General features: G+C 46.6%; 2 protein-coding genes across 3 annotated transcripts; both read left to right on the top strand.

Annotated features, from left to right (window-relative positions):
- Window positions 1–17,150: 17,150 nt before the first annotated feature.
- Window positions 17,151–23,280, top strand: PRRT4 (proline rich transmembrane protein 4; the record flags this gene model as incomplete). 2 transcript variants are annotated; one of them, XM_084230086.1, is made up of 4 exons in its annotated part: window positions 17,151–17,793; window positions 17,879–17,989; window positions 18,337–18,456; window positions 21,464–23,280. In XM_084230086.1, 4 exons carry the CDS (start codon window positions 17,151–17,153, stop codon window positions 23,278–23,280), a joined length of 2,691 nt encoding a protein of 896 aa, XP_084086212.1. The 2 variants fall into 2 exon arrangements, with proteins under 2 accessions (XP_084086212.1, XP_084086213.1); XM_084230087.1 differs by having other exon boundaries at window positions 22,722–23,242.
- Window positions 23,281–28,935: 5,655 nt separating this feature from the next.
- On the top strand, window positions 28,936–56,566 carry RBM28 (RNA binding motif protein 28; the record flags this gene model as incomplete). Its single annotated transcript, XM_084229596.1, has 19 exons — window positions 28,936–29,053; window positions 32,683–32,841; window positions 33,135–33,229; window positions 33,645–33,720; window positions 34,122–34,214; window positions 35,269–35,340; window positions 36,088–36,277; window positions 36,422–36,558; window positions 38,688–38,760; window positions 40,866–40,975; window positions 43,736–43,809; window positions 44,653–44,788; window positions 45,753–45,817; window positions 47,475–47,633; window positions 49,382–49,531; window positions 49,853–49,927; window positions 52,515–52,765; window positions 53,394–53,493; window positions 56,432–56,566. 19 exons carry the CDS (start codon window positions 28,936–28,938, stop codon window positions 56,564–56,566), a joined length of 2,268 nt encoding a protein of 755 aa, XP_084085722.1.
- Window positions 56,567–59,379: the final 2,813 nt, after the last annotated feature.

Genomic DNA, 59,379 nt, shown 5'->3' with positions numbered 1-59,379 from the left:
TACACAGCAATGGCACAAAAGCCAGCTGCCCCCCAAGGGCTGGCTCTCCACTGGGCATCCTACTTACATGAATTTTTTCATTTAACACAGCCCCGTGAAGTGAAGACAATTATCAGCCGCATTTCTAGAGGAGAAAACAGGTTCAGAGAGGCAAGTGATTGATCCGAGGTCACCCAGTTTCTCAGCCTCCAGATTGAGACCCATTACTGGCTCTCTAACCCCAAAGTCCCTGCTCCTCCCACTCTCCCAGGGGAGCCCAGGAGACCCCAAAGTGGAAAGGGCAAAGGAAGAGAGGAAGGGGTGCTTCATGGCCAGCGATAGAGAGGGTGAGCAGTACTGAGCTGGCAGGGGACACTGGGGCACCTCGCCTGGCCCTTCGGCCTCCTCCCTCCACTTGTGGCCTCTGCCAACCTCGGGGCTGATTGGGCTCCCTCCCTGGCACCAGACTTCTTTGCCACACCCCCACCCATCCTTGGGCCTGGCTATACTGTGATCCCTTTCTGGCCCAGTGGGGCGTATAACCTTGAGCGGACAGGCATCCAGATGCCAGGGCAGCTGTGGCTGGCCAAGGTTGAGGTCACAGGCTGAGTACTTGATGCCCTGGCCCACTTGTCTCATCACAGGCTCTCTCCTCATCTTGCCCTGCCAGGCTGCAAAAATCCCTCCTACCTCCCTCCTGCACCTTGGCTTGGTGCCAGCAGCCTCTTCTGGCAAGGACCAGTGTATTAGTTTGCTGTTGCTGCTGTAACAAATTATCTCAAACCTAGCAGCTTAAAAGGACACAGATTTATTATCTTATAGTTCTGGAGGTCAGAAGTCAAAAATAGATGCCCCAGGGGCCTCCCCGGTGGTGCAGCGGTTGAGCGCTGGGTTGCGAAGCTGCCCGCAGCCTCTGCAGCGCCGGTTCTGCTCCCCTGCCTCTGGGTGAGAGTCCCACATGGCGCGCAGACCTCTCCTGCCGCCTGCTGCTCCCCTCAGCAGTGTACTTCGGTCCTTCTGCCTGCTCTGCTCCCCGCTCTGGCTCTGGTGAATTCTCTCACCCTCCCGCACTTCTGACTGTACCCAGTGCTTGTATAAATAAATAAAATAAATAAATAAAAGTAAATCTTAAAAAAAAAAATAGATGCCCCAGCTTGTGTTCTTTCCTGAGATTCTAGAGGAGATGCCACTGTCTTGACTTTTCCAGCTTCTAGAATCTACTGAATTCTTTGGCTCGTGGTCCCTTCCTCCATTTTCAAGGTCAGCCATGCAGCATCTTCATCTGTTGTTCTGACCATGGCTGCCATTTTCACATCTGCTCTCATGCTGACCCCCCACCTCCCTTTTGAGACTCGTGCTCACTGGGCTTAGTTAGATAATCTACCATCATGTCTCTACCTCAAAACCCTTAACATAGTCACCTCTGCAAAGTCCCTTTTGCCATGTAAGGTAACCTATTCATGGGTTCCGGAGATGAGGACGTGGGTATTTTGGGAGCGCCATTGTTCAACTTCCCATGCCTAGTTAGGATGCTGGTCTCCAGGATGAAAGGGAGTATTTATGGCATCTTTGCCATCGTCCTTGCTCCATGCTCAGCACCTACGGCCTCATGACCTTATCTCATACCATCCCCGGAGGCAGTCATGGAGCCCCATGGAATGGGCAAAGAGCCTGGCCAGCCCCTGTGCCTGTGGGTTTGCTGTGATCCCAAGGCTGAGCTCTCCCTCCTGGGAACTCACACGAGACCCCCTGCTTTGGCTTCGGTCCTTTGGCTTTGCATCTTGGTCTGGCCAGTCAGTTTCCAGAGGCCAGAGATGTGTCTTAGTCCCCAGGGCCTTGGGATGGAGCATGGAGGATTGGGGACTTGGGTAAGGTTGGGAAGGAAGTTGGGGTTCATGGATGGGCTGGAGGACCTATGCCCCTGCCATGTGTGCAAGATGATGTGTCTGTCCATTTCTCTAGACAGAGGGAACAGCGCTTCCACCAGATTCTTCCCTGAAAAGGCACTTGACGGCCAAGGATCAAGAAACCTTTGAGGGTATGCTCAGCACCAGGAGCCAGGGTGTACCCCACATAGCCCCCACTCTCCACTTTTTAAAAAAAAAAGATTTATTTATTTATGCATACAAGAACTGGGAATTGGGCTATAGGCGAGAGATATGGGGCCAGTGGGGGCCGGTGCGAGGATTCACCAGAGAGAGTGGAGAGCAGAACAGGCAGATCTAATGAAATACACTGCTGAGGGGAGCAGCGGGCAAGACAGGAGAGGTCTGCTATGCCATGTGGGTCAGCTCCTTGGCCCCTGGCTGGATCTCTGACTGCAGTGGCTGGTGATAACTTGATACACTGAGACATTAACCCCTGCACCACCTGGAGCTCCCCCAACCCCACTCTCCGTTTATTATTTCACATTCCAGAAGGATACTTCCAGACTTGGCCACAGGCAGAGGAACTTGCAGGCCAGGTCACCTGGCCCATGAGAAGACACCATTGGGGTGGCCTTGCTCTGCTGCTCCCCTTCCCCCCCAAGCCCTGTAGATGCACTGCTCACACTGGGGCACCTGGGGATGTAGGGGGCCACAGGTTGCAGTTCAGTAGTTTTTGGGCTGGGGCCTGAGACTCGGTTTTTCTAGCAGGCTCGGGGCAATGCTGAGGCAGCAGGACCGTGGCCACACCTGCCATAGCTGCATCTAGAGGCTGTACCTGGGTCATGGCTCCCCTGCTTTCCACTCAGTGGTTTTCTATTTTTTGGCTCTCATGGGGTATCCTGAGAGCTCATTCTGTCCCCCCCTTCCCATGTCGCCCAGGTGCTTTTCCTCCCCTGGCAGAGTCCAGGGTGCCTGGATGAAGGGAACTCTCCCAGGCTCCCCCCTGCCCGGAATCTCCTGATGGGTCCCACCTTCTGAGCTTTTCGTTCCTGACCGTCTAGGTCATGAAGTCACCCTCTAGCAGGAGTGGCACAGCCCTGGGAGGGTGACAAGGGGTGGAGCCTCTTTCCCTAAGGCAGGACTGGGACACGGTCCTGGTCAGACACATCATTGGGATTTCAGAACTGGGGATGAACACCTTGTTTCCCCTGGTACACAAGAAGTGTTTTAAGCGATTGATAGGCCCCAATACTATTTCTGGGTTGCCCCTGTTGCCCCCACCCTTCTTAGAAAGGTTTTACAAAGTTCCTTCAGCCTCCCTTCTATAGGCAATGATATTGGGGAGGGGGCACAGGGGCTACACCTGCGGGGTGGGGGGAGGGGAGCAGGCCACAGAGTGAGAACTCTGGCTGCGTGGCCCCCCAGCCTACTTCCCAAGCCTGGGCAGGAGAGAGCACGAGGGGGTGTGAGGGAGAAAGGAACTGAGAGCATCCAAAAGCCTTCTCTCCACTACCCCTTCACCCTTAAGCGCCCCCCTCCCCAGCCCAGGCACGGAGCACACCCCCTCCCCGATTCCCAGCCATGGCTCCCTGGCCCTCTCCAGGCACCCCTCTCCAGGCACCCTCTCCAGGCGAGTGCCAGCATCCATATGCCATTTGCACTGAAGGCAGTAGAGCTCAGGAAAGCGGGGGCAGACAGACTAGAGATGCCAGGAGGTCCCTCCCCTCTTGGCTGGAGGGAGGAGGGAATGAGTTTGCCCACTGAGCTGGGGGGAGGGTGCCACCCCCTACCATCACCCTGACCTGGCCTCTGGGGGTGTCCTCCCTCAGCCCTGCAACCTCAGCTGCTCCTCTCCATCCTCCCAGCACCTGAGGGAGGGGGTCAAGCACCAAGCAGCTCAGCTCAGGGGAGGGGGGTCTCCTCTCCCCTGCTGAGGGAAGCAGCTGAGTCCTCTGGGTACTGCAGGGCTGGGTAGGGGGGTGTAGGGGGTGTGGAGCTGTCAGGCTATTAAAAGTCAAAACCCAGCTGAGGTTTGCTGCCTTTGTGTGGGGGAGGGGCTCAGTCAGATGCTGCAGTTGACCTATGGCTCCCCCCACACCGTGATCCTATGCCTGGGTGGGCCAGGGGGTCGGGCAGGGGCTGGAGTAGGGGATTGCTGCCCTAAGCAGGGCATGTGCCTTTCACAGGGATGTGAGAACCAGGACACTTTCCCCTGGGGCCTTCTCTGCCCTATAAAACTTACACAGATCAGCCTTGCAGATGGTATCACAGGCCCCAGCAGCCAGCACCTCCCCTCGCCTCGACTTGTTACCTCTCCCTGCAGGTGAGAGGTGCCTTGCAGCCCAGGCCCTACTAGCAAGCCTCCTCCCCTAGCCTTCTCTCACTGTCCCCACCCTCCACCCAGTTCTTCTGCCCACTGCCCACAACGTCTGTCATTATTCTCAAATGAGGACACTGACACCCCAGAAAACTAAGGCTGAGTTAAGTCTAAGGAGCTAGAGACCCACAAAGCAGACATTTGGGAACAGCTGTCCTTGTTGAGAGATGAAAGCACTGTTTTTTCATTTTTTTTTTTTTAATTATAAAGTAATGTGTCCAGCAGGCCTCCCTGACCCTTGACCTCTCTACCCTCATCCCCAAGGGACAAGACACAAGAGATGAAACACTGGGACTCACTGGAGGGACCCTCTGCCACTCTGCCCCTCGCCTCTACCCCACCCCCACCTTGCCCTGGAGCCAGTGGCAGGAGGGAAAAGGGACAGGGGCCAGAGCAGGCCAAGGACACCTGTTCTCCTCTCTGTTCCTCAAGCCTCTTCCCCTTAGCACTCTGCTGCTCCTTCACCACCATCTCTGTTTCCCTTGGAGAGAGCAGGCAGCCACCTGTGGTCTCTGCCTTCTGGGTGCCTGGGACAGCTGACCTCCTGGGAGGGGGAAGCCCCACAGTGCTGGGCTGAGCAGCCCTTATTCCAGACCTGTCTCTTGTGGATTTCTGCCCTGTACCTTCCATCCTCTCAGCCCCTCTCTCTCCTGTCAGGACCAAGCCAGATGGCACTCTCAGGTGGCTAGTGCCTGAGTCTCATGACATTTCTGGGGTATCCCTGGAATGTGACCTTAACTTCTAACCTGTGAGAAAGTCAGGTACCTCCGAACTAACGTGGTTGCAGAGGGAGTGAGAGAGAGCAGCCGCTGAGCCTGAAGGCTAGACAGGAGAGTGGTGGTAGGGAGGGGCAGTAGGGAGGTGCGGTAGGAAGGGAAGGTGTTTGCCAGGCCAAGGGGAAGAGGTGAGAGGGATCCTTCCTGGGGACCAGGGAGACCTCAGGAGCCTTAGAGGGTAGAGGTGTTCATGCTCTTGAGACACTCATCTGGGTGATATTTTGAATCTGAACAACACTTGTTTTGTTTTGTTTTGTTTTGTTTCTGATTATAAAGTAACCCTGTGGACAAACCACACACAGGCCAAACATTTTTGCAAAAGACATATCTGTAAAGGACTGTTATCTAATATATACAAAGAGCTCTTAAAACTCAACAATAAGAAAATGAACAATCTGATTTAAAAATAGACAGATCTGAAGCCTCACCAAAGAAGGTATACAGATGGTAAATAAGCATTAAATAAGCATTTGAAAAGATGCTCTACTAGATGTTATTAGGGAACTGCAAATTAAGACAACTAGGAGCCACCAACACACACTTACTAGAATGGCAAATAGCCAAAACACTGACACCATCTAATGCTGGCGAGGCTGGGAAGCTATAGGCTCTCTCATTTACTGCTGGTGGGAATACAAAATGTCATAGCCACTTTGGAAGACAGTCTGGCAGTTTCTTACAAAACTAAACATATTCTTACCCTATGACCTGGCAATCATACTCCTTGGCATTTGACCAAATGAGCTGAAAATTTATGGCCACACAAAAACCTGCACACAGCTGCTTTATTCACAAAAGCCAAAACTGTGGAGCAACCAAGTTATCCTTTGGTAGGTGAATGGATAAATAGACTGTGGTTCATCCAGATAATGGAATATTATTCAGGCTTAAAAGAAATGATCAAGACATGGAAAGAATGTTATCACATCTCACTAAGTCAATCTGAAAATGCTACTTATTCTATAATTCCAGTCAAATAACATTCTGGAAAAGGCAAAACTATGGAGACAGTAAAAGGATCAATAATTAGTCAGGGTTTTGGACCTCCCTGGTGGTGCAAGGGGTTAAGATGCAACCTATGAAGCTATCCGCAGCCACTGCAGCATGAGTTCGATCCCCAGCCAGGAAGATAGACACATGGTGCAGCAGACCTCTCCAATCTCATCTGCTGCTCCCCTCAGCCGTGTATTTCAGTAGATCCACCTATTGTGCTCCCTCCTCTGCCTCTGGTGAATCCTCTCACTCCCCACACCTCTGGCCTGTACCCCAGTTCTTGTATGCATAAATAAATAACACTTTTTAAAAAATAGTTGCCAGGGTTTGGGGGAGGAAGGGAAGAATAAGGAGAGAACAGAGGGTTTTTAGGTAGCAAAAACTATTGTGTGCGATACTATAATGGATATATGTCATCACACGTTAGTAAAAATTCATAGAATATACAGCACCAAGAATGAACCTAATGTAAACTGTGAACTGTGGTGATTTATCGGTGGTAACAAATGTATCACTCAGGGCCTGCTATGTGGAAGCAGAGGTATATGGGAAATCATTCTACTTTCAGCCAAATATTTCTGTGAACCTAAAACTACTCCACAAAATAAAATCTTTAAATTCTTTTTTTTTTAAGTATTGATTGAAAAACAAGAGAAACAGAATGAGGCCAGTTGCCAAGTGCCATTTATGTAAATGAAAATTATAAATACAAATAAAGTAGCATTTCATGTCTTAAAATTTAAAAAAGGAATCTATGCTCACATCAGAAAATTAGGAATACATTGAAAAATGTAAAAAAAATAAAACCATCTGTGATCTTAGTAACCTCAAATAATCCTTAAAATACTGTTATTTCTTGGGCCTCCCTGGTGGCGCAGTGGGTTGAGTGCAGTGCTGTGAAGCTGTCTGTAGCCTCTGCAGCGCTGGTTCGATTCCTGGCTGGCCAGGGAGATTCCCACATTGTGTGGCAGACCTCTCCTGTCATGCCCGCTGCTCCCCTCAGCAGTGTATTTCGGTCCTTCTGCCTGTTCTGCTCCCTGCTCTGCCTTTAGTGAATCCTCTCACCCTCCTGAGCCTCTGGCCTGTACCTCAGCTCTTGTATAAAAATAAATAAATCTTAAAAAATAAATATTATTTCTTTTCTGTCCTTTTCCAGGAATATAGATCTAAAAAACGTAGAAATGTAACATCCTTGTGATGTTATTATTTATATGTGTTTATGTCCTGCTTTCCTTTCTTTTTTATTAATAGTTTACTTCCACCTAATTTGAAAAATTTAACATTGGAACATCAGTTTCTCTGTTTCTGTACAGTCTTTTAAACTTTATTGCATTATGAATGCATCATAACTTATTTGGCTATTTCTCAATTGTTAGACCATATGAAAGTGGCTGGTATTTGTGATGCTAAATAGTGGTATCATGAACATCTTTATCCATAAATTTACCTGAATATCTGATTTTTGACATGGGATTAATGTCTAGAAGAGGAATTATTACATCAAAAAATATGGACTTATTAAAGTTTTCTGGCGCCTGTTGTGAAAATGCATTCAAAACATTTGAACCATTTTAAACTACCAAGCCATATACAGGAAGGCTCATTTCATCATCCATTTGCTAGAATTGAGTACTGTTCAAGGGGAAAATATAATTTAACAGGGGAAATGGTGTCTAGTATAATGTCCCTCCTTTGACTACCAAGGAAGTTGTCTTTTCATTTATGTATCGGCCTCACAAGTCTCTAATATCCGCCCATGTCTACGACATCCTGAACTGCACTGCCTGGACTCTGCCAATTCCTAGCTATGAGACCTTGGACAAGTCACCTTATTCTTCAGCCTCAGTTTCCAAATATAGTAGTGGAACAGGGATGATGCTGTGAAGATTAAATGAGTTAATACATGTAAAGTACTTAAAACAGTGTTTGACACAGGCTGAGCACCTCTCCCCTGCACCTCTGGCCTACACCCCAGCTCTTACGTGCATAAATAATTTTTTGAAAAAAAGATGTCAATGTTTTAACTTGTCAGACCTTTTTATGTATTAAGGATGTATCTTGGAGGACCTGTTGGTGGATTGGGTATGGGGTAAAGGAGAAGAGTCAAGGCTGACTCTGATTGACTGGTGTGGTAGGTGGATGGTGGCGCCACAGACTTGAAAAGAACAGAAGGCAGGAGAGATGGAAACAAATAAATCCATCTCAGTGGGTCAGTTTGAGATCACTATTTGATCTCCACGTGGAGCTATAAGCAGGAAAATATAAGGAAGTGGGGGCCTCTGTGGTGGTTTAGGGGTTAAGTCTAGGTACTGTCACTGAGTTTGATCCCTGGCCAGGGAGCTACCCACACAGGGCACAGCAGACCTCCTTTGTCTCACCTGCTGCACCCCCTCAGCAGTGTATTTCAGTAGATCCACCTGTTCTGCTCCCCACCCTGTCTCTGGTGAATCCTCTCACCCCTGCACCTCCAGCCTGCACCCCAGTTCTTGTATGCATAAATAAAAATAAATCTTTTAAAAATATATAAAGAAGTCACTGAGAAATCTGGCTTCAGCCCATGGATTGCTCCTTTAGTGTCCAGACCTGGTATTTTAAGTCGTGTTTCCAGATGAAATGACTGAGGCAGGGCCCTAATTGGAAGAGGCAGTGTGCAGAGAGGGGGACCAGTCAGGTCAGGATCACAGGAGCCAAGAGGAGTGAACGTTCAAGGAGTGGGTGACCAACAGTGTCTACCATTTCAGGAGGATCAGGAGAAGTTCAGGTCCACTGGACTTGGCAATGGAAAGTTCATTGTTACTTGACAAAAGTCTTTTCGGTAAAGCAGTGGGGTTGGAATAGAAGCTTGATAGGGAGGCAGACAACTCTAGAGAAATCCTGCAATGAAGAGCAAAGTCAGGGGCAGTAACTGCAGCTTCTTATCCCCTTGACTTTCTGTTGTTTCTTGTGCCAGAGCCACAGTTTTTAAAAATCATTGTTGCTATGTAATTATGATCTAATATTTATGTAAATGATTTTTCAGATTGTTGTAGCTTTGTAATCTAGTTTAGGATGGATGTGAATTAATTTAGTAGTTTTGTAATATAGTTTAAAATTTATGCAATTGATGAATGCTACCCCAAAGAGCACATTTTGTGCATGCGTCCTATTGCACTCTTTTTTTTTTTTTTAAGATTTATTTTTTATTTATACAACAGCTGGGGTACAGGCCCAGCTCACCTCAGGAGGGTGAGAGGATTTACCAGAGACAGAGCGGGGAGCAGAACAGGCAGACTGACCGAAAGCACTGATGAGGGGAGCAGCAGACACAACAGGAGAGGTCTGTCGCACCATGTGGGAATCTCCTTGGCTGGTCAGGAATCGAACCCGCGCTGCAGAGGCTGCAGACAGTTTCACTGCACTGTGCTCAACCCACTGCGCCACTGTGGAGGCCCTATTGCACTTTTCTTTGCCTGTTATTCTTACTTGAGTTTAGAATAATTTATTTCAAATTTTAAAATATGTTAATAGTAATTGGAATAGCACACGACATGTAAATCAAGTTGCAAAGAATGAATAACCTTATTAAATATTGAGGGGTTCTTCTAGAAACAAGGTTTATTGTGCCATTTGTCAAGGCCTCTTTGATTTTATTCTTTTTGGCTTTATTTTGGTATATTTGACAAAACTGTAAGATATATAAAATGGACAGCACAGCAATTTGTGTCCTGTAGAGGGACTCATCAGGCCTCTTTTCTATCAGTAAAGTTTTGTAATTTTCTTCACATTTCTTTGTCTTTCTTTAATGCATTTTTTAAAAAGATTTATTTATTTATGCATACAAGAACTGGGGTACAGGCCAGAGGTGTGGGGGGTGAGAGGATTCACCAGACAGAGTAGGGAACAGAACAGGAGGATTGACTGAAATACACTGCTGAGGGGAGCAGAGGGTGAGTCAGGAGAGGTCTGCAGTGCCATGTGGGTTAGCTCCCTGGCCGGCTGGGAATCAAACTCGTGCTGCAGAGATTGCAGACAGCTTCATAGGCTGTGTCTTAACCCCTTGCACCACCAGGGAGGCCCTCTTTAATGCATTTTGCTTATATTGAGTGGGGTTTTTCTTACGCTTCTTTTTTTTTTTTTTAATCCTGTATTTTCTCTATATTATATTAGCAAAAACAGAGCAAAGCAACCAAAAAATGAATAGACTTCAAACTCACAGACACAGACACACTTCAGAATTATTTGTGGAGGTTTTTAAAAATATTTTAGCCCAGGGCCTCCCTGGTGGCGCAAGGGGTTAAGCACAGCGCTGTGAAGCTAGCTGCAGCCTCTGCAGCACAAATTTGAATCCTTGGCTGGCCAGCGAGCTATTTATTTTTGCATACAAGAACTGGGGTACAGGCCAGAGGTGTGTGAGGGTGAGAGGATTCACCAGAGACAGAGTGGGGAGCAGAACAGACAGATCTACTGAAATACACTGCTGAGGGGAGCAGTGGTGAGACAGGAGAGGTCTGCTGCGCCATGTGGGTTAGGCCATGGCAGTAGGTCTTGAATTTGGTAGCTCTGAGACTTAATCCCTAGGCCACCAGGGAAGCTCTATATTCTTTTTAAAAAATTATAAATGAACACCCACATGGCATCACAGGGTCAGTAGCCACCACTTCCTGTTTGCCCCCACTACCCCAAGGAATCAGTCTCCTGGCCATTAGATGAATCCTGCCCTTTCGTCTGTTGATGGCTTCCCCACGCGGGCACACTCCCAAACACTGCTGCGAGCAACCGCCATCCTAACTGTGACAGGAAAGGACAATTGTCCAAGACTTCAGGGAGCAGAGATGCAGCATAATGACTTGGGTCTTGGGAAGCTTTGGCTTGGAGTCCCCATGAATCTTTTCTGAGGTTGTTGTGGGCACGGTCAGAAGGGAGTCCTAGAGAACAGCTCACTGCTGTGCGGGCTGTGATGTTGACCAGACATTGGGCATCTGGATGGGATGTGACCAGGGGCAGGGGGCTGCCCTGTGCTCTCTCTGCTTCTGAGATCACTCCTGTCTTCGCTGTGGAGCAGAGAAGCACTGCCTGCCCAGGCAGCGGGGCACGAGGGGAGAATGATAGCCTTGGTAAACTCGTTGCCCTTGCACTTGGTCAAGACAAGGCAAGCACAAATCAGAACTGGGATCGGCTCTCCCTGACTTTCTGAACTGAGGTTTCAAAGATGGCGTAATGATCTTGGTGATGACAACATCCTGAGTTAGTCACCACACTACTCCAGTCTGAACTGTCATCCTTCTACTTGGGGTGCACAGACTGACATAGGATTCCCTCTTCACTGTCTTGCAAGGCGCTCCCTCTGCTTATCACTGTGGTGGATCTCTGTGTCCCCAGACTCCATTTTCTCCTCTCCTGGCTTGCTTTCTAGTTTTGGTGGCGTACTTTCTCTAGCCCTTTGCACTCTGAACCATTTTACGATATTTTGGTTTAATTTCTTGTGCCATTTCAAGATAAAACTTCAGGGAAACATGCATGTCTCAAAAAGTTGCGTTGAAATAACCTCAATTCCCCGTAATCACTAATAAATTGCAATGTCCCCTGAGAGGGGACATCCGAGTGATATGCTGGAATTCCGATGTCCCCTGAGAGGGGACAGGGGAGTGCAAAGGGCTAGTAGCTTTTCCAGAAAATGTGTATGCGAGGTAAAGCTTGTATGTCTAAAAATGTATGTATTTTGTTTTACTTGATTGGTGACAGCTTGAACAAATATAAATACTTGGTTGAAAGTAAATTTTCTTTTTTTTAAAGATTTATTTATGTATACAAGAACTGGGGTACAGTCCAGAGATGCGGGGGGTGAGAGGATTCACCAGAGGCAGAGTGGGGAAAAGAACAGGCAGACTGACCGAAGTACACTGCTGAGGGGGGCAGCGGGTGAGACAGGAGAGGTCTGCCTCGACATGTGGGTATCTCCCTGGCTGGCCTGGAATCAAATTTGTGCTGCAGTGGCTGCCAATTGCTTTTTAGGTTGCATCTTAACCCTTGCACCACCAGGGAGGCCCTGAAAGTAAATTTTCTTTAGAGTTTTAAAAGTATTGATTTTAACTTCTGTTGCTGTTGAGAAATCCCAAGCTTTTCTGTTATCTCATCCTTTGTACCTTACTTTTTTTTCCTTCTGGAAATTTCTACAATCTTTAAAAAATTTTTCTTTGGTGCTAAGGACTTGATAGACCCACCACCATGATCATGTCCTTCTGCTCTGGAAAAAGTCCTCAAATTAGTCTGTTGATTTCTTCCTTTTCATGTTCCTTTGTTTCCTTTTTTTTTTTTTTTTTAAGAACTTTTATTATTTTGATGTTTTATTCCTGGAATTGCTCTCTAATGTTCTTATCTTTTCTCATATTCTCTGTTACTATATTTGCTTCTTAGGAAGAGTTAATCAACTTTATCTTCTTATCTTTCTACTGGGAGATATTGTTTCTGCTGTCATGATTTTATTTTCTAAGACATGATTATGCTGCTGCTGTTCTCTGGATGTTCCTTTGTATAACATCTTGTTCTTGTTTCATGGATACAGTATCTTCTCTGATCTCTCTGGTAGATTAACAATGGTCATCTTGACACTTTTTTTCCCCCTCTGATAATCTGGTTCCTACAAGTTACTTTGTCTTGTTTGTTCTGCATTAGAAAGTTTTCCCGGATGCCTAGTAATCATTGATCATGATTAAAGTTACAGGGGTGGGTGGGAAGGAGGCTAGTCAGAAACTTAGCTCACAGGTTGGATTTGTAGGGTGATCTGGCTGGGTTGTATTGGGGAAATCCAGTATCATTATTGTTAGCTCTTTCTTCTTGGGCTGGTGACTTCACCCCAGAGTAGAGTTTTCCAGTTCCTTGCCTACCAGGCAAGGGTCCTGCTGCCAGCCCTCATGATAGGAGAAGTCTCAAGGCTGCTGCATTTGGCATTCCATATGATATAGTCACTTGATTCCCTTTATTTTCAGAATGGTATCTTTGTGAATACCTGTGCTTGAAGTTTCTCCAATCTAGCTACCTGCTATCTTACTGTCTTCAGAGGAAAATCCTCCACTCTGGCTGGGTGAGGATAGGAATTGTGGCTTGGAGTTAGAAAGAGATAGAGGATCTGTTTCTCATCCTGACCCTATTTTAGCAAACTCCCTCCCCCCAAAATCCCAGAGGTCCCTGTTTTGCCAATTTCTGTGCTTTCTGAAACTCTTGCAAAGTAAATCAAGTTGCCTCTCAGTTATCCCTACTACCAATTGGGGATTTTTTCCCCTCAGTAACCACTTGGATGTCTGCCATATTGCTTTAAAAATTTTGTGCCTGTTGTCTTTTTTCTTGTTCACTCCATACTTCTAGGTTTATCTCCTGTTTTAAATTTTTTTATTGAAGTTTTAGTGGCATTTGGGGGTTGAATGAAATTAGATGTATATGTTCAATTATTATCTTAAATCAGAAGACTAGCTTCCCATCTTAATATATTTAAAAATATATAATTTTGGGAATAACCCTGCTTGGTCATGGGGGATTGCTAATTTTAATATACTGGGGTGTGTTTATTTCTGTCTTTCCTTTTAGAAGTATTTAAGTGAACATGATTAGCAGGAAATGAGCCTTTCTATGAGGAGAATTGAAGGAAAATGTCTCTAATGGGATAACCTTTATTAAGTATATGTGAGAAAACTAGAGGCTCATTGCAGAGGAAGCTTCCAAGCAGCCCCTAAAGGACTTGGGGGGGAGGGGAAATGGTTCAAGAGGAGGGTCCCTATAGTGATCCTTGGAGGTATATCAGGGAATGCCCTTTGCAGTGTTTTGTTTAAGGCCCAGAAAAAATCCTAGACTTGATCAGTAGACATTCCTGAGAGAGGGGCTCAGGGGGGTGTCCTGATTTTATCCTACATCAATTGAGGGGGGGGGGCTTCTGTAGTAAGGAGAGTCTGAGGTGACTTTCTGAAATGTAACCCCATTATGCATATGAGTCCTAGCATCATTCATTCGTTATTTACTTATCAAATATTCATGGAGCACCTTCCACAGGTAAAATGCTATGCTAGCTCTCTAGAACTGAGATAGAATCTGCCTTAGGTGACTCTTTAAGCATCCTCTCTCATCTTGCAGAGCACCAAAGAGATGGTAGATGGAAAGGGGGTGGGGGAGGTCAGGGTCACATCCAAGGCTGTAACTCAGTGAGTCATTTCTCTCTGTCCGGGGTGATGAAGTGAGGAGACTGAGACACACAGTTAAGTGTCCGGCACACAGTAGGATGTCTGACTTTTGAGGGGTAGTTTTATGTGGTCCAAGGAGCCTCTTGTGTTTCATGTTCTCCCAGGACTTGTGCATACTGTGCTATTTGGGGAAGAAGTCTCAAAGGAATCTAAAGGCTCAAAACGACATAAATGAGCTACTACTATTTAAATCAGTTGTTCAACAGCATAACAGGCTCCACCAAGGGTGCACAGTGACCCCAGTTCTTCAGTCATTGCCACACCTAGACAGGCTTGTTAGGACCCTCATCCTTTGACTTCACTCTTGTCTTCTTGGCTCTTAGTGGGAACAAGTTGCCATTCATCTCTTACAAGAGCTGGGCTCACCATTCTTTCTGGCAGAAAATCTTAAAAATTTTTTCAAGAGACCCGTTCTAGCAAAAAGAAATGTTACCCTCTGGCCTCCCTGGTGGCGCAAGGGGTTAAGACGCAACCTATGAACCTATGAAGCTATCTGCAGTCACTGCAGCACGAGTTCGATCCCCGACCAGGGAGCTACCCACAAGGTGCAGCAGACCTCTCCTGGCTCTCCTGCTGCTCCCCTCAGCAGTATACTTCAGTCAACCTGCCTGTTCTGTTCCCCACTCTGTCTCTGGTGAATCCTCTCACTCCCCCATGCCTCTGGCCTGTACCCCAGCTCTTGTATGCATAAATAAATAAATCTTTAAAAAAAAAAAAAGAAATGTTACCCTCACTTTGACAGTCGCAATTCACCTGCGAAGTGTGGGGGGCACTCCCGTGCAGCCGGGTAAGTGCTGAACGCCCTCTCACACGGCAGCCGAGGGACTGGCAGACCCATTACTTCTCTGGGTCTCGAGGTACCTCTCTGTGCAGCGGGGACAACCGCAGGGTGCAGGTGAGGACCCATGAGAGGAGAGGCGCAGCGGCTCCTCTCCCACTTTTACACCCGGTGGTTCCTCGGGGCGGGTGGGGTGGCGTCCGGAGCCTGCGGTCGGGTGTGAGCTCGTGCGTGTGCGTGTGCGCACGAGTGCGCGCGCGGTGCCCGGCCCGCGGCGTGTGTCCCCGGGAAGGCGCGCGAGTGGCCGTGCGATGGGCCGCCCCGGGAGAGCGCGGCTGCCCGCGCCAGGCTGAGGACGAGGCGCCGGCGCTCGCCGAGGCCGACCGGCCGCGCGGGGTGATGGAGCGCGCGTGGGGCGCGGGGCGCAGGGGCGGCTCTCGGGGCTGCGCGCGCGCCCGCCTGGCGGCCCGGGTGGGGGGCGGCCCGCGGCCCGGGGCGGGCGGGCGGGGGGCGGAGGGGGCGGGCGGGAGCGCGGGAGGAGGGCGGTCGAGCCGCTGCCGCGGAGCCGGGGTGCGGGCGCCTCTGCCGGGGAGCCGGGCTCGCGGGCGGGAGGCGGCGCCGCGGGGAGCGAGCGCCGAGCCCCCCGGGAACCGCGCTGCGGGCCGCCAGCCGCGCCGGGCAGACCCCCGGCGGCGCGTCCCCAGAACCCGGTCGCGGGAGAGAACCCCGAGACGCCGCGGAGCGGGGCCCAGCTGGGCTCCGGGGCTGCCCCTCCTCGGGGACTTGGCAGCGGAGACCCGCCTGCGGGAGGGAGCGCGAGGAGCAGGTCGGCTGCCGGGGCAGGGGGAGCGTGTGTGTGTGTGTGTGTGTGTGTGTGCAAGGGCGCGCACGCGTGCCTGTGGGGATGGGTGGGTGTGTAGGGGGGTGATGGTGTGGGATGTGAGCCTGGATGTGGAGTGTGAATATGTGTGAATGTGTGTGTAAGGGTGTGTGTGCCTCTCTGTGACTGCATATACTATGTGTCTGTGAGGGTGTGTGTGTGTGTGTGTGTGTGTGAATGAGAGAGAGAGAGAGAGAGAGAGAGAGAGAGAGCACGGGAGGGAGGGAGGGGCGGGCTGGGAGCTCACACCGAGCTTGGATCTGAACCCATGGAGGAAGGAAGGGGCTCCACAGGGCTGAATGTGATGTGTGTGTGTGTGTGCGCGCACACACACACACACGCAGGGGTGTGCGAAGGGTGAGTGTGTCATGAGTGCTAGGTGTGGCTGTGTGTGCATGATGTAAGGGTGTGGGGTGCACGTGTGTCCCTGACTCATCACCCCCTCCCCCCTCCAGATGTGTGTGCATGGAGGGGGCAGTTCTGGGAGAGGTGGGAGAGCCCTGCAGCAGTCCCGTGCCAGCTTGCCTGCTCGCTGGTCTTCCCCAGGAAGGCAGAGGTGGCCAAACTGCCCCTCCCCCAATACTCCTAGGGCTTAAGGGAAGGGAGCAGGCTGAGCCCCTGGAAAAGCAAAGGGCTTATGCCAGACCAGGGACCCCCACCTGCTCCTCTGGCTGGGCCAGCCACCTCTGTCTCTGCCTATCACTCAGCCCTGGGCCTTACCCTGGCGGGTCTGCGCTCCCAGGTCTTAGTGAGTGAGAGGGCCAGCATCTTAGATTGTGGCTGGAGGTGGGGGTGGGATAAAACTCATCCCTGAGGGTTAGTGTGTGCACAGTTGTGTTGTCAGAAGAGTGTTTGGCACATAGTAGGCCTCAGGAAATATTGGAGGATAGAGAGAAGAGAGGGAGGAAAGGATCTGAATCTGGATGTCAAGTACACCCCCTCTCGCTATCAGTCACAGATGAGGGCGACTGGTCGTGGTCAGACCCCAGTCCCTGATGGGGCGGGGGGGGGGGGGAGGCAGGGCTTTAGGGAGAGGGAGCCTTTACTGGATGAGGAGACTACAGGGGAGATTGCTGTGCTGGCACCTGGATGGTGAAGGAATTGGACAGAACCCTTGGTGCCCTGGCCCTCCACCTTCTCTGTGATCAGATGCCTCCCTGGGGCGCCTGATCCCAGGACAGGACGAGGAAGGTGGCCAGGGCTCACAGTGCCTTTCCTCTTTCCAGGACCTTGGTGCTTAAAAGGTGCTGAAGAACCCAGCCCCCTGAGGCTTCTGCAGCCCAGGGTGGGCCATGGCAGGACATGGCTGTCTGGGGCTGTTCTGCTGGGTCCTGCTTGCTGTTCCTGTGGGCCCCCAGCTTGCCTCCTCCGTCCCAGGTGCCCCTCTCACCACTTTGACTCCACCACCCCAGAGTGAGACCTCTATGCTGTCTCTCAACCTGGGACTTAACTTCAAATTCCATCTTCGTGGACCTGCTGCTGCCTGGGGGAATCCTGTCACAGAAACCCAGGTCTCTCCTGAGTCTAGTCAGGAGCCAGAGGAAGAGGTGGCCAGTGGACTAAGGACTGACCCCCTTTGGGAGCGGCTGGTGGGTTCTTTTGGCAACTCCCCTCCAGAATGGGGCTCTGCTGAAGGCAGCTCTACCCCCTGGGCCTCCTCCCTGCCTCTCCAGTCCACAGCCCCCCTCTCTGCACCCACTGACCAGCCCACTGCTCCCAATCAGCAAGGGATGAGCACTGTGACCTGGGACACTGCTCTGATGGCTACAGCACCCCCATCCAGTGCTCCTAGGCCCCCCCAAAGCGAGCTGGAGCTGAAGTTTGATGTTGCACTAAGAGCAGGCGCAGCCCCCACGCTTGGGCACCGAACGCTTCCTCTGCTGCCCAGCCTGCGGGCCAGCCTGGCAGAGATTGCTGGGCGCCTGGGACCCTTTGGTGAGTAGCCACTGCATCTCTAACACAGCTCTTGCAAGGTAGTCCTGGCAGGTGGGAGGAAGCTTCAGACTGACTCCTTTTCCAGGGTTCTTTGGCACTACTCTGTCCCCGCTGCGGAACTTCTCAGGCCTGAGCCCCTCAGGTCCAACCACATCGCTAGCCCCAAGCTCTGCCTCTGGAATTTCCGATGCTCCCGGTGAGTGTTTATTTCATTGCAACAAACATTTATGGAATACCTCACATGCCAGGCGCTGTGCTAGGGGCCTAACCAGCACTTCTCTTTCTTTGGTGACTCATGGGAGGCTCACATTGCTTCTCCCGGGCCCTGGGACATGGCCCACACTCCCATGGGGAATACCCTTTTTGCCATACTGAGTCTGGGTTGGCCCCTATAGCTTAGTTCATGGTATATTTGTGGCTACAACTCCTGGTGCTGTGGTTCCCTTAGGGCAAACTCTGGGGAAAGGTAGGATTTCCTTCAAAGCCCCAGAGGTCAAGGTCAATGGTAGGGTGGCACTCGAGCCCCTTGTGCTCCCTTTGCAGGGTTCTTTGATACCACTCTGTCCCAGTCCCCAGCCCCTCTGGAGAGAAAGCTCCCAAGTCCAAGTCCGCCGGGCCCATCTGCTTCCCTAAGCCCTGTCTCACCTGTAACAGCACCACAAGGTACGTGTTCCATGCCTTTGAACATGACAGTTATTTACCGAGTGCTTAACTGCATGCTGCTACTCACTGGCATTCTGGGACCCTCTTCTTTCATTGTCATCCTCATCATAATCACCATACTCTTCATCTTCACCATGGAGATCTGTATTAATGGTCTGAGAACAAGTGCTACTGGGGACTTAAGTAATGGTCCTCAGGGAGAGGTGCAATCACAGACGGAGCAGGATGTAGACAGATGTATCAGGACACACAGAAACAGGAACTCCATGTTTCCATAGTCTCACCACTAACCCCACCCTCCCCTCCAGTCAGCCTGTCCTGCCCACCGTGCTCCCCCAACCTCAGGGTGCTCTCCCTTCCCTTCTGATCTGATCTGACATGTTGTCAGGCCTGGGCGGTGCAGGACCCCTCACTGGGAAGACACTGAGGTGGAGGCCTGGAGCCAGCAGGCACCATCCTTTTTTAAGGGAAACTTTTCAGACATATGTGTAGAGGAGCTGGGGTGCAGAGGAGCTCAGGTGCAGAGGAGCTCAGGGGCTTAGGAGTTGGAATCCCAAACCACTTAAATAGCTGGGTGACCCTGAGCAGGTTATTTAACCTTTCTAAGCCTAATTTTTTCCTCCCATATCTAGAGTTTAATATTTTGTTATTGTGAAGCGTCCAGATCATGTGAGCCCTGGCATGAGCCTGGGCACAAAGAGACTCTCATTAGATAGTAGCTGCTAACCTTGCCTCATTTCTTCCTGCATCCCCAAAGCACTTTCAGACCCTGCCTCTCAAACCCTGCCCCCAATACGTGATGGGAAAACATGTAACCCACAGGGCAGAGGGCACACTGCTCTGGGGTGGGTTCTGGGAGCTAGGGAGAGGGACCTCCAGGCCCAGTTATGCTCTGCAAAGGGTGTGCTATAGCTGTGAGCCCACTCAGCCACCCCACACTAGGAAAACATGAATCCCCCCGCTTCCTCCAGCCCCAGGCTTGACATAGCACCTGACTCTCCCTCCCTCCTGAGTGGTCACTGCACTGCTAGGCATGTGGGCAAAAAGCCTGCCATCTCCTCCCTAACCAGCCCAGTAGCAGTAAGATGGGGCACAGGCTCTGTGGCTTCCAGGGAAGGATGCTGTCTGGTGGTCTGTCAGCCTTGGTGACAGCACTGGCCAGGCAGGTTTAATGAGTCTGGACAGTGTCAGAGGCAGCCCCACTCAGCAGCTGGCAGCCCCGCCCTCCTTCCCCCTCCTCACTGAAGGCTGAGGGGATCCAGCCTTTTCTCAGCTGTTCCTCTTTGAGAAACCCAGGAAGCATACAGGCCTTCTGGAGAGAAGGCCAAGGGGACTTGCTGATGCCAGTGGCAGGTGTGGGAAGTTGTCAGGAAGTTAGGGGACAAAGGGAGTCTCCTTGTCTCCTTTAACCTAGATGTGGTTAACCTTTGACCCTAGGGCTTCTCTTCTATTAGGTCCCCTTCACCTTGGACAGAGCTTCTGTTCAGCCAGTACACCCGGGACGGTTGTGCAGGTTAACATAACATAGCCCCTGACCTTAGAGCCGCCCCACACCTGCTCCGATTTGTGGGCACTTGTACCATTTCCAGTGGTTAAGTATTTCGAATGTCATCCTTACAAAGAGCAGCAAACCTCCAGGATCCGGAGCGGGGAGTGGAGAGAGGGAGCCAGGCCACCAAACAGAGCTGCAGCTTCCGGCATCCAGGGTGGCGAGTGATGCCACAGCCCTTTGATCTGGGCAGCTGGTGGATAATCAGGCCTGACTGCCATAAATCCAGCTGGCCCCTGCCTGACTCTTCCCCAGCCAGCCCTGCCCCACCAATCACTCAGGGTGACATCGCATCTGCTCCGCGCCCTGAGGTCAAGAAGGCCACAGGGCCAGTGTGAGAGTGGCCTGCTCAGGAGAGGGATGCTAGCAAGACACTATCTTCTGGGCTCTTCTGGAACCTCAAGAGGAAGGCAGGCAATGAGGTCAGGGGGATTCCTCTAAGGCAGAAGCTGGGTCTCTTCCCTGGCTCAGTGCTGGGTATACCGGACGTGCCCCGCCCCAGAAGCAGTACTCCAAGTTCAGAACTCCTGACTCCTGAGCTGTGCCTGTCTTTTGCCTATTTTCTGGCTTCTTGGGCATGTGGAGGTTTGTTCTAGCTGCCGTAGTGCTTCGGGACAGAGGTGAGGGAGGGGGTTTCCCCAGGCTCTCGGTGAGCGGACCTGGAAGAGCAGAGCTGAGAGCTGCATGCGTCCCCCCAGTGAGCAGGAAGGGGGCCTGCGGGGACAGGCTGCTGCAGCCTGGAGCTCCGGGCCAGGGCCTCCCTGTCTCCCTGCAGAGTCCACCAAGGCCACGCAAACTCATCCACTTTGCAGAAGTAGGTTGGACAGGGGCATCCAGAGGACAAAAAATGGGGGGCAAGGCACGGCAGGAGCTCCCGAGTGGGTCCTCATTTAACTTCGCTAGGTGTTCAGGGCTGGTCAGAACAAGAGACTGGCACATGACTGTTAGGAACAGGCTCCTGAACCTGGGAAAGGGGTCAGACGGGCACTCAGGTCTGGATTCTAGTTGCAGCTCTGACAGTTATGACCTTGGTCCCTTTGCCTCTCTGCAGCACCTCAGTAAATAAGCGGATGTACTTGATGAAAGGATATCTGCTGAGTGCTAGCTCCGGGTCATCTTAGGCATGTAGATGCAGATGTGAGCAAAGCAAACAAATCCTTATTCGTGTAAGACTTTCTGGAGGGAACATTGAACTAGAGGGCTTCTACATTTCTTTCCAGGGGTAAAATTCTGTGATATCTTAAGAAAAACCCTTTTTCAGTAGAGTCAGAGTGATGAGGGGAATTGAAGCCAGGAGTTTGGGCTGGGTAGGTGGGGGCCAGGGGAATGGCAGCTGAAACTACTGCTTGAGGTTTTGGGTAGAAGAAGGGCTGGATGCTGTAAGGACTCTGGCTACCTAGCCGGGTGTGCAGGGAGAGAACAGCGCAATTGCCTCAGACAAACTTTCCTCGCCTACAGATCCCGCCCTCCCCACTTCTGGCCTCGATGACCCCTCTCCTGCCAGCCTCAGGAACCCTTCAGTGCCAGAGTGTGGGCCAGCGTCCTGCAGCATTGGAGAAATGCCAGGACAGGATGCGCAGCCGCCTGCAGCCCCGCTGCCTCTCTTCTTCCTGACCCTGGAGGCCGACTGGGCAGAAGCCAGGGCTCGCTGGGGGCTGGCTTGGGAAGCTCACGTGTACGGGGTGGGCGCGCTGTTCGGCCTGGTGGCCCTGCTGGCCCTGCTGGCTCTGGCCCTGCTGCCCTGGCGCTGCCCGCCCGGCGCCCCCTGCCTGGCGCTGCTGGACCTGCTCCTGCTCTCAGCTGGGACCACGCGCGCCTTCCCGCTCTTCTACGACGCCTACGGACACGGAGACCGGCTGCCCACGCTCGCCTGGCTGCTGCTGCAGGACCTCCCGCTGCCCTGCCTGGCCGCCGGCCTGGGGCTGGCCTGCCTGCTGCTGGCCCGGCCTCGCCCCCCGCGGTGTCCCGCCGGCCTGGCCGCGCTCTTGCTCCTGGGCCTGGGGCTGGCGGCGGCCGCGGCTCTGGGGAGCGCCGTCCACCGCCCGCTGCGGCCCCTGCGGCTCGCCTCTCGTGGGCTGCACGCCTTCCTCGCCGCCCTCCTTTCCGGGCTCCTGCTGGTGCTCTCTTGCTTGGGGGGTCGGCGGCGGCGAGCAGGGGCGCCTCTGGGAGGGTCTGGCTTCAAGGGGGCCACCCCTCTCCCGCAGGCGCGCAGCCCTTTCGCCCCGCGGGAGTCCTGGCGGCGCGCGGCACGCACGGCCCCGGTGGCGGGCACCTTCGGGCTGCTGAGCGGGGCCCTGCAGGGCTATGAGGTGCTGCACGCCCTCGGTTACGGCGGCCAGCCTGGCCTGGAGGGGCCCTGGCCCTGGTGGGCCTTCCAGCTGGGCCTGCGCCTGGGCGAGGTGGGCGTCGCGCTCCCTTTGGCGCTGCTGGGCCTCTATCCTGCGCTCTGCAGCCCCCGCGTCCCGCCCCGCTGCTGGGCCAAGCTCTTCCGTTTTTCCCCTGGACACGCAGCCCCACTGCTGCCCGGAGGTTGGGTCCCCGGGCCCCGGGACAAGGAACCTCTGGGTAGCGCCATCGCGCGTGGGGACGCGGAGCTGCTGCAGCTGTGCGCCCTGGCCGGGCCGGGCCCTGACCTCCTGCTTCAGGGAGGGGCCTGTCGGGGCTTGGATGGTGAGGCTGCCAACCTGGCCCCTTCTCCGGCCTCCTCCCCCTGCAGCGATGACACCGTGGACTTCCGCCCCCCCTCCCCAATCAACCTGCGGCGCAGCATCGAGGAAGCCCTTTGCAGCGAGGCCCTGCTGCCCGGCCTTTTCCAGGGTCCTGCCTTTGGGGAAGCCCTGCCTGGCCTCGGTCTCTACCGCACAGCCTCGCTGGGGGCCAAGGAGGCCGGCCCGAGTGGGAGGTCCGAGGAGGTGCCTGGTTCCTCCGCACTCCCTGAGCTTCCCTCTCCCGAGGCCTGGCCCGCGGGCAGCAGCGCTTCCTCTGGCTCGCTGTGCGGACTCTCCCGGGACAGCTCTTCCATGCTGCTGTGTTCCAGCCCAGACAGGCCTCCGCGCTGTCCCCTGGTCTGTGTCCTCAGCCCCCCTCGGCCCTCAGGAAGCAGCCCTAGCCTCCCGGCCTCTGGATCCTACCAGGCCCTGTCCCCACCCTCTCACGACTCCCCAGAGCCTGTTCCTGAGCTACAGGCCGAAGAGGCCTTGCTGCAGGAGCAATTCTTGGACGCCTGCCGACAGATAGATGAGCTGAGCATGGGCAGCGACACAATAGACCTGTGAAGAGGTGGCCCTCTCTCGCTGCCCCGGCCACACACGTCCCTTCAGGCGCCTGCTCTGCCCGAGACCTGAACACTGTAAGCCTTCCCCAATCCTGCCTGGCTCAGATACCGCTCCAGGTTTCCTTCCCCATCCAGAGGGCCCTGGGCGGGTGGGGCAGGAGCCTGGCTCTGTTGATTGGGTAATAGCACCACCTTCTCTGGAGCCCTGGGCACTGATTCCTGCAGCAACAGTTCGAGGCTGGCAGGGATCCCACCTCCCTTGGCATTCACCAGCAATAAAGCTCCAAGGTGCTCCACTCCGGACCACTCCCCACCTGGTGCTGAGTGAGAGGGGCTGTCCTCAGAAGAGCTTGACCTCAGTCCCTATACCCACCTCTGCCTTACCCAGGAACCCCAACCCCTCGGGAGTTAGACTCCCTGTCCTCCAAGGGACCCTTCCCCATGGAAGGGTTCATGCCCCATCTAGGAGACTTCACAGCAGTTGGGGTGGGAGGTGAGCGCTTTCAGAGTTAATTTATCAATAAAATATTTTCGGAGGAGAAAGGTCTGACCTTCTTGGAAAAGCTTAGGCGAGGCAACAGCAGCCGTAATTCTGCCAGATCTGGAAAGGGAAGTAGCACTTGGATGCGGTGGGTCCCTCTCAGACTGCAGTGGGCAGGCTCCTGACTGCTAGGGTTTTTTTTTTGTTTTGTTTTGTTTTTGTGATTGGGATGAGTGAGGGTACAGGGAGAAGCCCCTTGAAGCCCACTCCCTCTTTAGGGATGGAGCACAGTCCTGAGAATTGAGGCAGAAACTCCAATCTTTGGTAGAAATGTCTGTGTTCCCAGGAACCAGGTTTCAGGTCCTGGTGGACAGCTGACTAGGGGCCAGTTAGTGGTAAAAAAAAAACCTCATGGAAATTGCTGATACACACGTCCAGGGCTTGATCTCTTTGCACTGGGAGCCCAGCAACCCCCTGTCGTGTCCCAACGGTTTGAAATTCACAGAGGAAGCTACCTTCTTCCTCCACCAACAGAACCTCTTGAGGAGTAGGCTCTCATCCTCCTTGCCCTGCAGAACACTCGTCTCCCATAGGTGCGGAGCCTCCCCGGAGAGAGCTTGGCCCCAACCCCCATCCTACCTAGCAAAGCAGAACTCACAGTGCAAAGAGCGTGAGCACATCACCGCCAGGCTCTCTGTAATCCTGCCCTTGGCTCCGAGCTCTGAAGTCCGCATTTGTCATTTGACTAAAATGCAGTAAATGCATAGTAGCACTAAAGCGCAGTGTCTTAGATTAGGTTTGAGAATGAAACTCTGTATTGGCAGGTGTCCCACACGTCACAGGGATACACACACACACACACACACACACACACACAGAGCTTAAAGTGGAAAAACAGGAATTGGAGTGGTTCTTCTTCCAACTCTGCCCATCAGCTCACAGAGATTTGAGAAGGGAGGCCAGGGCGCCAAGAGGGAAGTAGGTTGGGAGGCCCGGAGGGGGTGGGATGGGGCCCTCAGCCAGAGCAGGGCCCTTGGTTTAGTGAGAGAGAGCACCACTGTTGTTGCACAGAAAGCTCTGTCATGGCTGAGAGGAGCATCCAGGGAAAGGAGTGGTGTAGGGAAGAGAAATGAGAGGGGGACAGTGCAGGCATGGCTGAGGGATGGGACTGGAGAGGTTCTGACTCTCTCCTCCATCACCTGGCACAGCTTGGCCAGAAATTCTTGATCCATTATTGCTCTGGGCTGAGGCCCAGAGAACTGCCAGCCTCCTAATTATGGGCATTTCTCACTGGTGTCCTAGTGGCTCGAGTGGTCCAGTGATCGGAGCCGCTTTGTGTCATGGAAGGAGAGCTTGCTGTCCGGAGAAATGGTTTCCTCTCTTCCTCACTTAGCCTTCCATCTGCCTCTCATCTGCTCCTGCTCCAACTCATCTCCTTTTTGCCATCTCTTCCTCACCCAAACCCTTGCCAGCTACTATCACTCATTTCCCATCAAGGGTCTTGGGGACATGCATACATCTCCCCACAAGCAGCCCAAGCACCACCTACCCTCAGCCCCCCCCCCCCCACCTTTTCTCTCTGGAACTCTGATGGGGCTGGTGATGATTTAGGGAGGAGGGCAGTCCTCACCAGCTCCAACCTTTCTTTGATTTTCCTAAGCAAGAATTCCCTCTGTTTTGACTTTATAAAGAGGCCTAGAAGTTGTTGAGACAATCCTGTTCTTTGTCTCAAGCCACCAGATCCTTCCCCAAAAGCAGTTTTCCCCAGGAGCCTTGGTAGAACCTAATGCACACACTCTTCAGTTCCAATTCTTTTTTATTTTTAAAGATTTATTTTTATTTATGCATACAAGAACTGGGGTGTAAGCCAGAGGTGCGGGGTGTGTGTGTGAAAGGATTCACCAGAGAAAGTGGGGAGCAGAACAGGCAAATCTACTGAAATACACTGCTGAGGGGAGCAGTGGGTGAGACAGGAGAGGTCTGCTGTGCCATGTGGGTCACCTCTCTGGCTGGGGGTCAAACTTGTGCTGCAGTGGCTGGGATAGCTTGACAGTGTGATGCCTTTAACCCCTGTGCACCAGGGAGGCCTCCTTTGGTTCCATTCTTAATACTGAAGGGGACAAAAGAACCTCTTTAACATATATTATTGAATATTTGCAATGTGCTAAGTGCTAGGGATAGAGAAGTGAACCAAGGCAGACACTAGCCTTGAACTAATGAAGTTGAAAGTTCTTCTGTGGAAGGCAGACATAAACACCTAATCATAAATAATTACAGTAACAAAAGTAATTACTGTTGTAAGAATATCATGTATAAGGTATTATAAGAAGGTTTGGCTTGCAAGGGGTCATGGAATCAGGCAGAGGACTTGGGAGATGCTGTTTCTGGCTGAGCCTAGCCCAGGCCTCCTGTGCTTTCTTTTGGAGCTCTTGCACCATGATAGATGAGGACAGGCTGCCAGTTTATTTCCCCTGGAAGCTCTGTCTCTGGTGTGGTGCAGAGGATCATGACTCTTGCTATTTAATAAAGAACTCTGCGTGTGTCCAGGGTAGATGGATGAACAAATATTTCGCATGGAAGAACCACATGGCCTTCCTGAGATAAACAGCTAGGAGGGGATGGGGCTGAGACTGGGGCTGAGGATGGGAGACTGAAAGGGGAAGTCAGATCTGCAATTGTTAATTGTAGAAAGGGTCAGCTGCCTTGTAATCCTCCCCCAGGGGCATAGAGCGCTTCCACATTGTGGGCAACTGCTGCCCCCTGATGGGCATTCAAACAGAGTTTTGTTTTGTCCTTTAAAAAAGCTTGAGGTCCAAAGTATTTAAAACTTAGTATTTGGAGGGGGCTCAAAAGAAAACCAACTCAGGGTTTCTTCCCCTGTGCACACTGCAGCCAAGACTGGGAAATCTTCCCTATAGCCCTGAAGTTTGCCACTTAGTCTTTGGGGATAGAGTTTTGATTAAAAAAAAATTTTTTTTTTAATTGAAGTATCCTTGGTTTACATCACTGTTAGTATTTTGTAAGTGTAGGATCTCCCCCTTCCCGTGTAGTCACCATAGGCACCCATCACCAAAACACCTTTAGTTCCCCACCGTAGTCCCTTGTGCTTTCTCCTGCCCCTGTTCTCCCTCTCCCTCCAGAATTTTGATTTCTAAGGTGGTGAGAGGACAAGCAAAGAAGAGGAAAAAGGGAGGAATGTGAAGTCCCAAACCAACTTTATTCGAATGACATGTCTCATTTCCTTTGTCTATTTGTCTCTCTTTATTCTAGATGGGATTAACTCCATAGCTTTCAAAATCTGTTTTGTATTTCGATACTTCTTCTACTGAGGCAGTTTAAAAATAACTGGTATTTTCTTTTAAGCATTTATTGTTCCCTTTGAACTAGGGCTTCATAAATCTGATGTTTGGCATTTTCCTTTTTCTCCTCATCACTTAACCAATCATCCACCATCCAAAATGTATTGAAAGTGGACGGAATTTGAGGAGAAAGGGAAACTTACATTTCATTGTACTCTTCGAATTTTCTACCTACCGTGTGATCAGGTTACTATCATTAAAAAATATTTTAAAAATGCATGTGTAGTTTTTTCCCAGCTGGATGTTCTGCAGGGTGCTGCAGTCTTTATTTTACCAGGTTTGGGAGCTCCTCGGCGCTAACTTCCAAGAGGGTTTCACTTATGACTCAAGCCAAAGGTATATAACTACAACATGAATTTATTGGGAGAAATCACATAATAATGTAAGCATACAATTAAATCAGCAGCCAGAAAAGAGGGGAAGATAATAAACTTCTTGGCAAAGTTAGGAGACTGGCAATGTAGAGTAGGTGGGACACAGACCAGACAGTTCCTGGAAGCTTTTCCTTTGAATGGAGGAGAGGGTGCCACTTCTCAGGGCCAAAGTCCCTAGGGGCTCTCATCAAACTCTGGAAAAGACTTCAGATCATGGTCATGGAGTCCACAAGCATCTCAAATTGCTTCAACTTTGGTGCCTATATATTTGCCACTTTTCAGAGGTATCTTATTATAACCACTTGTTAATTTTGACATAGGCAGGACTGTTCCACACAGCCAGGTTTGTATTTTGTCCTTGCCTTTTGCATGTCTATTTATTCAAAATCTTCTTAAACAAATGGTTACTTTTTATTGATAACTTAAGTTGCTCTACTGCAATTACCCCCGCCTTTGCATCCGGCATGTCCACATTGATGACACTGACATTACAATGTCAATACATATAACATCTTTATCAGTCAGGGTCATTACAATATCAGTACATATGCCAGTCTCGCATACAGGTCAGTTCCTGTGCTCAACCAGGAAGGAAAACAGGAACATCCAGAGGATAGTCTACCTTTGTGGGTATAAGTGGAATGTTGTTTGTTTTTAGTGTGTTCTCATGTGATCTTGCTGTGTGCATCTGTGATTTATTTGTAAGATTTTCTTGGGATTAATGTTTGTCTACCCGTATTAGACTATATTCTCCAGGAGGGCAGGGCTCCTGTCTTTTCTTAGTTTGCCAATTTTATCTATAGTGCTTGGCATATACCTCAGTAGGCACTAATCAAAACAAAGATTGTGTGCAATCTGTGGCTGTGTACGTTAGTAGCTATCATTTGTGAAGTGTTACAAGCACAATTACAGTTATCTGTTACAGTGTGACAGATGCCTCCTATTTTCTGCGAACACGAGAATTGTCCAAATGCTGCAGTGATGTCCTTGTGTCTACGCGCAGTCTGGCTACGTTTTAAGTACGTAATGGGGAGTCTAAGGTGGCACGTCAGAAAATACTTATTAAACATCCATTATATGTCAGATCCTGAGCAAGGCCCGGAGCGAAACCAGCTCCAGCCCGCCCTGATGAATTTGGGATCGGTCTCCTGGAGATGATATCTTAAGGGTGGGAACCAGCCATGCCCAGTCACCCTACAGGGGTGGGGGTCGGCACTTGGCTCTGCTCCCCTCACGAAGCTCCGCCCCCGGGAGTCACCGGGTTTTCATTCCGGAATGTTTTTTGTCTTCCTACCACGTTTCCCTCCGGACTCTTTTGAGTAACGACCACTTCCGGAGTCTCCCGGCAACTCGGTGTGTTCCGCCTGCCAAAGTCGGCGCTTTGACTCGCGTGCTCGGTTCTGAGTCGCTCGCGGCCTCACGCGCATCGGCTTCTCGGCCTCATGGCCGGGCTGACCCTGTTTGTGAGTCGCCTCCCTCCTTCGGCCCGCAGTGAGCAGCTGGAGGAACTGTTCAGTCAGGTGGGGCCGGTGAAGCAGTGCTTCGTGGTCACTGAGAAAGGTAGGGGGCGGGGCGATCGAGGTTAGGGTTGGGGTGTCCTGGGAGCGGGATGTGGGCCGGGACACCCAAGCATCAGGGAATCGTTTATAATTCTTTACCTGTCCCCAAGAGAAGGGAGTGGGACTTGAGTTTCTTTTCCACACTGGCTCTGCTTTCGATGAGCCCATAGGGATCTCTTTCTGAAAGTCAAGCATCCTCTTCAGTTTGCATACGCGCTTTCCTTTATTATGCGCGCGCGCGAACACGTAAGACTTTATTTGGTAATAATGAAAAATAACTAACTTTCAGAAAAACGTTAGTAACGCTATTGAGAGTCAACTCTTAAGTACGGTGCTGAGTTCCATATGTGTTTATCTCCACTCCTCGGGTGGAGAATCCTAACCCCATTTTACAGACGAGGAATCTTGGGGAAATTTGTAACTTTAAGTTTGTACAGCTACTAAGTAGTGGACCCAAAATTTGATCGCTAGACCCAGAGCTCTTAACCACTATGTTACTCATTCACCCAATTATTTGTTTAGTAAACACTTACTGAATGCTTACTCTGTGCCCGACACTGTTGTAGGTCCTGGGTGGGGTGGGGAGGAGAGGAATGAGATGAAGCAGTGCCCAAAACCAAACCGGAGGTCTTGCTCTTAGGTCTTCAAGATGGGGGAAACAGCCAGTAAACAAATAAGTAAAATATACAGTGACATTGGTGATAAATGCTAAGGAGAAAAGCAAGTAAGCAGAGGATAGGGATTGTGTGTGTGTGTGTGTGTGTGTGTGTGTGTGGTGTAAAGGGGTGAGGAGTGGCAGTGTGGATGGAGTAGTTAGGGAAGGCCTGACTAAGCTGACACTGAACATGTCTCAGGAGTAGGAGCCGTCCAGACAAAGGAAACAGCAAGCTCAAGGATACTTTTAAAAAGTGTGTCTGGTATATTGGAGGAATAGCAAGGAGACCAGGATGACTGGAATGAGATGAGTGAAGGGAGGAGAAGTAGGAGATGAGATCTAGGGTACCAGATCATGTAGGACCTTATTGGCTATTGCAAGGAGTTTGACTTTCACTCTAAGAGGAGAAACCACTGGTTTTGAGTGAGGTAAATACGATCTGCCTTACATTTTTAAAGATTCTCTCTAGGCGCTGTGTTGAGAATAGAGTGTAGGACAGAGTCTGGGCGATCATTTAGGAGGCTCTTGTAGTAATCCTGGTGAGAAATTCATGGAGTTGGACCAGGATGGAGGTGGTAAAAGTGATTGTAATATGAATATTTTTGAGGGTAGAGCTGAGAGAATCAGCTGTGGGGTGTGAGAAAAGAGGAGTCAATTCTGGCTTTAAGGTTTTTGTCTTGAGCCACTGGAGAGATTACTGACTTGGGGAATACTGCTGTTGTTCACATCTTTGCTATGCATCACATCATTGTGAAGAGAGTTGGCATGTATTAGAGGACGGACTGTAAGGGTTATAGTAGAAGCATTCCTCCTCCTTACCTGGACTGTCAAGGCACACTGGAATTAGGCACCTGATGTTACCCAGAACATACGTTTAGCTCCCTGCCAAGTTATCAGGCTTCCTTGTAGGTGCCTGCCTTTCATCAGAACAAATGGTAGAAACTGGTATCTTTTCCCTCATGGTTCCTGAGTATGTGAGTAGGAAGGCTTCCAGTGTACTAATAATCACCCCATGCTTAGTTTTTATTTGTTAGTAACAAAAGTTATAGTTAGGATTGTCACATAGCTCTGGTTGTTACACAAGTCATAGAACCTGCCTGGTTCTTCATCATTGTAAGTACAGATACGGGTGAATGAGACAGCTACAATACTGTACAGCAGTGTTTCTTAAGCTGCAGAGCATTACCCATTAGTGGGTCCTCAGTGGGCCATGACTAGAATTTTTTTTATTACAAATTTTATTTTTATATTCCCCATACAATTGCGACCCCCTTATTTTGACCCCAATCCCTCCCCTCCCCGCCCCCCACCCCCCATCATGACTAGAATTTTTAAAGATGAAATGGGAGAGAGTGTGTGTGTGTGTCTGTGTGTGTGTGTGTGTATGGATGAATATTTGTAAAACTTATTCTATAAAGAATATGTGTGCTCGATTCCACTGTAAATTACATTCTTTATTGTGAGTTTTCAAAAAACACATTAAGAAACATTGCCCCATGGTATAAGGTGGTTGTGTTCCGATGAAGCGCAGGCCATGGAATGAGAATTCTTGGGTCCTTGAACTTTTCCCTTGTACCTGTGTATGTGGTCTAAATTTTAAGCAAATGTGTGCTTTTCTGGTCAGCCACCCAGGAGATGTTGGAAAGAGTGCCACCCTTCGTGGGCTGGGAGGGAGAGGCCACAGAGAGAGTCTTACTCAGTAGTATCATTTAACCTCTTGAAAATGGGAATGATTTCACAGGATTGTTGTGAGGATTCAAGTAAGTGTATGAGAGTGCTGTGTGTAGGCATAAATCGATGGTATTTCTCTTCTTGGGTGCTGAGATCCTTCGGCATTTTAGCTGCTTTATTTTCGGCAGTGCTGAGTGGCACAGGCCCTGATTTTTCTTGTTTTTATTTTCTGAATGGGGAATGGGCAGGCTTTTGTGAGAAGGAATTCTAAGAGAAAAGAAACCCATCTCCATATCACGGTATGTTTTCCTAGTGTCAGGTGTCATCTTTAGCCAGTTTAATGCTGATCAGTGTCCTGTGTCATGAGGCCTGCCCCCTGAAACAGTTTTGCATGTAGTTGAAAAAGCGGAGGGTAGTAGGTAGACTACTTGGTCCCTTTTCCTTATTCACGCAGTATATTAGTTAAAATTTACTATACCAGAAATATTAAACAGAAAAGAAAAAGCATACCTAAAAGAGCAAAGGTTGGTTACAGTTGATATTTGTAACTATTCTCCTGCTTCTTCCTAATATTTTGTTGTGGTCATTAGATTGGTGGAGTCCCATGGAAAGCAGGGAGACTGGTAATGAATTAATGTAGCTACTAACATTCTGGGGGAAATTAACCAGTTTATTCACTTTTAATAACCTCAAATTATTCATTTGGAAAGAAGGGATGATAGTACCCTACCTACCTTGATGTGTTCTGAAGACACAAGATTTACAACTGCTTTGGAAAGGTGTAGTGTAATATTGATAAGGCTGGGTCGTAATAGTAGGATCTACAGGCTCCTGAAATGTTTGTTGTTTGAGTGTCATTCTTCAGAGCTTCCGACATTCATTGCTGATCTGTTATGAGATCATTCTTACCATGCATTATTCCATTATAATTTTTGAAGCTACCAGACTTACATACTTTGCTGCCTTCTCTGGCAGAACAGTTCCATTTGATATTAAGTTCTTTGGAGGCCTAAAATATATCTTGGACTCTCTGTATTCTTGATATTATCAGGAAATGGGGAAGAGGAGGAGCTATGGGGGAGATGCCACATTGGAAGAGGAAGCCGAACAGTTCCTGAGCAGAATAGGGTTGGGGCCGTTGATTTGCCCAACCTTGGCTCTTTCCCTCCTGACAGTTTTGGCAAACTGATAACTGAGTGGCCTGGCAGTATATCTGCTAGTTCAGGGCTTTGTGAATTTATTGGTTTGGGGCTCTTGGCTTACGATGATCTCTCTGTGCCCTCCCCCGCCCCATACCGTTCTAGGGAGTAAGGCATGTCGAGGTTTTGGCTATGTCACTTTCTCTATGCCGGAAGATGTCCAGAGGGCCCGCAAGGAGATTACTACCTTTGAAGGCTGCAAGATCAACGTGACTGTTGCCAAGAAAAAACTGAGGAGCAAGTCCAGGGAGAAGGGGGAAAATGGTAAGTTTCTAAGTAACTGAAGGGCTTTTTCGCGAAGGGTGAGGAGGAGCCAGAGTGGCATGAGCGTAGCTTCTAGACTTTATGCTTCCTGAATTTCCTTTGATGTCCAAAGTCATCCAGTATATTTTGTTACTCACTTTCGTCTTTTGTTTACTTGTAAGTCTGGAAAATCTGGTATTCCCATACTTAAAATGGTGGAAAATAACTTTTCTTGCTAGTTTGTGGTGTTCTAGGGCTAGAGGTGGGTGGTTTTGGAGCACAGATATATTCTCTCTTGCCTCTTCCTTTTTTAGAAAATTCAAAGTCCCCAAAGAAGGAACCAAAGCCTAAAAAAGCCAAAGTGGCAGATAAGAAAGCCAGATTAATTATTCGGAATCTGAGCTTTAAGGTAAGTGACAGAGAAAACTCTCACTGCACATTCTGAAGGCTGCTAGAGCTGAGTTGAGTTCCCTGGCGGAACTCCTCGCCAGGATATAATTGGGCTTAATTTCTTCTGGAAATGAACCTTAGCCTTGAATTCAGAAAGTGGGCCTGTATAAACAAGAACTTATTAAGGACAGTAAGTGTGAAGATGGCTCCCTTTGGGGGAAGACTACTCTTGAGAAATGGAGGGGAGAAAAAGTTTCTGTTTGTCCTTTTTTGCCTCTTAGATATAAAGCAAGATGTCTTCTATTCAGAAATGATCCTAGTCTCAAAAGTAAAAGAGGAATAACAATACTCAAGCTCTTCTTAATGAATTAATTCAGTAGTTGGTGTTTTATGTGTCTTTGCTGTGATGTCTTTTTCTTTACTTTTCGCTTCAGTGTTCAGAAGATGACTTGAAGACAATATTTGCTCAATATGGAACTGTCCTGGAAGTAAACATTCCTAGGAAGCCAGGTACCAGTAAACCTTCATTTGCAGGGGATTCGATTAAGAGTATTCTTTTTCCACATTACCCTTGAACTAAACACCATTTGAAATAAAAATAAAAGTTCATGTCACACTCTTTGTGACATCTGATAGGATATTTATAAAATATCAGGCAAAGTGCTTGACTAGTAATAAAAGACTCAGATAATAGTCCATATTTCCCTCATGATATTTTTTTGCGTTGTTCTCCCCAAGGCTGAAGCATGGTGTACTCAGTAGGATACAGGCTATTTATTGATTTGGGCAGGAGACTGACTGGTTGGCAGGTGTTGGGTCATCTTGCCAGCCCAGGGTTGCTGTAATTTCCATCTTAGTGTCTTTTGCCTCCTTACCAGCTGCCTCTCACTTCTTTGTATGTTTGCACATAGATGGAAAGATGCGGGGATTTGCTTTTGTTCAGTTCAAAAACCTCCTGGAAGCAGGAAAAGCCCTCAAAGGCATGAACATGAAAGAGATAAAAGGTGAGTTTTCTCTAGCCTTACCTTTGACCATATTTCTGGTGTTCAGGTAGATTAGCACAGTAACCCACTTTCTGTGTTTTCAAGTGTTTGCATTGTTGAAAGTCTTGCTGCTAACAGTGGTGCTGTTTTGGTGAAATAGTCTTAGTGCTTGAGTGTAGGGTTTAAACTTAAAAGAATCAATGCCCTTATTCTCTTTTCCTTATTTACTGATCCTTTTAAATCCCCAATGAAACATGTCCCTGACATGGCAATAGATGCTGATTGCTGTCGACGGGATGTGGGATTTGCAGGTTCCTCATTAGTTTTTTTTAAAGATTTATTTATTTATGCCTACAAGAGCTGGGGTGTAGGACCGAGGTGCAGGGGGGTGGGATGTGTGAGAGGATTCACCAGAGACAGAGTGGGGAGCAGAACAGGTGGACTGACTGAAATACACTGCTGAGGGGAGCAGCAGGCGAGACAGGAGAGGTCTGCTGTGTCATGTGGTAGGTAGCTCCCTGACCAGGGAACGAACTGTTGCTGCAGTGGCTGCCGATAGCTTAATAGTGCTGAGACTTAACCCCTTGTGCCACTAGGGAGGGGGCCCCTCTTCATTCTAAGTTTTGTTATCATTGTCACATCTATGGGCTATTAAACTGACAGTGATCCTACTCTGGGTATTGACTTACCTGGTACTGTGCCTAAAGAAAGCATTTAGAGACTTCCTAACTTCTGGGAAGGGTGCAGATCATAGGAGAATCATTTTGCCTCCTGCTACTCAAACTGGGAACTTGATCTAACTGGAAGCATTGTTCTAATTCTTTATTTTTTTTACTTTATCACATCCCCAAGTGGTGGCTTTGCAGAAAGGGAAATTTTCTGTTCATTGATAGAGGTTCAGGGTTAAAAAGAGTAGGCAGCTTCTGGGAGCTTTATTTTAGAACCAACATTCTTTGAATTTGCAGTTTCAGTGTCTCCTTTGGTCCCATTACTGTCTTTGATGAATAGGAAGTCATGTATAGGCACTAGGAATGTTAAAAAGAGGATCTTTCTGATGTAATTTTCTGTCTGACAGGGCGGACAGTGGCTGTGGATTGGGCTGTAGCAAAGGATAAATATAAAAATACCCAGTCTGTCTCTGCTGCAGGTAAAATGTGTTTGTTAGAAGGGGCTTGTAGGTTGTGGGTGAGTGTGGAAATAACTCTACATTAAAAATAAGGGAGCCTGTTTGTCAGGGAGACGAGTGGGCTGGAGATATCAAAAGCTCAAGATTAACCAAAAGAATGAGACTGAGGGTAAGAAAACTGAGTTTCTGCTGCCTCAGAAATGAGCCTCCGGGGCTGTTTGTCAGTTCATATTGTATGGCCTGGTGACCTGGCCTCAAAACAGGATCTTTTAAGTCAAAGGCCTATCCTGGGAGTAGCCATGAGTGAAGAGTGGGGCCTGGGTTCATTCACCCACTGTCCTTCCCCAGTGTTTTATAATAAGAAGGGATCGAACATTAAGAATAGGGAAACTGAATTTTATTTGCAAAACAATTGGCTTTTAATTCACCAGGAGTTCAGAACTGACTGGGGTTCAAGTACAAGGGTGGGCTCCAGGGTGAGCTGTGGTGCCTCATGGTAAGCTGTTAGCAGAGGCTCAGTCACCATTTCTCTCATTTCAAGCAGACTAACCTTCAGGCTTCTGATGACTGGAACAGATTTCAAGGGAATGTCAGTGATGGGGTTTTTTTTTTTTGGTGGTTTCTTGACACCCATACTTTATTATGAGCAAAATCTGTGAGACTGTAAAACCAAAGAAACTAGGAACTTTGGGGTGTTATTACTCTTGTTAAAAGAACCTTGTTTTAGATATTAAATGAATGTCTTACTTTCTTTACCTCCCTGGGTAGGTGAGGAAAAGACGCCTAAACCTAAGCAGGAATTAGGTAAAAAGAATGGCAGGGGAAGAGAGGGTATGGAAGAGGAAGATGATGGTGATGATGATGGTGATGATACGGAAGAGAACCAGGAGGAGGAGGATGAAGAAGAGGAGGAGAAGAAAGAATCAAAGGTGGCCAGGCCTGTGTCAGTTCCAAAGAGGTGAGCAGCTCACCTTGTTCTGGGGATTGTCTGAGAGGAAAGCAGGGCCTTTCCCCACCCCCATCATGCAGTGCTGACGCGTGTGATTGGCCTGGTTTGGCCTCTCTGTACCCCTGTTCTTAGTTCTGAACTGTGTCACTGCAGAACAATCAAGAGGGCCTCTGTGCAAAGCAGCGAGGAGGACTCTGACGAGGACAGTGACCTGGAGGAGAAAGACAGTGTTGACAGCGGGGAGGAACTGACCGAGAGTGATTCCGACGCTGAAGAGCAGGAGGATGAAGGTTTGCTGGCACCTTCTTGGATGCCTTTAACACCTGAATAAGTGGATGAGGTGTGGGGATTAGCTCACCTTAGGCCTCTTTTGAAATAGGACCCTAAGTTGTTCTTTAAATGTCAGAGACGTTTGAATGATGAAAGCAAACATTTATATTCTTTTTTCTTTTCTTTTTTTTTTTTTTTTTTTGGAGAACAGAAAAGATGGATTTATTGAGTACACTGCTAAGAGAAGCAGTGGGCGGGACAGGAGGCCTGCTGCACCTATAATTATTTCTGAAAAATGAGCTTAGATTGGTGTTTCTGGATAAATAAGATACTGCATCTTAACACCAAGGTGGATTTTAAACAACTCTTTTTTTTAAAGGTTTATTTTTATTTATTTATACAAGCACTGGGTACAGTCAGAAGCGCGGGAGGGTGAGAGAATTCACCAGAGCCAGAGCGGGGAGCAGAGCAGGCAGAAGGACCAAAGTACACTGCTGAGGGGAGCAGCAGGCGGCAGGAGAGGTCTGCGTGCCATGTGGGACCCTCCTCCGGTGGCCGGGGAGCAGCCGGGGATCGAACCGGCGCTGCAGAGGCTGCGGGCAGCTTCGCAACCCAGCGTTCAACCGTTGCCACACCAGGGAGGCCCTTAAACAACTCTTTTGAGTTGAGATGGAGATAAACTGTAACCAAACTCTACTGCAAACTTTATCATGAACATTGGGGTCAACTCAGCTCATTTATGGAGGAAGCAGTCATTACAAATGAGAAATCGCCAATAACTGGTTCTTTAGTTTGTCTAGGTGGAGGATTTTATTCGCTTACCAGGACATTCTCTTTTGCTTCCTTTTCTGCAAGCCTGGTATGTTCATTTGGCCATATAAGGAATCCAAGGAAATAAGCTTTTTCCATGAAGAGAGAATGATAGACCCCTGAGAATCATTGAAGCTTTTATACCAAAGAAATTATGAAACTTTCATTCTACCACTTAGATTAAGCTTTCTCTGCCCTTTCTTTCATTGGAGAAAATTGTAGGACTAATACATAATAATTAGAAATATAATAAAATAGGGCCTCCCCTGGTGGCACAGCGGTTGAGCGCTGGGCTGTGAGGCTGCCCGCAGCCTCTGCAGCGCCGGTTTGTTCCCCAGCCGCCAGCGAGGGTCCCACCAAAAAAAAAGAAATATAAAATATACAAGGCAGAGAAGTATATTATAAAAATTGAAAGTTCCTCACCAGCCCCTCAACAGGCATCCCCAGTAAACCGTTTCTTTTGCATCCTTCCAGGAATTTTCTGTGTAATATATGTAAGTATACCTGTTCCTGTTCTTAAAAACAGTGAGTCTCTCACATTACACAATTCCCAGAGGAATACCCACCGAGGATACGCAGATCCTTACCTAGTAAGGGCCCCTTCCCAGAGACAACCAGTGTTCCATCTTCCTTGTGTGTCTAAAGATACTTACTACAGTTATAAGAAAACATACAAATACACACACACACAGTATAGTGTATGTATGTGTGCTTGAATGTATTTATATTTTTTTTCTCCTCAGATATTCTCATATTTTATACTACCAGCAAATTTACATTGTTATAATATATGGGAATCTCTTTCTCCCCATACTTTTACCGCATTGAATTTCATCTATCTTGTTTTTGCCAGTCTGTTGGTGAAAAATGTTATCTCATTTTTTTATGCTATATTTCTTTAACTATAAGTGAGTTTGAGTATCTTTTCTTGTATTGCATATCCATTGCTCTTTTTTTTTAAAATTTATTTATTTATACAAGAACTGGGGTACAGGCCAGATGCGCGGGAGGGTGAGAGGATTCCCCAGAGACAGAGCGGGGAACAGAACAGGCAGACTGAAATACACTGCTGAGGGGAGCAGCGGGCGTGGCAGGAGAGGTCTGCACGCCATGTGGGACCCTCACCAGCCAGCCAGGAATTGAACTGGCGCTGCAGAGGCTGCAGACAGCTTCACAGCGTGGTGCTCAACTGCCTGCGCCACCAGGGGGGGCCCTCCATTGTTCATTTTTAATTGGATTTTTCTTAATGATTTATGCAAGATCATTGCATATTTAAGTAGTCCTTTGTCTTATAGCTCGCACTAGTCTTTTTCAGTTTGTTTTTCTTTTTTCACTTTAGATGTTCAAGCCTCAAAGAAAAAGAAGAGGAAGTTACCCTCTGATGTGAATGAAGGCAAAACTGTTTTTATCAGGTGTGCCTTTCTCCCTTGGAAACTGCCATTTCTGTTGTCTTCATGGGTTTCTTTGCTCCTCTCTTGTTTATTTTGCACTAATTCTGCTAGTCAGGCCAGAAAGACCTGGCCTTCAAGACCATTAGCATATCTGATCCCAGGGACATAACATACAATGAGAAATGTAGGTGCCTCAGACTATACACAGAAGGTAGATAACAGGGGGTCTAGGGCTTCATTTACATTTCATTCTTTGTAATTGGAGTAACATCATCTGCAACAAGTTAGTTCTTCAATTGTTATAAGCATCTTGCTTCCAGACTTTTTATAAGGGGGGAGTGTTGGGGGAGGGTGACACTGCTTGTCTCAATTTCTCTCATCAGTCTAACTTGTCCTCTAAAGTAGTGTCCAGAATAAAACAAGGCATTCTGTCTGTTCCCAGGAAAACTGGGGTGGAAGTCAGGTTAACGCTAGGTGTTATTTCATGTGGCCATTGCTGTCTTAGCCCTACGGACTACCATACGATGGTGTTTACATAGTGCATCTCCAGCCTGTCTTACCATTTCTTTAGTACCAGCATGCTAAGGCCTTTTGGGTCTTATTTAATTATGTGTATTTTATCTTCTTATACAGTCTCATAAAATTGTTTTTATTATAATGATAATTTATGTTTATTTTTGGAAATTTAGGAAACACATAAGCAAAAAAGACAAATTAACCTTAATCACTACCTGGTGAACACCCACCCACACGCATGCATCATAAATAATAGTGAAGATGAGGTTAGCCTAATACATGTTGTGCTCAAGCCCATTTTCTTCCTTAATAGCATGGCTTTCCATACTATTTGCTGTGTTATTTGAAATTGTCATATAAATTATTTTGTATTGGTAGAGTATTCTGTCTAATAGGAAGGAAGAAATGTCACATTTAGAAGTCTGTGACCTCAGTATTAAGGATACCATTCCTTATACATCTTTTAATAAAAAAAAGAACTGGGAAAGTAAAGGGATGGAGGATAGAAAACTGTACATGATGAGGTAAATTAGAAGAAATAACGGAGGTAGGCTATGTCATACTGCAGAAAATTTTGATCTTGGTTACCCCATAAGAGAGAATCATTTATGGGGTGTTGTAACTGAGTACAAGAAAAGTGGAACTGTAGATAATTTATTTGGAACTGTTTTTCCGACCCTTGGAAGAATGTACATAGCTGGGAAAATGAGGAATCTACACTGTGTTGAAATTTAGAAGAACAAAATCTCCTTCCAACATATTTTAATTCCATTGAGGGAAATAGTTTTCTTCTTTTGCACTTAGCTAATAATCTTTATCATGTTTGCTTTTAAGTTATTATTTTGAAGGTTTTTGTGATTTTGTAAAATTTTAGCTGAAACCTGCATTTCATAAAAACACGAGGAAATGGCTAATTGAGAGATATGGGGAGAGAGAGGGAAGGGCAGGCATTTGGCTTTCTCATTAGCCTGCTGTGAATCTGGCATTCATTTATAGCAAAGGAAATTAACCAACTTGACCGATTTAAGTGGAAAAGCAGGTTTTTTGGTTGAACATGGGGGTGGCTCAAAGAATCAGTGTTGTCAAAAAGGGAATAAAAGTTGGGGCAGTTCTGCGACCCCAGCTGCAGGAGATATTAATTCCTAGTACCTGCTCTGTGAAGTACAGCTGAGTGAAATTTTTCATACATAATCACTTTATAGTTATATTTACATATGTGTATACCACCCCTCCCACACACAAATAAAATCTCTAGGTGAAAATATAAAACATTTTCAGCTCCCCAGAGGTTTCCTACAGCTGGGACACTACTGTTTTGAAATAAGTCTGCATCTACAACTTTTGTTCTTTGTGTATGTCTGTTTAGGTTTTAGATTTCTGGGAGGGAGAATCTGAATGCCATAGGAAGGAAGTCAATTGCGGCCAAGCAGCAGTGTCATTCATGCCTCAGAGACTGGCTACCCTGTGGGTGGGTGCTAGTGCCGAACAAGAGAGGGTGGTCATGAGCAAAGGAACCACACTAGTTGAAGTCTTCGTTACGCATTTTGCACTGGAACTCAGGATAACACTTCTGTAATTGATCTTCCTTGTGATCTGGTTGTCTTCCATAGAAACCTGTCCTTTGACTCAGAGGAAGAAGAACTTGGGGAGCTCCTCCAGCAATTTGGTGATCTTAAATATGTCCGCATCGTCTTGCATCCAGACACAGAGCATTCTAAAGGTATTTGCCGTCAGCTGGGCAGTGGGAGACCACTGTGGTGGGCACTGACCAGGTTACATGAGAGCAAATGTGGGCCATCCTGAGGGCCCACAGTCCACACAGCTGAGGTTTCTGTGATTCATCCAAGCACAAGGACATTCAGAGGTGGTTTTCCATGATGTCAAATTCAGCATCTTTAATGCTATTGCCAGCCATAATTTTGTCTAAGCTTTTAAGCCCTTGCTTATTTATTTTAGGGTAATGAATTCCATTTGTTGTCCTCGTTTGAATTTCAAATGTGATAGCATCTCTTGGGTATTAATCATCTGACATTGCTTGAAATTACTGGTATCTTTTTCTGTTGCTTTTGTTAGAGATGGAAGCTGACAGAGAAACTTTGGTATAGTAGCTACAGTTGGAAGGGAAACTTGTAGCGGGAGTGCTGCATTAGATTTGTTTTGTTTCCTGAAACTATTTCTTTTGAGTTTCAAGGGTTGATCACCCCTAATTATAGTACACTGTTGTGAGGGTAACCATCTTTTGAACTTATTCATAATCTTTGGTTTCACTAACTACATTCATTCTACTAAAGCACATTCTTAATTCATTTTGATTCTTGTAAGATCTAGCAGAAGCTGCAAACTTTCCAGAAAAATCCCATTTCTTTGAGTTTGTGGGTTCTCTGGAGCCTGTCCATGGATTAAGAACCTCCTTTTTAGGGCCCACCTGGTGGGGTTAAGTCTCAGCACTATCAACCCTGTGGCCTGAGTTCAATCCCTGGCCAGGGAGCTAACCCACATGGTGCAGCAGACCTCTCCTTTCTCACCCCGCTGCTCCCATTAGCAGTCTATTTCAGTAAATCTGTCTGTTCTGCTCCCCACTCTGTCTCTGGTGACCACTCTTACCCCTGCACCTCTGGCCTACACCCCAGTTCTACACAAAAACCAAAACCAAACAAAAAAAACTCTCCATTTTAAACCTAATTTTCCAAATTGATGAGTCTTGATTATTTTTACTCAGTTAAAAAAGGTGTAAATAAGGCAGTATGATGGAAAGAAAAATGAACTTCTTCCTAGAGATTAGGGTTCTAATCCTAGCTAAACCATAGATAGACCAGCTAGGTGATTTTTGGCAAATCATCCACCGTGGGCTTTAGTTTCTTATCTGTAAAATGAGAACATTCAACTAGCATAATCACTTAAGGTACCTTCAGCTCTCATATTCCTTGCACTTCTTGTACCTTCTCCATTTCTAGTATGTTTTTCTTAAAATGGGCAACTAAAATTGCATAGGATGTTTCGTTTTCTGAAGGATATTTCTGTATTTTACTTTGAGGATACCTTTTGTGTCTTACTGAGTGCAGAAATGTGTTGGGTTGATGCAATCTACAGTTGACTTGCTCAGTTTCTTTCTTGGTCTGTTAATTTTAGTTGAGAGTTAATGACTTTTATAAGAATAATTTTCATTACTTTTTATGCATTGTCTTTCCCTACCTCCTATTAAATTTTTCTGACACTCTGCCTACTCACACAACTTTGCCTCCTCCTACAGCTTATCCCTGTCAGTGTGCCATTTCACTTCCTGGAAGAGGTAAATCTTATCTGCAGACTTTCAGGGAAATGTTAAGACTGAACCCAGTACTGACCCTGGAAATTCCGATAAAAAATTCTTAACCCATTTAGAGAGAAGTACCTATTCATTTTGGACAAATAGGATAATCTGTTTATTTTATTTTATCTATATAATTTCTTTATTATTTGCTTCTTCCTATTGAGTATCAATGCTAGATACTGTGGTTGGTGGGAGGAATATAGAAGCTGCCAAGAAACATGCCTCTTACTCCTGAGGTTTTCAGTCTGTCTGGGAAGAGGCTGCCTGACCAGTGCTGTCATAGAGATGAGAGTTGAGGTCTGGTTGTGGTGAGGATCTTGGCTCTGCCTGGTGGAGGCAGAGAATCCCTCACTAGATGACCTTTGGGTTGACCTGCCGCATTCATCCTTTCAGTTAGTCTGCTGCTGTTCTTACAAGAGACAAAAAGTCAGTGCTCTGTTAACTCTAGGAAATACGGCATTGTATTCACATATGAGGGACTATTTAATGTTTAAAGGAAAACCAACAAAATATTATGAAACATATTTCTTATCTGGAGTATATTGTAAGGGATACTTGTTTCTTTGTCTATAAAGGTACTTTTTATCAATAGCTGAAGTTAGGATGGCTGGATTGGCTCTCCGTCTAACCGGTGAAAGGTTACTGTAGAAATTCTAGCACACGAGTCAAGAATTGAGTTCGCAGCTTTGATTTACTGCTCTATTCAGTGATATAAGTCAGGGACATTTACTCCCAGGGGACGCATCTGCCCTTACCTGGTGCCTCCCAGATGACAGGGAGGGCTTTAATGAATTTCAGGGGTAAGTGGTTCCTGCCTCATTTTTCAGTCCTTTGATAGACACATAGTAAGTGATGCTAAATTAGATGTTAAACTGCAATTTCTTTACCATTTCTTGTGGATATTTTTTATTATGGTGAGATTGTGAGATGAAAGTTCGAAGTAGTATTGGAAAAGATAAAATAATAAAATTTGATTGTGAGCAGGTATGTTTTCTTTTCTGTCTTTGAACCTTCAGTGCCAGACACAGTGCCTGGCTCTTGTAGCACTTAGTGGAAGCATGCTACTCCCCTCCATTTTGTGTCAGGCTGCCACCATTTATAGTGTTGTCTTTGGCTTCCTGGTGGGCTATGGGGGTTTGGGATCTCATTTAATTTTGTCTTTTAATGTAGGTTGTGCATTTGCCCAGTTCACGACTCAAGAAGCAGCTCAGAAGTGCCTTGAGGCTGCTTCTCTAGAGACTGAGGTAAGGAATTTCCTTTACCCTATAAATTAGATAGTAGTGACTGCCAGGGCCAACATCTGATGTTTACGCAAAACTTTATTATTATCATTGTCAATAACGTAATAAAGTTCTCACTTAGTGAGCTTTACATACATTACCTTATTTAGTCCTCCTTACCATCAGCCCTATAAGGGTAGATAAGGGAAGTACAGTTTTTATTCCTGTTTTATAGATAAGGAAATAAGTACAATAATGTTTCTAATCTTTGCTGATCACTGTTGGCCTTTATCTGAAGCTGATGACATGAAAGGCTTGGACAAGAAGCCATTAAGTTCACCTATGAAGTGGGGAAAAGTTTCAGAGAAAAAGTGTGTAGATGAATTTTTCTGTGTATTTTATAACCAAGTATAAATTGTTTTTAGCTGTTACACTGTGTTGTCTCATATTCCCTGGAGTAGCGCTCACAGTACCATTTCATCAGTCTTTTTAGTGCACTGAAAATTGACCTGTTTTCAGATCATTGTCCTTAATCTACTTTGGGATTAATCAGATACCACAGAATAAATTACATTATGGCCGACTGTCCTATGTGCACACTTATGAGGGACAGAAGATCAGCACCCCCGTAGTTCTAGGAACTATTACATTATTTTCACATGAGACAATATTTAACGTTTAAAGGAATGCTAGCAAAATACAGCTTGTGCACTATGCTAAATACTGTCAGGCTCACGGTTCCACTTGTGGCCACCTGGGCTCCAACATCCTGGGGGTTGGTTTGCATAGCATAATTGGGGTGTTTCTTGCCAGGTGCTTAGTTTCTACTTGCTATGTGTTTTAAGAGAGCACTGCAATCTCTTACAGGGTGGCGGACTTAAACTGGATGGCAGGCAGCTCAAGGTGGACTTGGCAGTGACCCGTGATGAGGCTGCAAAGCTCCGGACAAAGAAAGTGAAGAAGCCAACTGGAACCCGGAACCTCTACCTGGCCCGAGAAGGCTGTGAGTGGTGGGAGATGGGAAGACAGCTCCTGGGGAGCCGGCCTGTGCCAGGCGCTGACCCAGCAGTAGTGTATGTGAGGGCATGTTTCCAATTAAAAATCCAAATGTCCTCTTTAATAGTGTTATGTTACTGTTATTCCACTTTAGCAGGTGCGGTTTTGTGTTAGGAAACCTTCACCCAATTTTTGGATGAACTAATCCTATTCTCTTTTCTGCCTCCTTGCCTTTAGACCTTTTCAGAGGATGGCAGAGCAAAGAGGAAAAACTCAAAATACCTTTGCTTCTTGTCATTTCTAATAAGAGGTTTTCTGAAGGAGTAGAAAATTATGACTAAAATTACTCTTGGATTATTCATGGATTTCAAATGTACACTCAGTACCTTTCCCTTAATGTCAGAAAGATAATCAGAAATTAGCTTTAATTTAAAAGAAATTCCTTCTTCTTAGGTCATACAGTATTTTTCTGCCCACCTTCTGCACAGCTGCCCCAGCTGGGCTAGCAGTGTGAGTCCTTAGCCTTGGCTGCATGGCGTCGATGGCAGTGTGCCTGTATTCTAGGCTGCTTCTCTCACCGTTTAGTAATGTGTCCCCAGTACATGAAGAGCAGTGAAGTTCCAAGGGCAGGTTATAGGTTGGATGTTCCAAATGCCTAAAATGTGCTGTATTCAAAATTCCCTCCGGCCTTTTCACTGGACTTTGGGGGATATTTATGAAGCTTCCTTGAGAAAAGGAAAGGAGAAGCAGAGCAAAATCACAAAATGTTCAGTTTTTGGTCCTTGAGAGTAGCTGAGCTGAGAATTTAGCCCTGTAGCCTATTTCTGCACCTACCCAAATGCCCCTGCGTCCTGGCCAGCATAGTCCTCTGGGCCCTGTACAAAGAACTTGCATCATTCAAATCACATTCCTGTTGTTGCTCAGTGAGAATTCCCTTGCTGATGTCTTGGCCTTTTTCCCTCTTTCTTCAGTGATTCGTGCTGGGACTAAAGCTGCAGAGGGCGTGAGTGCTGCCGATATGGCCAAAAGAGAACGGGTGAGTAGATTGGGCACCAGCAGGCTTCAGTTTCTGCACGGCCTGTTATAGATCAGTACATAATTATTATTGAATACTAGAGGTGTTCATCAGAGAGCCAAGTATTAGTCATAGGTCTTAGTTACACTCTTGTTAGGAGAAAAGCGCACAGGTGAAATGGCAGAACCCCAGCATTATGCATTTACATCAGCATTAAATGCCATTATACGAGCTGCATTTTATTGTTTGTCTTCCTGTGGCTCAGCAGTAAATATTGGCTGAACTGTATGCTTCTAGAGCATGCAGAAGATACGCTGGGGCTGTATATGAGGAAAAGTAAGTTACAAGAGTTAGGAGAGACAGAAGTGGATGTGGGTCTTAGAGGGTGGAGTAGCTAAGTATGTCCTTTTGGGGGGACATACTTTCTAGATTAAAACCATTGTAGAACAACTCCATATTATGGGAGTTGCCACTGATGACCGATACCATTAAATTCCTTTACTGTTTGGTAATGTTTGTTCCCGCTAATTTTTACGTTAGCTCTTGTAGCTTTCAAAAAACTAAGCCAGCCTAGAATGCAAAGGTGGCCTGGCTGACAATTGGCTGTGGGGCCTGAACATGCAGAGAGTGCCCTTTTTTGGTAATGAGCGTCTGGAATCATGCTGTCGAGGGACTTTAGATGCCCTTTTCTGACCACAGTGTCATAGGGACATGTTTACTTTCAATGAACTATATTAACAATTTATTAATTAACAGAGCGATTATTTTCTAGCAAAATGCTCCTTATGTTATTACACGCAGTATAATTCACAGGAGGCACAGCCTTACCTGGGAGAAAAAACAGACTGGTGACCGTAGGCATGATGGGCTCTTCAGAGGTCCCTTTACTGTTCACCTCCAGTGTATTTGTTTAGTTTGTGTGGTTAGTACCCTTGCCAACAACGAGCAATAGAAAAGAGACAACTTGTTAGAAAGGGGAAAAAAATTAAGGTCTTTTTCTAGCTAGCCTGATTCTTAAAAACGAACCAGGAGAAGAAGGCCATCCTTCTATTTTAGAGACAGGCTGCCCTGGAACCAGTGATCTGTGCAGCATAGGTGAGGCTGTTGGTGGCTCTCGAAACAATCATTTCTGTGGTCATGGACATTCCTTTGCCTCAGGGTGGCAGAGTTGAGACAAGACAACATTCTTTCAAGTATTCTTTAAATTCCATTTCCTTTTGGAAAATAGTTTGAGTTGGTGAATAGATAAGGACTGAGTATAGATGCTAACCACGGTATTATTTATTGTTTGTTCTGGGGCAGGTTTTGAGCATGTGACTTTATGTAAATTACCTTTTTGGCCTCATGTTAGTATTGAGAGATTGCTATTATATTTGCTCTGTGGTTCCACTTTGCAGATGAGAAGAATTGAGGCTTTAAAAATTTTAGGAACTTCTGCAGTTAGGGATGGGTTTCCACTTCAGTCTGATTCCAGAGCCCATGATCTTACCACAAGGCCCCTGTCTTGCCTGCTTGAACCTTTCCTTCCCCATGCTTAGCATCAAAAGTGTTTTGTCTTTTCTCTCCTTTTTTCTGTAGGTGTGATTATTGGATGAGGGTCATGTTTCCATTCTTTGGGAGAATTATGACCCTGCATTCTTAAAGGCTGGGTCATATTAACAATATGTTGTTCTTGCAGTTTGAGCTATTGAAGCATCAGAAACTCAAGGACCAGAATATCTTTGTCTCCCGGACCAGGCTCTGCCTACATAATCTTCCAAAGGCGGTAGATGACAAACAACTTAGAAAACTGCTGCTGAATGCCACGAGCGGGGAGAAGAGGGTGCGCATCAAGGAGGTAAGAGCTGGCCCTCCCCATTCAATTTGGTATTTGCCCCGAGTTAGGTTGAGCATTTATTGCAGGAGTGGTGCTAGCAGAGCAACACGGTGGTTTTTTTTTTTTTTTTTTTTTTTTTTTGACTCATTGTCAGTCAAAGACAAGGCTGTATTCATCAGTTTTCTTTCTCTTCTAAGAATTGTTCATACCTGACCAAATGGCACCAAAATGTAAGGAAGTCTTTGCTCTGATGAATTAATTTGGTGGCATTTATTGAGTGCCTGCTGTGTATTCAGCATTATACTAGGTGCTGTAATGTTCATTTTCTTACAGAAAACAATCTGTGCTTTGCTTTTTAGAAGAGGATTTTACTGTCATTTAGGCTCTGACCCTATAGTAAGAGTTTTCCGTGCCCCCTGGAGAGCACAAGGAGCTACTTGGATCCTTAGCATTTGTCAGACAAACACTGGATTCACACCAACACTTGGTTAGAACAATATGTGAGTCCAGAAATCTGTCCCCACAGCACCTTTGTATTTCTCTGTCTTAGCACTTACTATTGCAGTGTCCTGGCAGTAATTTCTCCTGACCAGACGAAGGTTTTGGGAGCAGGTATTACCTCATTGTTTCCAGCCCTCGGTACAATACCCAGTATACAGCAGTCTGTCAGTATTTATTGAAAATGTTTCATCACCATAAACTTTTCCTAATCCTTGAAGAGTCTCATCAGGGTGTATGGCGTTGATATTTAGGGAATTCCGTGAGAGGAAGTGAACATATCAGCACATACCTGACCCCACTGTTAGTAAAACTGTTCAGAGTGTCACTGACATAGGAGTCAGTTGTGTAATTTCTCATATCAGTATCCACAATACTTAGTAAATGTGTGCTCTCTTAAAACCTGTCATTGTTTAGCACAATTGATGTGTTTTGTAATATTTTCATATTGAATTTTCTCTTAATTCTTTCACATGTATACAAATATGTCTGAGCAAGTTTTTTTTTTTTAAGTACAGGAACCCCCTTTTAACTTTCTTTGACTCCCCTACATACATGACACAAGTCTAGGCCATAGAGCAGATGTTGGACATATACCAAATGCAGTGTTGAAGTGTCCCTAGTACCTAGACTTCCACTAAATGAAACTGTAGCATCCTGGAGTGCTATTTCTCCAAATATCATTGTACTTGGTGCCCCTGGATGCCTGTTAGATCTGGCATAAAGATTTAAGGAAGAGTCATGCCAGAGAGAATTTCAGCACCAAGCAAAGGCAGCTGAAGATTCTTCCTGCATTTCTGAGTTTGTATCCTGGATAGGCTCTTACTCATGCCTGAAATGTCTTTCTTATCTAAAGCCATAGGGCCTTCTTTCTTTCCTTCTTCAGTAATTTTTTCTGAGTGATTTCTGAAATGATGACATCTATGGACAGTACTTCTGCTGTGATAACTTAATGTACAACTTAAAGTACAAGCACCTCTCAGTCAGGAGGTATTGTCAACAGTTTTCCTTGAGAAATATTTTTATGCATGCTTAGTTGTAGGTATGTGTTGATATCTATAAACTCTTAGAAAGCAAGGACACATCTGTTTAATTTGTTTTATGGTCTTTGTAAGTAAATGCTGGTAAGATACATTCCTAAGTGTTATTTTAGTTAATTCTTATGATGGTGTTGCAGATGAAGAGTCTGTCCAAGTAACTTGATTTCTTACTGAATCTGTTAAGGCATATCATCCTGAAATTACTGATTCTTTGTCTTGTTCTGCTCACAGTGTAGGGTGATGCGAGACCTGAAAGGAGCTCATGGGAAAAATAAGGGTCAGTCCCTGGGCTACGCTTTTGCTGAGTTCCAGGAGCACGAACATGCGCTGACAGCCCTACGCCACATCAACAACAACCCTGAAGTCTTTGGGCCTCAGAAGGTGAGCCCCATCCTGTGAGGAGAGCTGCTCCAGGAGCACCATTTGCAGAAGACTCCCTTTCCTTCGTGGCCAGTGTCCTTTGACCTTAGCTGGTGGGAAAGCAAGTCAGTGGAGGGAATGAGCAGTGCTCCAGAGGATGGGATGGTTGGAAGGAAGTCTGAGCTGGGTAGACTGCTGGCAGAACTGGCTGCTGGCCTTTCAGTGAGTGAGTGAGTAGCATCTCCCGACTTAAAGAATAAAGAGGGCACTGGTGGGGAACAGCTATTTATTGCGCTCATAGAGTAAGAAGTCTAATGAATGCCATTCTCTCTCCTGACACAGAGACCAATAGTGGAGTTCTCTTTGGAAGATCGAAGGAAACTTAGAATAAAGGAACTAAGGATACAACGCAGCCTGGTACATAACTTAAGTTGTTTTTTTTTTTTTAAATGATGATGAAGTACACATAACCCCAAACTCACAATTTTGATGTGTACAGTTCTGCTAAAACAATTTATAAGTCATTTATTTAAATTCCTGTTGTTCAGTTTGTCCTTTTGCTCCCTGCATAGGTGTCTCTACCTCATTTTTTGTTACCTTTTAACTCCTGGTTCCCTTGAACTCTCCAGGTCATCTTCTCTGTGGGCCTGTCTTGTGGTGGCTCCACAGAAGAGAAAGGGAAGAGAGTGGAGAATCAGACTGGTTATTACACCAGGCGCTCTGGTGCAGTGTTTGGCATTGGGTGATGTCTGGTAGTAAAGTAGTATTGCTGTACCTGTAGGTTTTAGCCATCTGTCCATAGTTCTTTTTTCCTGAGATTTCTCCAGAAGTGTGATGTCTGATAGTTTAATACTTTAAAAATATATATATATATATATATATATATATATATATATATATATATATATATATATATAGTGTGGCATGGAGGAAAAAGCAGGGACTTTGGGAATAAGGATACTCATGTTCAGACCCCGACTCTCCTTTTCGTGGCATGTTCCTTTTCAGGTTACTGTCTCTCTAACTCTGTTCCTAGTATTAAAATAGGGTCAACATCATCTGCCTTGCATGGTTGATGAGGATCAAGTGAGATAGTTCATGTCAGCTGTCTCACATGGTGTACATCAATGCACGTTTCGTACCTGTCTTCCCCAGGACATACTTAATACATGACACCATGATCTTACAGCTCTCATGATATAATACTTTAACTTGTACGTATACCAAGCAGGTGCAGTCTTTGGGTGTAACCGTGAGTATGACCTATAGAGGAGCAGTGTAGTGGTTACTACAGTGGCCCTGGCTTGGAAAACTTGAGCTCTGGCTACTATGCAAGGCAAGTTAGTTATCCTAGGTTTAGAATTATTAACTTCCTTAAGCCATTGGCTTCAGAAGTGATTCTGAAGCCATTGGCTTAAGAAAAAAGTTCAGATGGCTTTATTTGTTGCCTACATTGAGTATGTACCCACTGCTGTATCAGAGTGCCCTTTCCCTACCCCAGGGTTCTTGTAGCTCAGTTTCCATATTCAGATCAAATGTACTTAAGTAGCATTTCCCACCAATATCAAAAGAGAGAAGACTGCAATGAGTATTTTTATGAACTTTCTTAAACTCTGGGTTTTTTCCTTTGCTTTATATGTATTTCTTACCTCGTTAAGCTGTGAGTCTTGAAAGGTGGACGCTTTATTCTGTGTCCTTACCATTTGCTTAGTAACAGACGGTCACAAAACAGGCACATCTGCTGGTCTTTGTTGGATCAGTATGCCTGTCTAGATTCTGAAGGTGAAAATGACCAGATGACACTAATTTCACTTGAATCTTCTTTGTCGTCTTTCAACTCCAGGCAACATAAATCTAACAACCTTTGTGCCTTCTTTCCCACAGCATCTCCCCATGTCTTTTTCTCTTCATATATTCCTTCTCTAAATCTCTTCTTTATGTACATTCAGGTTTCTGATCTAGATCATTTCACTTTTCTGAAGACATTCATTCAAGTATTTTTTTTTCTGAAGATTTATTTATTTATTTATGCATACAAGAACTGGAGTACAGGCCAGAGGTGTGGGGGAGTGAGAGGATTCACCAGAGATAGAGTGAGTTGCAGAACAGGCAGATCTACTGAAATACACTGCTTAAGGGAGCAGCGGGCAAGTCAGGAGACGTCTGCTGCTCCATGTGGATCAGCTCCCTGGCCAGGGATCGAACTCGTGCTTTAGTGGCTAAGGATAGCTTCATAGATTGCGTCTTAACACCTTGCACCACCAGGGAGGCCCACAAGTATTTTTCACAAATAAGGTTTACCAGTGACAGCATTGCCTCAATTTTTATTTATCTGAGAAAATCCTTATTTCTCCTTCACTTTTGAAAAATAATTTTGCTGAAATCAGAATTCTAAGTTTGTGACAAAATTTTCTTTCAAAAACTGTAAATATCTTGTGCCACGCCCCTAGTTACATGATTTCTGAAGACAAATCCAGTGTTCTCTTTGTTCCTGTGAGTAAGGTATTTCTCCCCTCTGGCTTCAAGATTTTCCTCTATCATTGATTTTCTGCAGTTTGATTATGGGGTGTGTGTATGTGTGTGTAGACTGTGTTGTATTTACCTTACTTGGCATTCTCTGATCTATGGTTAGCATGTCTTTAATTTTGGAAAAATCTCAGTCATTGTTACTCCAGATATTCCTTTTGGCATGTCCATTACATGCTTGTTACACCTTTAGCAATTACCCCATGCCCCTGGCATTTTTTTTTTTGGCTCTGACTTTTGAGTCTTGGGCATGCATGGGCTTTCCTCTATTTCTGCTTATGGAAAGGGAAGTGGTGGTTTTGGGTCCCCCAGTTAGTAACCATCTGTGCTGTATTAGGGCCTGTGAGCTACTTTTATTTACTTTTTGGTAGTTAACTATTTGGGAGAAGAAGTTCCATTCGCTCATCAAGCTCACATAAAGTTCTTCTGCAAATAAATCTTATCCGGAAACCAGATGACAGTCTCTTGTTTTGTGCAGCAAAAAGTGAAACCTAAGTCCTCAGCTGAGCCCCAGCAGGCGCAACGAGAGCTTGGAAAAGACAAGCAGAAGAAAGTAGGCCGAAACCATGGCCAGAAGCAAAGCAAGGCCCCAGAGCAGAGCGGGAAGGCAGGTGCCATCTCCTGGACTGGGTTCCAGACCAAGGCCGAAGTGGAGCAGGTAGAGCTGCCAGATGGAAAGAAGAGAAGAAAGGTTCTGGTGCTCCCCTCTCACCGAGGCCCCAAAATTAGGTGAGCTGCTGAATGGTGTCATAGAATGGGTGTGATGCTAAGAGGGTTTATTTTTGCTCAGCCCTTTTTCTTTGTGGCTTTTGTTTGGGTGGAAGAGACGTAAATGCTGCGCCAGCCCACACAGAGGGTCAATGCACAGGTCTCTCTGCACCAGCAGGGATGTCACACTTGGACCAAATGGAGGTGGGAACAGGAAACAGGACCGGCTGAGGGGGCCTGTGGGAGCCCTCCAGGGGAGCCGTCATGTCACATTCCTTTTCTGAGGGATTGCCTTCTGCTCAGATGGCTGTCTTTTTCAGCTGAGGGCCAGCTACCTGAGCTGAACCTGTAGTTTGCTTGGGGCAGCAGATTAGTGCTATGAACAAAAGTAAATCTTTACTTTGAATATTTGTTCAATAAATGAAAGTTGAGATTCTCCTGATGCTTTAAAACCCCAAAATAAAAAGCAAGTATACAACTGTTGAGCTATAGAATATTCTGTTTCAGTGTCCCATTTTACAATGGCTTACCGTGGGTTTAGAAAGAGCCAGTGTAAGGAAAGGAAATTCTCTTCCAGGCTGAGAGAACCCCAGGAGTCCTAATTAGAGAGAGAACTCTGGATGATACCTACTTGACCATTTTATTTCAGGTTGCGGGACAAAGGCAAAGTGAAGTCTCTCCCTCCCAAAAAGCCAAAGCCCCAGATGAACCAGTGGAAGCAAGAGAAGCAGAAATCATCTTCTAATCAGGTAAGTTCTGTAGGGCAGCTGTGCTGGGACTGGCAGCCCCTTTTGTGCCTTGATTATTAAGCACAAAGATAGGGCTTTTGGGGGGTGCGGCACTGTAGCTTTTTAGAGGATGTTGAGGTATGCAGTCCTAACAGTGGGTAGAATAGTAAAATGAACCCCCATCTATTGGGTTACTTTGCTTTAACAACGATGCTGTTTTACCTATTCCCCATACACACACCCCTATCCTCCCCAGCATATGAAAGCAAACTATGTGATGTGTAATGCACTTTGTGAAAATGAGGTGTACAGCTCAGAAAAACACCTCCAAATGCATCTCCAACTGATCAGTTCTCTGTCTCTCTCTCTTTCTCACACACACACACACACATAATGTGTTATATTTAATGAAATTAACAAGAAGCCTTTAATGTCATCTAATAGGCAGCCCTTATTAAAATGGTCCCAGTGGCCTCACAGGCATTATACCTAGTTAGTATGAATCGGGATCCAGGCAAAGTCCACAAATTACATTTGGTTTTTATATCTCAAATCTTTTCCCCCCTATATTGTCCACTCTTCCTCATGTGGCCCCCTCCCCCACATCATTAATTTTTTTGGAGAAGCTAGATCATTTGCCTCTTAGAATGTATTTATTACATTTTGAATTTAGCTACTTGCTTCCTTGTGGTGTCACTTAACCTGCTCCCATATTATCCCATGTTGCCGGTGAACTGGTACTCAGATCTAGAGGCTTAGTTAGATTCAAGTTCTGTTTTCTTGGCCAGAGTATTTTACAGGCGGTGCTGTGTGCTTTCCGTCACGTTGCAGCATAAGGCACAGAATGTCTGGTGGCCTCATTTTTAGTGATGCTCAGTTCCATCTGGACTCAGGGATGTCTGCCTTCCTTCCTTAGTAACTTCCTGTCAGCCTCTCGCTTGATGGTTTTAGTGCCCACTGATGGTGGCTGTCTGGATCCATAATTTCTTTATGAGTTGCAGGATGGAGATCTTCTAATTTTATTGATCATTTTGCATTCTTTATAATTCTAGAAAAAAATCTTAACTATTTGGTTACCATGAAATAACACGTGGGGAGGAAAATCAGAATAATGCCTGATGTTTTTCTCTTATGTCTCCAGAGGAATGAGTTGGTGCTTACCAACCTCTGGTGGCGACCAGTGAGATTTTTTTTTTTTGGTATTATGAATTCCTGAGTTTTGTGTGCTTGATATATTTCAATGAAATGCAGTGTTGTTCCCTTTTAGGTCAGCAAATGCCCCTGCAGGTCTTCATACATCCAGGTCCTGGCGACACTTTAGTAGTGTCCTTGCACCTGGGTGCAGCCAGATGGCCTGGCTCATCTAGGATATTCTTCCCTGGTCCTGGCATTAGCTTTCCCGAAGCTCTAGTTCCTCATTAGAAAAAGTTCAGTTTCTTAATAAATATAATTTCTAAAGTGTAGAGTTACAGTTATGAATAAGCTCTACCTCATGTTTTTTTTTTTTTTTTTTAAAGATTTTATTTATTTATTTATACAAGCACTAGGTACAGTCAGAAGTGCGGGAGGGTGAGAAAATTCACCAGAGCCAGAGGAGAGAGCAGAACAGGCAGACAGACAAAGTACACTGCTGAGGGGAACAGCGGGCAGCAGGAAAGGTCTGCGCGCCATGTGGGACCCTCGCCCTGCGGCTGGGGATCAAACCGGCGCTGCAGAGGCTGTGGGCAACTTCGCAACCCAGAGCTCAACCGCTGCACCACCAGGGAGGCCCTACCTCATGGTTTTCATGTCATTAGAATAATTGTAATTTAAACATTGCTCTCTTTATAAAATGGAAAGTAAATGACTTCAAGCAAAACTCATTCAGTTTATGCTTAATATTTTGTTATTTTATCTTTCTAAACTGTTGGTAATGTGAAAAATGTGCAACTACTAGTCATCCTCTCATGAAGTATTTGTCAATTCAGTTTATAAACTGGAGAAGACATTTTCCAAAGTTTATTTACAGAACTTTTCTAGTTTTCACATATACTATGGGAATTTTCATGCAATTTTTTTAATTGTATTATTCCTCAGAAATTTATGGTGGATTTAGATCTGTGTGTTATTTGTCTCAGTAACGTTTATTGAAAAAAAGGAAATGGTGGTCCTGTATTCTGCAGCGTTTGCGGTCAAGCTTTCCTTTCTCTTCTTGAGTTTTTTTTAAAATATTTTATTTTATATAATTCTTACATCATTTTTCAATGAGTTTTTTTTTTTTTTTTAAGATTTATTTATACAAGACCTGGGGGTATAGGACAGAGGTGTGGGGGATGAGAGGATTCACCAGAGACAGAGTGGGGAGCAGAACAGGCGGATCTACTGAAATACACTGCTGAGGGGAGCAGTGGGTGAGATAGGAGAGGTCTGCTGTGTCATGTGGGTCAGTTCCTTGCCAGGCTGGGGATCATACTTGTGCAGCAGAGCTGCGGACAGCTTCACAGTGCTGTGCTTAACCCCTTGCGCCACCGGGAAGGCCCTTGAGTTACTTTTTGTAAGGGTAAAAGAAACATTATCTCTCCATCCTCAGTCTCTGGGAAGTCTCGGCCCCATCACACGCGTGCGCTGCGCTCAGCTCTGGTCCAGAGGCAGTATTCTTGGTGGGGGAAAGAGCAAGTGCTAATGTCCAAACTCTGGCTACTCACTTGTGAGAGGGTCATGTGAGCATTTGAACATTGGGAGCTGGCGAGGGGGTCTCTGAAACACTGGGCAGTGTGTCATGTTAGGTCCTAGGCTCTTCTCGCAGGCATTGCGGGTATAGTTCCTTATCAGCGGTTAACTCTGAGGGTTTTTCTCTCTAAGGGCCACTCTGGAAGCCCCCCTCTTGTGGACAAGATCTCTGTATCTACTTATTTTCTTTCTTTGGTGTCCTGAGGGTAATGCTTAAAATTGATTATTTTATGTTTCTTTTTATGAATAGGTACCTAGGAAAAAAGCAAAGGGAAATAAGACAGAAGTTCGCTTCAATCAACTGGTCGAACAATATAAGCAAAAATTATTGGGACCTTCTAAAGGAGCGCCTCTTGCAAAGAGGAGCAAATGGTTTGACAGTTGATGCCAGCAGCCTGGGTGAGAAGCTGGACTGTATGCTTCTTGGTAAAGCTCCCTTCTCCCCACCAGTATGATAAGAAACCCAAGTGCATGCCACACGGCGGGTGGCCCCCTGTACTGTGCACATCTGAACTTTTATCCCTCCCTGGTGTGTGGTTAATTAACCACAAAGAGAAACATCAAAACAATGTCATTGCTTCTTGCATATTATCCAGATTATTTGTGAACTTGTGTCTTTAATTATTTACCATTTTTAACTCTATTTCCCAAATGGAACCCATTGTAAAAAGCGTCCTGAGTGCCAAATTTTTAAGATGTACATTTTGTTGTGTCTTCTGTATATGAGATATTTTGTGGCTTTTTGATTAACAGACTGTATCTCATTTCTAATATATATGGATCTTTTATTTATGGACATTTTTTATATCCCTAATATGAATTCTGTTAGTTACTCCTTCATACTGCAGAACTATTAAGAGCAGAGAAAAATGATTTCCAGTGTAATCTGAGGTTAAGAGAAACTGGAAAGTAACTGAGGGCCGTGGGGCCTGCAGAGAGTGACACTTGATCATTGTTTGCTGAACAAGTGGGTGATTGTGGGTATTTGACTGGGATCAGTTTGCAGCGGCCTGTGCCAACCTGGCTGGTGAGAACCTGCACTTCCTCTTACTGAGGGTCCCGTCTCGAGAACTTAGAGGGAATGGGTGATACTGAGAGAGCATGAGGCCTGGCCTTTACCTGGTGGGTAGCCTGGAAGCAGACACAGATTCTCTGGACCTTAGTGTCCTCATGTGTAGAATAAGGAATTTAAGTTTTCTGATTGTTCCAGCTCTTTTTCTAACTCATCTATATTGATATTTTTTCTTTTTTAATCTTAGAGTAGATGGGTTTAATTACTTTTTAAAAGTTTAAAGGTGTCACGGAAGCTGGGAGGAATGATGAATATTAGAGTGTCAAGGGCCAAAAATCATGGCAGCCTGAAGGCCTAGACTGAACCTGGTAAGATGTGAATTATTGGGAACAAATGTTGAAAACCCTCCTGCACAAGTTCTGGTGGGAGAGCTTGAGTCAAATTTATATTGCGAAGCAATAAATGACCACCCCAAGGGTGACAGGACTGTTGGGTTGTGTTCATAGAGGTGGGGTGTCTTGAGCTGGCCAGGCCACCCCTGTGAGACTGTGTCATGACCAAGTTGGTGAAGGAAATTAAAAATGTCAGATGGAAACAAAACTGATCATGAGTTGACTTGTTGAAGCTGGTCCTGGGTAAGTGGAGATGCTTTGGTGGATGTCTGAAGTTTTCCAATAATAAAAGTTAAAGTCAGTTGAGTAACTGAAGGAAATGGGTACTGATCTGCCTAAGAAGGGAGTTCTTGGGTATTTGGAGACAGATGAGTAGACGTCACAGGGAATCAGTTTCTCTCAGAACAAGGAACTTCACTGTAACGGTCAGAGGGTCATTGCTGGCGCAGTCTAAGTGAAGATCAGCAAGCCTGTGATACCATCCAGGGGGTTCTAGACCAAGGGATTGGGCGAGGGAAACCACTAAGTACTGTTAGCTGGTTGATGTTTGACCCCAGGGTGATCTGCAGACGTGCTTCATGTCTCACCTTAGGAGCTGAAGCCCCTGTCTGGAAAAAACATCCTTCTCCATAGTGTCCTTCACACACTTGGTCCTGCGCCTGCCCTGCGGATGACATGGCTTCAATTCTGCTTTAAACCTTCCTGTGGTTTGTCTCTTCGACTGAAATTTTAACTCCTTACCACTGCATTCTCTAGGTTCTCCAAGCCCCGGCACCCCTCCTGCCTGTACTTTATCCCCTCCCCCTCCATTTCCTTTACTTTGGGCCGCCTGGGCCTGCCTCACCCTCTAAATTTCCTTCACTTTGGTCTGGTGAAGGCTGGCCTGCCTTCAGTTCTTTGCACTCTTTACCACCTGCAGATTTTTGCCCTCAGATCTTTTGCTTGTCACTCATATCTCCATCGAACTGTCACCCCTTCTGGAGCTCTTCCTTGACTAAAGTAGGACTTTTCCTCCCCTCTATCCTACCCCTGAATTCTGTCACCCTTTTCTTTGTAGCTCTCATTTGTTCCTGAAATTGTCTGTTTCCCTTAAAATGTATGCTTTATGAGAGGAACTTAGTTTCACTTATTCATTCTTGTAGATACAGCACCTAGCATTGAACCTGGCACATAGTAGATATCAAGTAAATATATTTTTTTAAAGATTTATTTATGCATACAAGAGCTGGGGTACAGGCCAGAGGTGTGGGGGGTGAGAGGATTCACCAGAGACACAGTGGGGAACAGAACAGGCAGACTGACTGAAATACACTGCTGAGGGGAGCTGTGGGTGAGTTAGGAGAGGTCTTCTGTGCCATGTGGGTAGCTCCCTGGCTGGGGATCGAACTTGTGCTGCAGTGGCTGCGGACAGCTTTAGAGGTTGCGTCTTAACCCCTTGCGCCATCAGGGAGGCCCTCGAGTAAATATTTTTTTGAATGAAAAAAAAAAATCAAGGGGCAACAGAAGAAACAGTACTCAGTAGGCCAGAGAAAGAGTTGGAAATAGAACCCAAAGTTCTTGTTCCCTGCCAGCAGTCTGGTGCTAACATAAATGATACTTCCATCAGGATCATTGCCAACCTCAGGTTGTCACTAGTTCATGGCAGTATCTTGAAAAATGAATGCACACTCAGAAATGCCCTCAATGAGGAATAAAGGGGAGACCGTGAAAATATTTAAACCTTCTGTTGGAGAGAAGTAAAGGACGGAGGCTGTATCTCCAGAGGTACCTTGAGACAGTGACTGGGGGAGTTTG

This window comes from Talpa europaea (genome assembly GCF_964194135.1).
Source record: "Talpa europaea genome assembly, chromosome: 3".
In the NCBI taxonomy this organism is placed as follows: domain Eukaryota; kingdom Metazoa; phylum Chordata; class Mammalia; order Eulipotyphla; family Talpidae; genus Talpa; species Talpa europaea.
Note: the sequence above shows the minus strand (reverse complement) of the source record. Positions and strands in the feature narration are given on the sequence as shown.